We start from the raw sequence: 69312 nt of genomic DNA on the forward strand, positions 1-69312 counted from the left end.
AACATTTTTTTTTTTAGTTTATTTTTGAAGGATAGAGAGACCGAGGGTGAGGTGGGGAGGGACAGAGAGAGAGGGAGACTCAGAATCTGAAGCAGGCTCCAGGCTCCCAGCTGTCAGCACAGAGCCCGATGTGGGGTTCAAACTCACAAGCCATGAGATCATGACCTGAGCAGAAGTCAGGTCATGCTTAACCAACTGAGCCACCTAGATGCCCCTTTAATTTCTTTTCTCATCATGTTATGTTTTTCACAAATCCTTAAGCATATTTTTAATAGCTGTTTTAAGTTGTTTATCTGCTAATTTGACCTCTGCCAACTTTGGATCTATGTCTTTTGACTGAGTTTTCTCTGGTTTATGGATCACATTCTTCTGCTTCTTGGAGTGTCTAGTAATTTTGATTGGATACTAGATATTGTATATTATACCAACTGAGGGTCTGGAGTCTGTCTTCTTTTAAAGAGTGTTGAGTTCATTTTGGCTGATAGTTAAACTCTTGAAGATCAACTTGACCCCATTAAGACTTGTGTTTAAGCTTTGGTGGGATGGGTTTAGAGTAGCCCTGCTAATTATGCATGACCCTTCTGGAATATTCCCTCTCGCTGGTTGGAATTCACATGCCTCCCAGCACTGTGTCAGCTCTGAAAACAGTTTGGCTTACAGACACCTGGCATTTCCTTGACTTTTGGAGATTCACCTTATATACTGATGAGGGAACACAGGGCAAGGGGCAACATATAAGCTAACACATCCACCTCCCCCAGGTGGGATGTGTGTGACATTCCTCAGGCTCTCCTGGCTGCCCAAGAACAAAGGAAAGGAAAGAAAACAAATGGTTAACTGATAGAGATCACAGTCATACAGGACATGAGTCTCCATCAGTTTACAAATATCTTAGTAAGTTATAAGAAAAAGGCAATCTTATCAATAGATTATCAATCTATTGATAGCAATCTTACCAATCTCCAGAAACCTACAGACTCAGTTTCCTGGAGCCCCTAATATCAACCCCCTTCACAGTAATGTGGGGAACAAAGGCAAGAAGGAAATGTCAGGTAAAATTAAAGTTCTTTATAACCTGCAGGCTATCGACAAATACTTGGGGAAATACAGAGTATACATTTCTCCAGGAACCCCTACTGTCCTAATGTTAGTGCCTTACTAGAGGAAGAACAACCTTAGTTTGTCAATAGCAAGGCCTCAGGTAACTTAGGAGTCCTCTTTAGCACATAAAAGTCCTTCTGGAGGCCTCCCTCTTGCCTTTGCCTCTCCCAATTCCATAGTATATAACCAGTCACTCTTCATGACCCCAGTGCAGCCCTTTCTGCCCACAGGTCTTGCCCTGTGCTTTAATAAATTCACCTTCTTGCACCAAAGATGTCTTGAGAATTCTTTCTTGGCCATCGGCTCCAACCCCCACCCCCATTCCAAAACCCCATCATATGTGACTAAGTTTTCAGCCACAGGTTCAAGGGGACTCCTTTCAGATTTCTGGAGCTTTTTCTCTATGTATCTTTCTCCTCTCCAGTGTTCTGAAACTTAAATTCCAGCCATTCCAGTCTACCCAAACTCTGATCTCCGATTCCCCAACTCTGCAATGACATGTCCTCCTCAGTCCCCCCTCCACGTGCTACGGCCCACATGCAAAGCCTCGGCATTCTTAGGACTCACCTTGTGTGTGCTTCCCTCTTTCCAGGGATGTCAGTCCTGCACTGACTAGCCTAATGTTTAAACACAGGTGTTTCCTATATTTTAGCTAGTTTGCTATTTGTTTATGAAAGAGAGGCAAGTCTGGCACCAGCTTCCCCTTCATGAGTAGAAGCTGAATTTCCTAAACACTGTTTTAAAAATGTGCATCTTAAACCCCATGAGAACATACAGGTTGATCTGTAAACGAAGATCTGGGATATATTTAACCTTAGTGTGTAAAACACTTTAATTTCTTTATGTCTGTTACACTTTTGCAAAACGGAGATAATAAATCATGGAAGCTGTATCACAAAAACTAGAAGCTGATGGTGAACAAAGAGCAAGAGAAAAGGGTGACTTCATTTACAATTTAGGTGAAAATCACGCACACATAATTCACGAATGAACACTATTTACATTTTTTAAATTTAAAATTTGAAAAAAAAATGTTTATTATATCAAGCAATTGATTTTAGCTAAGAGGTTAAATAATACATTGCAGGTATTTAATGATTATTTATGATTTTGCAATACTGCTTAGCAAAAAGGCACACCACAGACAATTTAGCTATGATGGAGCAAAGCCAGGTTTTAGGTTTATTTAGTGTTTCTTGCTAGTTTCAACCTGATTCATTGACAACAAGTTCTTTGTTTATCTCCCTGAGTCATAACTATTTTGTATCCTTAGTTTCTACTGTGAGGAAAGAACAGAAATTTGTAACACAGAGCCTGAACAAGCAGAGGATTATTAGGCCATGTGATTGGCATTACCAGTTTTCTTTCAATGAAAAGATTCATGTATCTGATTTCATACGTTTCTGAATCAAAGAAAGGGCTTACATAATCTTGTTCCCACGTCTCCCTTAATAAAGAGAATTTAGGAACCTTTAACTTTCATAGACACCATGCTTTTTACCCTGTTCACTGGGTATCCCAGAAAAATGGCTGATAAATCGTATTGCCTAATACATGTTTGCATAAATGAAGAAATTAGTGAGGCTGACCCTTTTTTTTTTTTTTCATGAGTTCATTGGCTACATGTTTTTCCTCTGGTGAATTGTCTATTCATATCTTGACCCATTTTTCTTTTGGGGCGTTCATACTTTTCTTACTGATCTGTAAGACTATTCTTATATGTTAATGATATTCATACCTTGCAAGTCATTATGTCATAGTTTTCCTAATTTGTCTTTCCTCTTTTAACTTCCAGAAAATTTTTATGTATTGAAGGTTTTTACCATCAATATTCTTCTTGATGACATTTGTCCTTGCTGTCATATTTAAAAGTTTCACCATATAAAAGTTATATATTATCTATATCTTTTTTTTTTTTTTTTTTAAGTTTTATTTCAATTCCAGTTAGTTAACATACAGTGTAATCGTTTCAGGTGTAGAATTCAGTGATTCATCAACTTACTATATCTTCTCTGGTATTGTTATGTCATTATTTACTTTTACATTGTTATACCTTTGAAATTTACTTCCTTTTGAGGTGGTTACTGGCAATACAAAAATTTTTTTTTAATATTTATTTATTTTTGAGAGAGACAGAGCTTGAGTGGGGGAGGGGCAGAGAGAGAGGGAGACACAGAATCCGAAGCAGCTCCAGGCTCCGAGCTGTCAGCACAGAGCCCGACGCGGGGCTCGAACTCACAAACCGCGAGATCATGACCTGAGCCGAAGTCAGACACTCAACCGACTGAGCCACCCAGGCGCCCCGGCAATACAATTTTTAACACAACTTATAATATTCTCAATTCTTCTGCAACTGTTGAATGACATTTTTAACTTCGTATTCCTTGCTTGTCTCAATACTAAGTTCTTATTTATACACCTGGGTCCAACTGTGGCTTTTATATTTGGTAAATTGTCCTGTCTCTTTTGGCACAGCTACCATACTGTTTTAATTTTTTGGGTTTTTTTTTTTTTTTTTCATACTACCTAATAATCTGGTTCGGTATTACCTTTCATTTTTTCCTTTATTTTTAAAATGTTATTGAATATTCTAAATACAAAGAACAAACTGAGGGTTGATGGGGGATATGGGAAAGGGTCAAGTGTGTGATGGGCATTGAGGGGGGCACTTGTTGGGATGAGCATTGGGTGTTGAATGTAAGCCAATTTGACAATAAATTATATTAAGAAAATTTAAAAAAATAACATACTTATTCTTCCATATGAACTTTAGATCCAAAGAAAATATTACATTAAGATTTATATTAGAATAAAGTTAAATATTAAAAATTTAAAAATTTTTATTTTTATTTATTTTTGAGAGAGAGACAGAGAGCATGAGCCAGGGAGGGGCAGAGAGAGAGAGAGGGAGAGAATCTCAAGCAGGCTCCATGCTATCAGCACAGAGACCAATGCAAGGCTTGAAGCCATGAACCGTGAGATCATGACCTGAGCCGTGACCAAAAGTTGGACATTTAAGCTTGGGTGGTTTAGTCAGTTGAGCGGCTGACTTCAGCTCAGGTCATGACCTCATGGTTTGCGGGTTCAAGCTCTATATCAGGCTCTGTGCTGACAATTCAGAGCCTGGAGCCTGCTTCAGATTCTGTGTCTCCCTCTCTGCCCCTCCCCCTAATTGCACTCTGTCTCTCTCTCTCTCTCTCAAAAAAATAAACATTAAAAAAAAAAAAGTTGGACGCTTAACCAACTGAGCCCCCAGGCATCCCTAAATATTAAAAAATTTCAATTAATTTGATAACTGATATCTTTACAATTGAGCTTTTCTATATGCAATAACATACATTTATCTTGATTTTAAGAAGTATTCCTAGGGTCACTTACTCTCATCACTTGTATTCAACATTGTACTGGGGGACCTAGCCAGAGCAATTAGGTAAGAAATAGAAATAAAAGACAACGTTGGAAAGAAAAAAGTAAAACTAACTCTATTTGCAGATGACATGATCTAGTATATAGAAAATCCTAAGGAATCTACCCCCCCCCACAAAAAAAAACTATTAGTAATTAACCTATTATTTGTAATTAACCTATTAGTGATTAATATCAGCAAGAATCCTGGATACAAAACAATATATAAAAATCAACTGTATTTTGGGGCACCAGGGCGGCTCAGTCAGTTGAGTGTCTGACTTGATTTCAGCTCAGGTCATGATCCCAGGGTCGTGGGATCGACCCCCATGTCGGGCTCCTTGCTGAGCCTGCTCTCTCTCTCTAAAATAAAAAATAAATTAAGTTAAAGTCATAGGACTCATACTTTACAATTTCAAGACTTACTACAAAGCTACAGTAACCAAGACAGTATGGTACTGACATAAGAATAGACACATTGATTAATGGAATAGGGAATCCAGGGTCCAGAAACCCATATGTGTATAATCAATTGATTTTTTTTTTACCAGGGTGCCAAGACAATTCAATGGGGAGAAATAGTGTTTTTTTTTGACAAATGGTGTTGGGACAACTGGATATCCACATAGAGAAGAATGAGGTTAGATCTCTACTTCACAACATACAAGAAATTAACTCAAATTGATCAGAGACATAAATCTGATATCTAAAACTATAAAACTCTTTGCAAAAAAAGCCACAGGAGTAAATCCTCACGGCCTTTGGATTAGGCAGTAGGTCCCTGGATATGACAACAAAAGCTCAAGCAACAGAAAAAAAAATGAATAAACTGGACTAATCAAATTTTAAAACTTTCGTGCTTAAATTATGTATCAGGATGGCGAGAAGGCAACCCACAGAATGGGGGAAAATACCTGCAAGTCATATATCTGAAAAGGGGTTTGTAAACAGAATGTACAAAGAACTCTCACAACTTAGTAATAAAAAGACAAAGAATCCAATTAAATACAGGGCAGAAGATCTGAATAGACATTTCTCCAAAGATGACACACAAACATCCAGTAAGCACATGCAAAGATGCTCAATATCATTAGTCCTCAGAGAAATCAAAATCAAAATCACGATGCGATACCACTTCACACCTGCTGGGATGGCTGCAATAAAACGATGGGCCATAACAAGCGGTGATGAGGACGTGGAGAAATGGGGACCCTGGGGCACTACTGGCGGGAATGTAAGATGGTCCAGCTGCTGTGGAAAACAGTCTGGCAGTTCCTTAAAAGATCAAAGAGTCCTATGACCCTCAACTTCTATTCCTACATGGAGAGTTAAGAGGAGTAAAAACACATGTCCACAAAGGGCTTATATGCATATAAGTGTCCAGAGCAGTATTTTTCTTAATTGCCAAAAAAGTGGAAACGGTTCAAATGCCTGTAGCTGAGAATACACACAATATCGTACAGCTATACAACGGAATGTTATGTGGCGATCAAAAGTAACAAGCTATAGGGGCGCCTGGGTGGCTCGGTCGGTTAGGTGTCTGACTCTTGATCTTGGCTCACGTCATGATCTCACGGTTCGTGAGTTTGAGCCCCGCATCGGGCTTTATGCTGATAGCCTCTGCAGAGCCTGCTTGTGATTCTCTCCCTGTCTCCCTACCACTCCTCCCCCACTCTCTCTCTCTCTCATTCCAAATAAATAAACTTAAAAAAATAATGATCTAGTGACCCACGTTGCAATGTGGATGAACCTCAAATACACGATACAAAGTCAAAGAAGTCAGTCACAAAAGGCCACATAATGTATGATTCTATTTATATGAAATGTCCAGAAGAGGCAAAGTATGGAGACAGTAAATTACTGGTTTCTCAGGGCTGAAGGCAGGAAATGACTGACTGCTAATAGGTTCAGGGTTTCTATTTGGGGTGAAAAAATGTTCTAAGTTTAGATGGTGGTGGTGGTTCCACAATTCTGTGAGAACACTAAAAAACAATGAAATTATACACTGTAAATGGGTCAATTTTATGGTTTCTAAATTATATCTCAATAAAGATGTTAATAAAAAGAATACATATCCTTTGGATCTGACATGATCTATATGATTCTCTCCTTTTGTACATGTTGGAATAACATATACAAAATAAAATACAAAATAAAACATTAAAGAATATATACCCTAAGGCATCCATTAAGATGGTTTCCTTTAACTGATTAATGTGATAAATCATGTCAACAGATTCCTTAGTGTTGAACTGCCTTTTCCTATTGTAAACATACACACATACCCCTTCCTGGTCATGATACATTGGCTTCTTTTTTTAAAGTTTATTTATTAATTTTGAGAGAGAGAGAGAGAAGGGGGGTGGGCAGAGAGAGAAAGAGGGAGAGAGAGAATCCCAAGTAGGCTTTACACTGTCAGTGCCCAGCAGGGCTCAAACTCTCAAATCTCAAGATCATGACCTGGGCCAAAATCAAGAGTTGCGTTTAGTTTGTCCTATTGAAACTCTGCTAAGCAAAAAAGAGGTTAGAGTGGGAGAGAGCCAAAGCATAAGAGACTCTTAAAAACTGAGAACTGAGGGTTGATGGGGGGTGGGAGGGAGGGGAGGGTGGGTGATGGGTATTGAGGAGGGCACCTGTTGGGATGAGCACTGGGTGTTGTATGGAAAACAATATGACAATAAATTTCATATATTGGAAAAAAAAAAAAAAGAAACTCTGCTAAGCAAATCAGTCTTTTCAAGTACCAACTCCTGGACTTAGTTATAAACTTTCCAGTGTTTTTGCTTTCATATCAATCAATTCCTGCTTTCATCATCACTTTTTTTTTTTTTTTGAGAGAGAGAGAGGGGCTCAAGTGAGCAAAGAGCAGAGAGAGAGAGGGAGAGAGAGAGAGAGAAAGAGAATTTCCACGAAGGACAGAGAAGGAGAGGGAGGAAGAGGGAGAGAGGGAGAAGCGGGGTTCCCCTGAAGCAGGGTTCAAGATCAAACAGTGCGGGGCTCAAACTCATAAACCGTGAGATCATGACCTGAGCTGAAGTCCGATGCTTAATTGACTGAGCCACCCAGGTGCCCCTTATTGTCATTCTTATTTTGTTCTTGCTTTTCTAGACTTAGGAGTGCCTAACTCATTAGTTTTCATTCTCTCCATTGTAATAATAAAAACACTTAAGGGGAGCCTGGATGGCTCAATCAGTTAAGCATCCGATTCTTGATTTCAGCTCAGGTCTTGATTTCCGAGTTTGTGAGATCAAGCCCCATATTGGGCTCTGCGCTGACATCATGGAGCCTGCTTGGAATTCTCTCTCTCCTTCTCTCTCTGCCCCTCCCCTGCACATGTGAGTGCTCTTTCTCTCAAAATAAACAACCTTAAAAAAAAAAAAAAGACTATGAATTATCCTTTGACTGCAGCACTAGTCACTGTGCAAAGCTCTTTGCCATATAGTATATTCATTTTCATTAAATTAAAAAAAATTTTTAATATTTTTATTTATTTTTGAGAGAGAGAGACACAGAATCCAAAGCAGGCTCCAGGCTCCGAGCTGTCAGCACAGAGCCCGATGCGGGGCTCGAACCCACGAACCGCGAGATCATGACCTGAGATGAAGTCAGATGCTTAACTGAGCCACCCAGGCGCCCCCCAAAAAATTTTTAAATGCTTATCTATTTTTGAGACAGAGAGCACAAACAGGGGAAAGGCAGAGAGGGAAATACAGAATTTGAAGCAGGCTCCAGACTCTGAGCTGTCAGCACAGAGCCCAACTCAGGGCTCAAACCCATGAACCATGAGATTGTGACCTGAGCCAAAGTCAGATGCTTAACCTACTGAGCCACCCAAGCGCCCCTCATTTTCATTAAATTTTAAAAGGTCTGCAAATAAAGTTCTGATTTTCTTTTTGAAGAATGTTATAAAATTTACAAATGGTTATACTGAATTTTTCTTTTGGTATTAATTTCTAATTTTATTGCAATATGGTAGACTGTGTGGCTTGGGCAATTTCTACTTATTAACATTTTATTGAGATTTTCTTTCTTTTTTGGAAGAATGTATACCTGATTTTTGCAAATTTTCCATGCATTAAAAAAATATTTATTTTCTGTAAGATACAAAGAAAGATGGTGGTAAACACTTCAGGGAATCAATACTCATCTCTTGAATTTACCTGTTTTTGTGTTTTGTGTTTTAATACATTTTGATGTTGAAAACTATTTTAAAACTAAAACGAGGGGTGCCTCGATGGCTCAGTTGGTTAAGTGTCCAACTTCAGCTCAGGTCATGATCTCACGGTTCATGAGTTCGAGCCCCATGTCTGGCTCTGTGCTGACAGTTCAGAGCCTGGAGCCCGCTTCGGATTCTGTCTCTCTCTCTCTCTCTCTCTCTCTCTCTCTCTCTCTCTGCCCCTCCCCCATTGACACTCTCTCTCTCTCTCTCAAAAATAAACATTAAAAAAATTAAAACATAAACATTTAAAAAATTAAAATGAATACGTGATTTTAGTTTTCTGCTCTTTTCCACAACCTTTCGTCAACTAAGTCTGTACGTACCCTTTTCTTGGTGCATCAAGCAGCAATATGTCTGGGCTGCTGGCCCAGCCTCCCTCAGGGGGCCTGATCAGTGGCTGCTGGTCTAAAACAGGAAAGCCGGTCCCATCCCATAAGACCCAGAAGTGATGGTTCTGAAGCCCTAGTCCTTTGTCCCCCAGATGGGTGACCCTTGAGAAAGGAAGTGACAACATCCCATCTCACGGAGCACTTGTTTAACAAACCCTACCTCAGGGAACCCCAGCCTCCTGCCACTGCTGGACGTTGCCAAGGGAACCAAACAGAGGCATCGCTGGAGCAAGTGACAGTTGATGCCGACCACAGGCAATCCAATATTTGGGTTTTTCCGCCCCCTTGGTCTTGGTCGAGGGGGTGCTCCCAAAATCTGACAACAGTCTTGCAGACACAGGCGCAAATGATGTCTTGTACTTTTCTAAGTACTTAAAACCTCCAGAGTATGCTTCTTGTATGTTAATGCAAGGTTTCAGAGGGCCTGGCTGGGTTTGGATGTGAAAAACCCCGCAGCACTTGGAATCCTGCCTATCCTGGCGGGGGCCGAGGTGGCCCCATTCTACCAGCGACATTCTCAGGAAAGCAGAATTGTGTGTCACGACTCCTCACTGAGCTATCACTCCGGTTTGCCTTTACTCCCTCCATCACTTCACTGCATTTTGTGTAAGTGTAGATGGGTCAGCTTTGAGTCTGTAAGCTAGGGACCCTTAGGTTTCTTAGTAAAGTCACGTTCTTTGACTATTCCAGCCGCTCTTGACAGTCTCGAGTATAAATAGGTTTTGGTGGTCAGAGTGAAGACACTGACCCAGGAGACTTACTGTCACCTCCACCTCCTGGACCCACATGCACGCACTTTTTTTCTGCCCGAGTGTCTAGTTTTGCCCACCTTGGCGTTCCAGAATTGTTCATGCCCAAAAGTGGCCTTCTCTTCCCGGAGCATTTTCCCAAGCAGTTGCCCTGCCTTGTGACTTTTCAGCTCTACGCTGGTCTCAACATCTGTTAGCTTGGATAAGCCTGACCGTGGACAGAGGTTTCTCCACACAAAACTTTCTTCCGCCTCTTTGACAACCAGTGGCAATTACGAAGAGTGGCTTTGACAGCAGGGGTGCACGAACAGGTGGCCCCCCACGAACAAGATCACGTGCGCCTTTGGCAATGGCTATTCTAATTCTCTCTTGGTGTGGGAAGTCGGGGCCATGGGGGCGGATGATCGGGCCAGGAAACATATAGAGCGATGTGGCTCGGGCAGCTCACAGCTTCTCTGGGCCTCGGCTTGCTTAGCTGCGAAGTGGGGATAACAGAACCCCCTCAACAAGGCCATTGTGAGGTCATTACTACAAGACACTACAGTGGGCTGAATTGGTCGAGAACATTCCCTGACATCTTCACTTTCCAGAAAGGAAATCAGGACGAGAGTACGACTTGTCTTGGACTTGTGGGTCTTCTGTCACTCACCTCACTCCTTAACGGCATCCAGCTGCAAACGATTTCCTGTCTCCTGATTTCATCTCCATCTGATTCACCTCAGCAAAACGGAGGCCACCACTGAGAACAAAGGCAGCAGAGCCCTGAGCTCCCCTCGGCCGACACAGTGACGCAGCCAACGTGGGACGGGGAACAGGAGGAAAAGGGCAGAAAAGCATGGCGCTGACGTGGCACAGTGAGGCCCGCACCGAGCAAGGTGAGGGTGGCCCGGGGTTTGGCACAGGTAAAACTGGACCTCGTTAAACAGAGCGCCCCCGGGGGGCGGGGAGGCGCGGGCGGTGCCTCCGTCAGTTCTGATCCCTCCATCAGCCACGCGGAGAGTAACCGTTCCCTCCTCCGAGGATCACCATTCGGCTAAATGACAGGTGCACAGCGCTGTTGATGGGGCCAGATCCTAAACGACGACAAACGCTCCCGTATCTCCTACTCCCACGAGACCCAGAACCACCGCTGGTCTTTTTTTTTTTTTTAATTTTTTAAGTTTATTTATTTATTTTGAGAGAGAGGGGCAGAGTGAGAGGGAGAGAGAGAATCTCAAGTAGGCTCCTCACCGTCAGCACAGAGCCCGACTCGGGACCCGAACCCACCAACTGTGAGATCCTGACCTGAGCCGAAATTGAGCCAGTCGCTCAACCGACTGAGCCACCCAGGCGCCCCCACGGCTGGTATCTCAACATCCAGTGACTCGGAACCGCCAGGGTGGAGCACCCCCCACCCCCACCCTGAGCAGGCAGCTCGAGGCGCACCCTCTGGAGGGAGAGGAGGAGCCTCACCGGAGGCAGCACCTCCTGACAAGGTTCAAGGACAGGTCGGGGCCGGCTCAAGAGCCTCGAGCCCACCCTCGCGAGCCCACTGCAGCTCTCCCCCCAAAGCGGAGGATACAAGGATGCCGTGCAGCTGTCTTCCCTGAATTCACTCTTGGTGCTAAGCCGGCCCTTCTCTCCGGGGAAACCAGCAACTTAGTCCTTTTAATCGACTGAGCACTAACCGTGAAAACCAGCCCTGGGTCCTTCCACTCGGGTCAGGGAGGTTTTCCTGGGTGGGGCCGGGCGTGGCCACCCAACGGGTGGCGATGGCGGCTCCCAGGGGAACTGGGCTTCCTCCCACCCTGGCACTTGGCCAGCCGACCCCAGCAGGGTTCTGGACCCCTGAGAGCCTCGAAGCCATCTCTCAGCTCGGAGGGTCACGAAGATGTTTGTTGCACACGCATGGGTACCTCCGGCCCTACCAGGCCCGGGCCCTGGTGTGGGGCTCCTGCCCTTCCCGCCACGCGCTCTGGGGTGGGGTTGGGCTGCCAAGCCTCCCGGCAATCTGGAGGTCTGAAGAGGTGTCCCTTCCTTCCTCCCGTGGCCACACAGGGTGGGGAGGTGAGCCGTTCTTACACGTTCGGGGACGGGTGTCCCGCTTCTCCGCCATCCTGGAGGGCGCTGAGCTCCGGCTAGGTTGAGCTGGGCAGCAGGCTGCTCCTGGGCCCACGGCCTCCTCATCACACAACCACACCCAGCAGCAAAGGAGTTGGAAGTCAGTCCCTACTCAGGAGGCCTTGGGTTCATGGAAGCACATTATTTCGGAAAAAAAATTCTGAAAGGGATCGTGGGATCCCAGAGTGTAGCCATCTGCCACAGCCCGCATCTCTGCCTGCACGTGGAGGTAATCTTCTCCCCTAAAGTTTTTTAAATACTTTTTTAAACGTTTATTTTTGAGAGAGAGAGAGAGAGAACATGTGCAGGTGCACACAAGTGGGGGAGGGGCGGGGGGGGACAGAGGATCTGAAGCAGGCCGTCAGCCTGATGTGGGACTCGAACTCATGAACAGGGAAACCACGTTTAGCTTAACTGATGGAGCCACCCAGGTGCCACCCCCCACCCACCCACCCCCGAAGTTTTAAGAGGAGAATTCAGACCCAGACTGGGAATTATGAGATTCCAATGGTGGGGGCAGACAGGGCACCAGGGTGTTCTTCCCCACCAGCTACCAGAGCAGGTAGGCTCAGGACATCAACTGGACGAATTCAGGCACAAACGCTTTGGCTTTTTCACACCTGATTTCTGATCTACCTCTTACCTTTACGCCGGAACTTACAACATGGCGGAGAACTGGAGCCAGGCCCCTCGCCTGCCGATCTCTGACAGCCGAAGTGCGTTCCTGCCTCGAGGGGCGTTTCCAAATTAATACAGGTAGACACTCACGGTTCAGACTCTTTCCTTCCCCTCCCCCTCCTGTGCTCTTGCTCTAATGGGCGAATTTGGCAGCCCCGGGCACCTGACAGCGGATACCCTGGCCCCAGCCAGCCAGGACAGTAGCCGGGCGGTTGCCGCTGTCCGAGATATCTACACATCTGTGTTTCCCTTAAAAAGCCACGGGAGGGTAGCGGCAAAAAAAAAAAAAAAAAAAACAGCCACGGGAGGTGTCTGGCCAGGAAGGGGAAGGACATGGCCAGCCTGAGGCCCTTGCCTGGGCCACTCGGGATCCAATGAGACAAAAATCAAAGCGGCCAGGCTGCTGGCAGGTCTTGAGTTAATAGCCCCTAAGAAGGGCAGTCGTCATATTTATATCCATAAAACCTGTTAACTAAGGAAATTCTATAGCAATATACATCCCAAACCTTTTCTCAAAATTCTTATTTAGCTTTTTTCTTTTTTCACTAAAAATGACTTCTGCCTTTGAAATTTCCCAGAAAGTATGGCCTCTTTGTCTTCTGATACTCTAAACACATCATCAAAGACAATTATTAATGCCACGTGAGCATAAAGGGCGATTCATAAACCGGAAACGCGTTCTCTGGGAGCCAGCTTCGGAATGACTCCGTGGATAAGCGCTGTCAGTTTCGCTGGCGAAGCCCCAGGATAAGGCGGTGCCTGACTCAGGCGTGTCCGTCCTGGGCCTCACCCGTCACAGGACGCCGTCGCAGAAGAGAGCGGCGTGGCCGGGGTGCGGGGGGGTCAGCCGGCGGCCTTGCTCAGGCCTGACCGGGCGGAGGGACCGTCAGGGAGGCCAGGGAACGTGCGAAGCACACGGCTTATCTCTGAGGCCTGTTCGTTGCGGACCAACAGATACAATGGCAGGATCAGACGGAAGAAACGCGTCGCAACAGGCTCACATTCCGCGAGCCACGTGGCTTTACCGAACGCACCTCCGTCACGGGCTTGGGGAGAGGCCAAGTTCATCACGTCCGGGGCATTTTCCCAGCACCACCCACCGCAGAGGGGTCTTCGCCTACTGCCCCGGGCACAGGTCTCCTGCCATTCGGAACCCACCCAGCAACAACAGGTGCAGACAGACGTTTTTTCCTCCCGTGCCAGGAAGGGACGCTTTATTCCAGTTCCCTCAAAACTTGGAAGTTGTTATGAAAAATGTTACAAAAGGACTACAGAACAGAGTCGGGGAAAAAATGCTACACCATTCTAGACGATGCCGCTTTGCGGCCCCGCGCGGGCGGAATCCACCAACGTCGTAAGCCGGCCGCTTGCCCGTGACCATCCGGCGAAGCTGCTTTGCTGCGGGGGAGTCTTCGGTGTGGAGGGTTTCCTCGGCCTCCGGGATCCCACTTTCCGGCCAAGCACAAACGGCTGTTTGTAGTTTTACTGCCTCTAAAAGGGGGCAGTTAAGTCAGGAGTCCCAGGAAGTTTTGCTTTCTGCCAAGCGATCTGGCCAAAAACAACGGAGTCCTGTTGAGTCTTAAAGAAGGGGTCTGACGAGAGGCGAGCACTGGAAGCAGAAGCTTCACGGTGCCTGTGGTCGGGGGTCAGCTCCGTTTCTGACACACATTCATCGAGAAAGGAAGCACAAGCTGCGGGCTTCGGCTCCCATGGGTGGGCCCCCCAGCCGCATTTCCGCCCCGCAGCTCCCGCCGTCCACGCTGCCCGCTCCTGGGCTACATCCTGCACAGCTTCAGCGGAAAGTTCTCGGTGATGAGGTGATCGGGGTGGAGAAGCACAACGATGTTAACCTCAAATTCTGAGAAAAGAAAGAACGGGCGTCACACTCACCTGCCCCCGCAGCAGAGGCCACACGCCCACCGCCCGGCTCTGAAGGTGAGGGGCGCACAGGCAGCCCTGGGGGCTTCTGTGCCCACGACCCGCGACGGTCACCCTCAGCTTCCAGGGGAACCGGGGAGGACTCTCTCTAGGGGAATTGGTCTTCTCTCCTTGGAACAGGAAGAGGTCAGCTTCTCAACCACACTTTCCTCATCCTCTGTCCTTACCAGAGAGAATCTTCTAGAATCCTTTCTGCTCATTCATAGTCTTGCTTTTTTTTTTTTTTTTTTTTTTTACTTCCAACAGTTCTTCATGGAAGAACCGACTGGGAACTCGCCAGCTGTGTGGGTCCCTGTCTCCCGCCCCAAATGAGAGACTGCGGTTTCACTGTTGTTCTTTGTGGGAGGGGTTAATTCACCCCAGACGCCGGTTCAAAGAACGGTCTCTCGTTGACGACGGCAAAAGCGGTGTGTGTGAGCGGGGAGCTCCGTGCCAAGAGGCCAGGGCCAAGCACCAAGGCAGCTCGGCTGGGGAAGGGGCTCTGCAGTCACCTCACCCAAGGCCCTCGTGGCTGGAGTCCTGAGGATAGTGTCCCCGAGGGTGTCTGTCTGCCTTCCTGGGGGGGGGAGGGGGCGGCCCTGGCAGGAGCTGTCGGCCAGCAGCGCCCCCGTCTCTCTCCTCATGGTGACGATCGCCACGGCACTCGAACGGCCTGCTGGGACTCTGGTGGCCATCGTCTTCCCCCATCCCCCCGCCCCCCTGCCGTCCTCCCTGGAGGGGGCACGGCGTGGCTGGATGCCCGGCAGGCCGGGAAGGCCCAGGTCAGGGAGCTGGTGCTGGCTCTCCTTACGGCAGAGAACACGGGGCAGAACAGCCATTCCGCCCAGGCTCTGGGGCCCTGAGCCGGTCCCCGCGGGAGGACCCGGGCCCGACGGAGCACTGGGTCACGCGTGGTCAGCACCAGCAAAGCTGAAGGGGGTACACGCAGGTACCGCTGGACACTTGGGACGTACGGCTCGCTCCCACCTCCCAGCCAGATGCTCGGAGCCTCACCGCAGCCGGGCCCATGGACGGCAACTCCAGGGCCCACGGGAGCTACGGGGCCCAGCCATCGGGCCCTCCCTCTGCTGCGTGCGCTCCCGACCAGCCGTGTCCGGCGGCCTGTGAGCCCCACCAAGTCCCTACTGGTGTCCGGGAGCCTGTCAGCCCCAAACCACACGAAATTCACGATCAGGTCTGAAGAGCATTACTGCTGTCCTGGCTGAAGGACTGAGGGCATGATTTATATGGAAGAATCGCAGGCTCGCGTGACATGTTATATGGACACTTTCTAAATCTGATAGAAACAGCATGCAAAAAGTTACGTGCTTAAAATACAGCACAAAAGAACAAAAATGTTTAGAGCTCTTGAAGCTTATGTAGAAAAACCAAGTGAGAAAGCAACAGATAAGCTCCTCCTTCTGGCTTAAAATCAAAGTACGCTGAAGTAAAACACGGCTTTTAGGACGCCGTGGGCAGCGTGCTGGGGGCCTGACGCTGGTCGCCAGGGGGGCACCTGCGGGGGGAAGCGGGCAGCGGAGGGCGCTCGCTCTGCACTCCAGCCCCTGGCGCCCTGCCCTCTCTGCTGTGGGCACACACCAGCTATTCGATAGTCATACACATGTTTTGTGAGAAAAGTCACAGCGGCGGGGCGCCTGGGTGGTTCAGTCTGTTGGGCGTCCAACTTGGGCTCAGGTCATGATCTCACGGTTGGGGAGTTTGAGCCCTGCATCGGGCTCCGTGCTGACAGCTCAGAGCCTGGAGCCTGCTTTGGACTCTGTGTCTCCCTCTCTCTCTGCCCCTGCCCTGCTCATGCTCAGTCTCTTTCTCTCTCTCAATAATGAATAAACGTTAAAAAAAACTTTTTTTTTTTTTTTTTAAATTAAAAAAAAAAAAAAGTCACAGCAGCTTAGCTCGGGTCAGATCTGACCCCACGCTGTCTTTCAGCAGACGTCACCGTCCTTGTACGTGTTTGGCAAACAGCGGAGTCTGGTGCCCTCTGCTCTTGCCACGGATGTCCTGACCCCACGACGTGCTTGTTATGATGTCACATGGCAGGTAAAAGCACTCAAGGGGCTTCACACATATTCGTCATGGAAAATGACCAAGACGCCGCCAGCTGGTGGAAGACAGCAGCCTTCACGGTGATCACACTGATGGTCACGTCCGAGTCTCCCCCAAATGCCAGCCTATCAGAGGAGCCTGCCTGACCTCCTCACGCACACGGCGGGCTTGCTCCCCGCTGTGCTAGTTTCCTTCTCGGACCCACGGTCCCTGCCCCACGGCGACAGGGCCACGCTGTCTCCCCGTGGAGGGCCGGCGCCGCTCACGTGTACGGTCAGGGCTGGCACGGCAGCCTCTCGGGGAGCTCCTGCCGAGTGGCCGGAGGACTGGGTGCTCTGGGCCGAGCCCGCCCCAAGCAGACCCGTGTGGGTCTGGGCCTGGGGCACTCGGTGGCCCTTCTGCGGGCCCCGCCTTCGCGGGAGAACCCCGGCAGGCCCGGGGCAGGGAGCCAGCGCGCTTACCCACTTTGAAGTTGGTGGTCTCCAGCGTAGGGCAGGTGAACAGCCGGGGGAAGACCATGTATATGGGGACAGACAGGCTCCGGCAAACATCTCCGTCGGCGATCTGAATATTCTGAATCTCCGTGGCGTCTCGGGCATATCCTTCGGCGCACCCTGGGGGAGGCGGGCCGCCGAGCGGTCAGGACACAGCGGGTGTCCCAACGGGCCGAGCGAGAGACCCCGGGGACCCCGTGAGCACCTGTGTCACCCCGCTCACCCGGCGCTGCCGTCTGCCCCACGCGACTCGAGCCGCCTCCCTCCGCGTGGCGCCTTCTCCCACGGACACGTCCTGGAAGCGGGAGGCGCGCCCTCCGGCCCGCTCCCCCCTCGGCACGCCGGCCGCCGGGTCCTTACCGCAGGTCTCCACGCGGACCAGCTGCAGCTCTATGCTCTTGATGGCGGCCTCCGAGCTCTCGACCAGCAGCTCGCCCGTCAGCGGCTGCGTGATGACGCAGCTGGTTGAGCTGAGATGGCCCCTGATGAGAAACTTGGGGAGCAGGGCTCTCTACGACAAACAGAAGCGAGACGTCAGGGACGAAGGTGCCAAGGGAGATCGCTCCACAGTCAGTCACTCGGTGCAAGTAAAAACCGAACGCAAAGCTGGGTAATTTTCGTAAAACCCACGGTCGTGTCAGCTAACAGACTGAATTACTCAACGGCTGCCCGCAGACACCAGGCGTCCACACGGCCCGCACAGAATGGCCGGCTCCCTCGGAGCTGTCCCGATCGCCTAGATCAGATCTGGAAAGCTCCTTCTTGCCAAGCAACACGACCGAAAAACGACCGAAAAACGCCCGAGCAAGTTGCCAAGAGCGTGTAAGGGTCACACATACACCCAAAAGGTTTTAAAAAAATAATCAACTTAAAAATGCCCCCAATTATGTGCGCCTGGGTGGCTCAGTCGGTTAAGCGTTCGACTTCGGCGTAGGCCACGATCTCAGGGTTCGTGGGTTTGAGCCCCGTGTCGGGCTCTGTGCTGACAGCTCGGAGCCTGGAGCCTGCCTCAGATTGTCTCCCTCTCTCTCTGCCCCTCCCCTGCTCATGCTGTCTCTCCCTAAGAATGCTATGCTCCCAATCATGCAATTTTGAAAAGCCAAGGCATTTATTTTATTTCAAGGACATTTAAAAAATTTTTTTACATTTGGTTTTATTTTTTACTATTTTTTTAAGTAGGCTTCACTCCCAGTGCAGAGCCCAATGCAGGGCCTGAACTCATGACCAGGAGATCAGACCTGAGCTGAGATCAAGAGCCAGACGCTCAACCAACTAAGCCACCCAGGCACCCCTCAAGGACATTTAAAGAAAACAATTGTCATCAATGCTTGACTAAACCTTCTGGATGCTTCCTCTGTAGACCTAAGAACCTGGTCACAGGTGGATGATGATTTCTTGTGGGAAGTGGATATAAACAGAGGTAACTGTTCTAGAAGCCTTCACCTCGCTGGTCCCAGTTACTAAAGTGGAGTTTGGAGCACTGCTGTCTCACAGAAACAAAATGCAGCCAAAATGGGAACCACCTATGTAATTTAAAATTTCCTAGTAGCTATATTTTAAGGAGTAAAAGGAAACAGCTAAAATCAACCAACAGGTCCAAACTCTCCCTTCCACATATAATCAATATTAAAAATTACATTTATATTCTCTTTCTTTTTGAAATCCAGTCAGGACCTGACACCCAGAGCTCATCTCAGTTCAGACCAGCCACACCTCAGGGGCCAGCGGTGGCCGTGACTGGTCTCCCCTGTCGGGCAGCGCCGGAACTGGGGTGCAGGGACCCGCACCTGCTGGCCCCAAGGGCAGAGAGCTCTAAAAAAAGACTTGATTCAAGACAAAGTTCTAAAAATAACTACAGAGAGGCTATTTGTTCCGAAAACTAAAAAGCAGTAGCAGTCTGCATTAAAATTCTTTTAGGCAACTGGCAAAAAAGAAAAGCTCTCAACGCCCAGCTAAAGATTCTGACTAATAATTCACTTTACCCCTCCTCCCGGGGACATGACGTTGGCATAAATAAACAAACAAAAAAACAAGCTACACAGAGAAAGACTAGCCCAGTGAAGTGTTTCTGTGAATAAAAGTGCACGGACAGTGAAGCTCCCAGCTCAGGGAACCACGTCCTGCGGTTAGAAGGCAGAGCTCTGCACACGCGTGCTCCGAGCGGGCCCTGGGCAGCCCTGAGGTCAGAGGTGGGGCCCACCCGAGGAAGGGGCAGTCAGGGCGGGGCAGTCACAGGGATGGCGGAACTGGCCATGGGCGGCCTCTGGGGTCAGCGTGTCCCCCTAGAGGGGGACTTCCCACCCAGGACGCTCCCAGAGCAGGCTGGGCGAGCGTCCCCATTTACGGCCACAATGCAGAACAACAAGGCTCTGACCCCAGAAGACAAGCCGCCTGCACACCTTCAAAGAGAGCCCACAGGGCCGAATGCCCCTCCCCTGCAGCAGAGCTCCTCAGGTAGATCGTGCGTGTGTAACCACAAGGACAGATTATCATTTGGGCCGAGGACAGAGAGTCTGGTTATCAAGGCCACACACGTTTGACCCTCGTTTACATAAACATAAGCTGACACCCAAAACCCGATAGACACTTGAGGAAAATAAAAGCAAGAAAAAGAGGCCGACGCCAGCAAACAGGATCACCAGGAAGAGAGATGAAGGGCCGTGTGTCTGCAGGAAGAGGCACTATCTTGCGAGAGGAACTGCTTGGAGATGAATCACACTGCTGTTGAAGCAAACGTTTCTTTTATTATTATCATTATTATTATTATTTTTATTTTTAACGTTTATTTATTTTTGAGACAGAGAGCGACAGAGCATGAACAGGGGAGGGGCAGAGAGACGGGGAGACACAGAATCCCAAGCAGGCTCCAGGCTCCGAGCTGTCAGCACAGAGCCCGACACGGGGCTCGAACTCACGGACCGTGAGATCATGACCTGAGCCGAAGTCGGACGCTCAACCGACTGAGCCACCCAGGCGCCCGAAGCAAACGTTTCAATAGCTGGGCTCCATACCAACCAAAGAGCAAATCAGTGAGCTGGAAGACCGAGCCGAGGACTCTGCTGGGACGCGTCTAAGAGACACTGAGAGATGGTCCCAGAGCTGAAGGAAAGACAGCTGAAGGAAACATCAAAATCTGGGCAAGGGCTTAGACGTTCCACAATGCTAAGGATGGGGAGATACTGGAAGTTTTCAGGGCTGGGTAAGGAAGAGGGAGGAGACACAGATGAGCTCGCACAAATTTGGGGATCAGGTCATCATCAGAATCACGAGGCACCAGAACACCAGGCAGCTACTTCCCAAGTTCTAAGTGCAAATGAAATCAGAGCCAGAGTCTTCGACCTGAACAAACTAGGGTTCCAGTGTCTGGTGTCTGTTAGACACTCAAGGATGTAAGTTCACTCCTTGCCCTTTCTGAAAGAATGACTCTAGGATGTACTCCAGCAACACAGAAAATAAACTGAAGACACACGAGAATGGGAGAGGAAGCAACAGGCAGCAATGACCACGGTGACACCTCCAGTAAAGCAGTGACAGTTAAATCCTGACTGTGATAGTTCAGGCAACTATAAGAAATGGCTTCTAAGCCAACAGAGGCTTAATTAACACTGAGAAAAATGAAACAGACAAAGCAGACCTTAGATTTCAGACCATTTCAACAAACAAGGGTGTGGTAGGAGGAAAATGCGAAAATGTTATAAACCTTCCGGCAGAAGGTTCTTGTTCTCCGTGTTGTTACTGAAACGCATGATTGTCTCTGCATGTTTGAACATTTGGGGATCACTGTTAGGAAAACAGAAACAGGATGTTAGAGAAAAAAGGAGCAGGTAACAGTACGCTAACAGAAAAAAAGACCCTCGCGACCTTAACCAATTAGACCAAGGCCGGGCAAAAAGAGAAACATTAAGGTACACCAGAGGGTGCAGGACATGATGGAAGGAACAAAACAAACTCGTTCACAGGATCTGGCTGGGTGCTCTTTACAAGTCGCTCTTGGATCTACTCAGCCCCCCTCCCCTCTCCCGTTCTGTCACCTGGTTCTGTATTGTTTAGAGTCCTAAGAAACACAAACCAGTTAAGAGCATGAGCGCCAACTGGGACACCACTGGGTAGTTCTCGGGCTGAACAGCCGAGGCCGGGGAGGGACCAGGGCAGTGAGATCCGGGCCGCGGCCGCAGCCTCAGCCCGTCACTACCACCTGCGCTCCCTGCACATGTCCAGTCATGTTCAAATCCTTGTGAGAGTACAAGCCAACCGGGCCATGGGGGTCCTGTCCCCTCCAGATGGTAAAGGGACTTTCTGAGAGGCACCTGAGGACGCACCCCTGCCTCCCCAGGGAGGCCAATAACCGCGCCTGTGCCCCAGGCCTCCCAGACTTGCCTTTAACCCAGATGACAGGGTCCGGACAGCAGAATGCGGGATAACAGCAGGGAAGAAGAGCCAGGCCCTCGGACAAGAGAGCAGGTGGCCAGCTAAGAAGTGAGGGGTGCGGGGGTGGTCGGGACTCAGGGAAAAGGGGCTCTGACTGCAGCACAATAAAACCGGAGGAGAGGGGGGGACCATGGTGGGCATACAGGCTCCCGGAGCAGCCTCTGAAAAGCATTCTTCTTCTAAGCAGTTACCGAGTTTAAAAAGAAATCAAACCAGGGGCGCCTGAGTGGCTCAGTCAGTTAAGTGGCCGACTTCAGCTCAGGTCATGATCTCACAGTCTGTGAGTTCGAGCCCCTAGTCGGGCTCTGTGCTGACAGCTTGGAACCTGGAGCCTGCTTTGGATTCTGTCTTTCTCTGCCCCTCCCCCCACTCACATTCACGCGCACATGCACACACACACACACACACACACACACACACACTCTAATACCAATAAACATTAAAAAAAAAAAGAAATCAAACCAAAAATCCAGGCTATTTTGGGTACAGAGATAATCAGAACGTTACTCTTTGCTGATGACCTCATACCCAAAGAAGGAACCCTTGGTCAACGGTCTGTCCACGGGGTCCAGTCACCAAGAAAACATCTCTGGCTTTCAAGTGGGAAGTGCACGTACCTCTCGGACGTTCTGCAAGGTTTCGGGAGTGATAGTGAAGTCCACAGGGCTCGGGGTCAGCTTCCCCTTCTGAGGCTAAAACAGGAGGTAAAACCAACATCAGCGGCTTGAAGGCCCAGGGTTCCACGGGTCCAACTTCCCTTTCCGTTTTTAAACAGACGAAAGGCAGCAGAATGGATTGGGGGGCGGGGGGTGGGGGGCGGGGAGCTGGCAGTGCGAGGCAGCTCACCTGGGTTCTACAAACACAGCTCTGCCGAAAGACAGTGTTGTGCTCTTTGTCACATTTCTTCATCCCCTGTGACTCAGTTTCCTCATCTGTAAAATGAGGGACCACTTTCTTAACCTATCAGGTCCCTTTCAGGTCCGGGAATTAAAAATCAGACCTAAGAACCAAGGGTAGTAGTATCGGAAGGTATTCACGTTAAAGCTTTAGAATAAGAGCTGGTGCCAAGTACCTCTGATGCGCTCCTGACCGAGCGCGACGAGCCTACGGGGTGCTGCTGCAGTCACCGGCCCCACTTCACAGACGAGGATAGTGAGGCACAGAGAACTCGGACGGTCTCAAGTGGCAGAACCGAGAGTCAAACCCGGGTGGTCTGGCTCCAAGGCCGGCACTGTGAGCCACCCAGCCGTCCAAATGTCCACCGGGAGGATCACTCCCATTAAATAATCATAAATGTTGCCATCGTCAGCCAAGCACGGTCACCTCCACGTTGCACAGCTGCGGAACCCATCGGCCGAGCTTCATGAGGGCCTGCCTGGCGGATTCCGCTCCGGCGCTGGGATCCCGAGGCCACTGACAGCCAGATGCCAGGAGCCAAACTGCCAAGTTTACTCATTTACCAAAGGCGTATTCTACGCAATATTCTTATTAATAGGTTCATGAACATAGTCTTTAGTGGACATATTCTTCCTCATGGCATTTAAAGGAGTATTTAACTTGTCGACTAGAGATCACAGCATGGTTTTAGCCTTCTCATGAAATCGTTCGTAAAAAAGAACAGGATTATTTTTGTAGTTTTTTTTAAGATTTTATTTTTAAGATTTTAAGCCCCAACATGGGGCTCGAACTCACAACCCTGAGATCAAGAGCTGCATGTTCCAGCAACTGTGCAAGCCAGGCACCCCAAGAACAGGGTTCTTTTTTTATTAGTTTTTTAATGTTTATTTATTTTTGAGAGAGACAGAGAGGTAGAGTGTGAGCAGGGGAGGGGCAGAGAGAGAGGCAGACACAGAATCCGAAGCAGGCTCCAGGCTCCGAGCTGTCAGCACAGAGCCCGACGTGGGGCTCGAACCCACGAGCGGTGAGATCATGACCTGAGCCAAAGTTGGACGCTTAACCGACTGAGCCACAAGGCGCCCCCAAAAACACGGTCCTTGAAAGGCTGGGTGTTGGTAAGCTGCCAGGAGCATGGAGGAAGCCCCACACGGCCCTGACCCTGGTGCCTGCCCTGAGCTGACCTCGGACAGGGCCCTGCAGTCACGAGCAGGCTGGGGGTCAGGGGTCAGGGAAGACCTGGCCTGGAGTGTGGCTCTGGGCAGGGGGCTGAATTTGGGTTTATTCTCCTTCACAAAGCTGGAGGTTCTTTTTGTTAAAGACATAAAAGGGTGTATGTCTCTTTTACGGAATAATCCACATTAAAGAAAAAACATTTTTTTTTGCTTCCATGTGAAGACCTTTGATACAAAAAAGGAAAATACCTAAATCACATGACTTCCAAAAAAAGATAAATATTTTTAATATTTTATATAATACATTATCACTAAAAGACACTTAAACAGTGATTATTAAACATTTAATAAGGGGTTAATGATAAATGTTAGACGTCCTAAAAAAAAAAAAAATCACAAAAATGATGGAAATAAAGGACATCGGTGATTTTGCCAATCTTCTGCACAAGAGATTTAAGTCTTACATTTTTATGTAACCACGACTAAAAGACATCCATGGACATTTCATAAAAGTACAAAAGAAATACAATTGCAAATTTTCCACAAAAGCAACGTGCCTCCCCGCGGAGCTCTGTAGAAGCCCCCATTTACTAAGGCACGTGGCAGGGACGGTGGGAAACGTGTGGGGTCACCAGGACGCGGCACCTTGCGCAATTACCTACAAAGGGAAGCGAGTCAGGGAAAGCTAGTGGCTTCTGTGTCTGTCCAGTTTGGTGCCATCTTGACACGGCCCACAGCCCCACAGAACCCGTTCGCTCACGGAGCACACGCACAGGTCTTACCCGGCCCGGTGAGGCCCTCAGAAGCGGTGCTCCCGGGTCAGCCCAGGGACGGCCCAGGCAGACGTGCGCCGACACGTCCAGACCCCGTTCACCTGGGCGCCTCCAGGAACCCCAGTTTGGCCACCTCCGTCTCCAAACTGCTCAGGATCAAACGAAAGGCAGATGCGCTGCAATCTGAGTCTAGGCGGCCATTCAAGGGGGAACTAGGCTAGCGCTGGCCTAGAGAAAGCAGGAGCCGGCCCTGACCTGGAGGTGTGAGCACACAGCCCAGGAAGGGAAGGACGACACGGCCTGCAGAGAGGCCCGGGAGACAAGGGAATCCAATGCTGTGGACATCCGTCACACGTGTCACACCTAGGGCGGACATGGCCAGTCACCGTGAGGCTCTGCACGACGACCAAGGAACAGCACAGATGGGCTGCGGACTCTACCTTGAATTCACCCGGAATCGCCAACAGTCACAGGGGAGAGGGATCCAGTTCCCTCAGTCGGCACGTGAAAGGAAATTTTAAAGAACATGTTGTAAAAAATTTTAAAAAATGAATGAATGAATGAATAAATAAATAAATAAATAAATAAATAAAATAAAGAATATGTTGTCACTGCAAAATAATAACAGAAGGTGCTGGGAGAGGGGCTCCTGGGTGGCTCAGTCAGTTAAATGTCTGCCATTGGCTCAAGTTGTGATCTCACGGTTTGTGGGTTCGAGCCCCGCGTTGGGCTCTGAGCTGACAGCTCGGAGCCTGGAGCCTGCTTCTTGTTCTGTGTCTCCCTCTCTCTCTGTGCCCCTCCCCCACTCATGGTCTATGTCTCTCAAAAATGAATAAAACATTTAAAAAAAATGTATTAAAAAAAAAAAAAAAAAGGAAGTGTTGGGAGACACGACCCACCCTGACCCCGAAGGTCCCTGTGTGCTCTCGCTGGGCGTGCCAACAAGGTAAGGTCCTGACCATCCCTTGTCTGAGGCGGGCCACTGCTCTGGGTTGTGTGGCCGTCATGACCTTGAGAAAGGAAGAGATGCGTCCCTCGGAAACAGGCCTGCTGCTTCCTATGACAGAGGTGGCGCCCCTGCCCGCTGTTTCTCAGCTGAGGCACGGCCCCCGGCAGGGTTCTGATCCTGCCAGAAGACACTAGCGTCCCTGTCTCCAACCCAGGAGTCTCTTCCCCAGCAGCCATGACACAGCACCAGGCTAACTTCTTGGCCTACAAACGGGGGAAAAGACCAGACCCTGCGCAAGAGTCCCATCATGATGCGCAGAGCCCCAAACACAGCTTACAGCGGAGTGAACGATGAATTCGCAGGTCTTCGTCACGTCCTTGGCCAACAGAGACCGCCTCATGTCACAGCGCAGGGTATACTGGAGGGCGAAATCGGACAAGAAAATGCCGTTTTAGTGTGGTCTGCTTCCACCTTGGAACTTTATCCAAAGACCCAAGAAAGCCAACTTTCAGGGAAACGTGGTCCAACTACTGTGTTCAATGAACTTAATATACATAACTGGGGGAGCCAGTGCTCAAAGTAAAGGCATTTCTATAAAAAGACCAAAAGCAAAAACACACTTTCGGGTGATGCCGCGGACGTCCCGTAGTTGACCCGCTGGTGCAAAGGCACAGAGTCTCACCTATAAGAGGCAGAGAGCGGAAAGAATGTGCACCTGGAGGCAAAAGCCGCTTTAAATCCAGCTGTCTTAGCGTGTGAACCCTGACAAATAAGACAACCCGTCTGAGCTTCAAAGAGGAGGGATCTCTTTAAAATGGGGATATTAGTACCTGCCTGCAGCAAGGGCCGAATGAGATAATGTGTGACACGCACTTAGTACAGGGTCTGGCACGTAGCAGCTCTTAGTAAAATGGCAGCTATTTTGTCCCGAGGATTAGAAAACACAGGAAGGACAAGAAGCCCCAGGACAGTGTCTGGCATTTCACGAACCGCCCCTGAGAAGCGAGCTGCCCGTGGCACCGTGTGCACAGCACGGCGCCGGGTGACGGAGCAAGATCGGAGTCGGACCCTGCACCCAGGAGTTCCGGCTTTAGCGAAGAGAGGACTCTGCGGTGACAGTGCTCAAGGTCTAAGACTCCAGGGCACCTCAAAACTAGCTCTCCACATTTCAATTAACTGTTTTAAGGCCTATTTATTTTTATTATTTATTTATTTATTTTAATGTTTATTTTTGACACAGAGAGAGACAGAGCATGAACAGGGGAGGGTCAGAGAGAGAGGGAGACACAGAATCCGAAGCAGGTTCCAGGCTCTGAGCTGTTCGCAGAGCCCGATGCGGGGCTCAAACCCACAGACCGCGAGATCATGACCTGGGCTGAAGTCGGACACTCAACCGACTGAGCCACCCAGGCGCCCCAGGTCTATTTATTTTTGAGAGAGACAGAGAGACAGAGTGTGAATGGGGAAGGAGCAGAGAGAGAGAGAGGGGGAGACACAGAATCCGAAGCGGGCCTCAGGCTCCGAGCCGCCAGCAGAGCCCGACACGGGGCTCGAACCCACAAACCGTGAGATCATGACCTGAGCCGAAGCCAGACGCTTAACCGACCGAGCCACCCTGGCACCCCTAGCTCTCCATATTTTAACCTTAAGAAGTAATAAAGAAGGGGAAATCTTTTAAAATGTTTATTTTGGAAAAGTCGACCATATGCAAAAGTAAAGATAAGAGTATAAAGACGCCCCACGTGTCCAGGAGCCAGCTTCCACAGGGGTCGATGCATGGCCGATCTTAACTATTCTCCCTCTCAGCCGTTCCCCATGTGCCAATACACAGACATACCCTGAGTGCAAGGTGACGGGGACGGGTAAGGCAGGTGGCATCACGCTAGCTTTTAACCCGTGTTCAGTTTCTCTGCTGTGCCTGTGCTGTTTTTCTGAACCAGCCACTGCTCGTGTACCTCCTGCAAGACAGGCCCGGTTCTACCCAAGGGGGAGCGGGCCCCTCTGCGGGGCCGGTCCCTGAGCTAAGAGCTCTGACCTGGGACTGTTTCTTCACATGGTTCTTGTCTGTGGGTTGACACACCGGTAACAAAAATCTATAGCATGATCACTGTCTTCATGCTAATCTAAAAAAAAAAAATCACATAACCCACATTGAAGAAAGTCAGCTACTGTTTTAATCATCCAGGAAAAACTTTAGAATTATGTTCAAAATATTTTATATAACTGGGACTACATGCATGGTTGAATCAAGAAGCTACATTATTATGAACGACCTGTCCACATGATACAAGAAGTTGCTATATATTTAAGGTGTTACTGGGATATTAAAACATTTTCAAAAATTTGTTTGTTTATTTCGGGAGAGAGAGAACATGAGCAGGGGAAGGGCAGAGAGAGGGAGAGAATCCCAAGCAGGCTCCACACTGTCAGTGCAGAGCCTGACACAGGGCTCAAACTCAAGAACTGTAAGATCATGACCCGAGCAGAGACCACGAGTTGGACGCTTAACCGACTGAGCCACCCAGGCGCCCCTAAAACATTTTTCTAAAGAAACATCCCTTGTCTACAAAGATCTTTATATATATAAAGATCTACAAAGATCTGTATCTATATCTATATATAAAGATCTTTGTAGACAAGGGATGTATATATACGTGTGTACACACACACACACACACACACACACACACACACACACACACATATTCTCTTTTGAGATTTCTTCAACGTTTTTTGTTTTGTTTTTTTTTTTTTTTGGGACGGAGAGAGACAGAGCATGAACAGGGGAGGGTCAGAGAGAGGGAGACACAGAATCGGAAACAGGCTCCAGGCTCCGAGCCATCAGCCCAGAGCCCGACGCGGGGCTCGAACTCACGGACCGCGAGATTGTGACCTGGCTGAAGTCGGACGCTCAACCGACGGCGCCACCCAGGCGCCCCTCTTTCGAGATTTCAATCTGGTCTCCCCAGCCAGACAAGCTCAGTGAGGCCTGGTACTGCTAGATCTGTATACGTGTGTGTGCACACAACGTGCGTGTATGTGTGCAGTCCGTGTGTATGCACACGCGTGTTTTGATCGCACCTGCCTGGTCTCTTGCATCCTCTTCCCAGTGGGAACCTCCCCCTCCTCATTTTTAGCCTCAGGGCTTTGGCAGAGCCGACCCCCCGTCAGCCTCCTGGAAGTGACCGGTAAGCCAGGCCTGCTACGGGGACCGTCGGAAACAACTCCTTCTGCTGGGGTGCCAATCCAGTACATCATACGCCAGCCACACGCTAGCAGCCAGCTCTGCCGTGGCCAGCGAAGGACCCAGCTGAGAATGAGGCCCGCACAGAAGACAAGGGAGCCGGGGACACAACTGGCCTCCCGCACTTCTGGCTCTGTGATCGGATACCTTTTTTAGGCGAAGTCAGCTTGAACTGGATTTCCATCACTCGCAAAGGAGAACAAGTGGCACCAACTTCTGGCCGCGGAACGTTTTTAAGTATGAAGGCAATAATTCGTAACATGGGGCAGATGCTAACAAGCGAGGGTGGGGAGAAAGGCGGAGAAGAGGAACATGCTGATTTTTGTTCCAGGAATTATGTCAATTCTTTTACATGCACCATCTCAGTTAATTCTAACAACTCCAATAGAACTGTTAGGATAATGCAAGGACAGCTACCAATACCTCATTTATATTCAATCATTCAACAAATACGGATTTGGACCACTCCATGTGCCAGGCACCGAGCTAACTAAGCACTTCATGCCAAGACCTCATTAATCCCCTAGGAGGAGGTCATGAAGGCTGTTCGGGGTCACAGAGGTGGGATATGAATTTACACCTGCTGGCTGCCAAAACCCATGCTCGGAATCTTTACACAACACGTAACTCAAGCCCAGATCTGTCTGCCGCAAAGCCCTCCATCTTTTTGCTTTATCGCGCTCTTGCCCAATCGTGAAGAAATGGTCCAGGTGGTAGGAGTTTCCGCAGGTCAGAGGGTTTCAGGACAGTCAGACTGAGGAGGGCTCCAGAAGGAGGTGCAAGATTGGATCTTCTATGACCGTCAGTAAACACAGAGCCAACAGGAAGAAGAAAGAAGACTGCCAATAGATTTGAAGGAGACTCCCAGAAAGGATATTCTGAACTATGACAAAGAATGACTAGCATCTAGATAAACTAATTTTGAATTGCGATTTCAGACATGTTAGTACTGCTCTATGCTGTGTTATTATAGGACAAAACGTTGTTAGTATGGCCACATGCGTGGAACAAACATAATAAAACTTGCCTACGATTTACATAACTTTTAAAAGAAAAGGCGCACCAAGGACTACTAGGGAAAGCGGGCGGATTCTCGTATGCATGATCTAATCACGAAGGTGAGAACAGGCCTGAGAAGAAGACGGGCAAACACCGCTGAGCCTCCGTCTAAGGAGTCACAAGGAAACCCAGACCCTGCAAGCTGGGAATTTAATACTGGCTGCATCTTAAACCCTTTATTCTGTCTTATGGTTTTTACTGTTATTACAATATGTTACTACAACACAATTCAAATTATAAGTGTAAAATGTCTTTGTGCCCACGTCATTTGAGAAAGAGGATGTTACTAGGTTTAATAACACTTTCTATCTAGTTTAACACCACCTTCTATCCAAAGTAAACCGCCCACGAATCTGCAGAGTAAGCGTGGTAAGCGGTGGTGCAAAGGCCAGCCCTGTGACCACAAGTGGTCGCCGTGGACTCTGGGAGGCACTTGCTCTGCTAATAAAACAAGAAGGCTGGCAAAAGACCCATCTAGAAACCAAATGACTGAATCAACCAATCAATGAAAAGCAGATTTAAAAAACCCATAATCCTAGTTTTGCTCAAGAAGTATATTTTCAAGGGGCACCTGGCTGGCTCAGACGGTGGAGCGTGTGATTCTTGGTCTCAGGGTTTTGAGTTTGAGCCCCACTGTGGGCTCTGCACTGCTTGGCATTCTTTCTTTCTCTCTGCCCCTTCCCCACGCACTCTCTCATGTTCTCTCTCAAAAATAAATAAACATTTTTAAAAAATAAATTAAATTGGGGCGCCTAGGTGGCTCAGTAGGTTGAGCGTCCGTCCGACTTTGGCCCAGGTCATGATCTCGCAGTTCACGAGTTCAAGCCCTGCATCAGGCTCTGTGCTGACAGCTCAGAGCCAGGAGCCTGCTTCGGATTCTGGGTCTCCCTCTCTCTCTGCCCCTCCCACGCTTATGTTCTCTCTCTCTCTTTCTCTCTCTCTCTCTCTCTCTCTCTCTCTCTCAAAAAAAAACATTACAAAAATGTTTTTTAATGAATTAAATAAAATCTTTTTTTTTAAGTGTATTTTCTCAAAAGAAGCAATGACAAATTTGAATATGAATTGGGAATGAGATGGTATTTGAGAATCCCTGTTAATTTTGATAGGTATGAAAATGTCAACTGTGATTCTGTAGGAGAATGTCCCTATTTTCCAGAGATGGACATTGAAGTGCCTCTAGATGAAGTGTCGAGATTCTGTAACTAACTTTGAAATGATTCAGGAAGGATAAATACAGATGAAACAAAGGTGGCAAAATTCTAATGAATGTTGAATCTAGGTGATAAGCTCTTATGAATCTAAGGTTAGGATAAGAAGAAATCCCCTCATCTTTAGAAATCTGTGAGATATATGGGGAGGTAGAGAATTGCAGGTTGTAGCATTCTGAAGTTAACCCTCAAGGGGTAAGATCTTAGGGCCAAAATAAAGGTTGGGTCGGAAGAATATACACCTCACTAAAAGAATTCACCACATGTTAGCCCTCTAACGGCATTTTAAAGAATTTCCAACTTACATACAGCTATGCAGGACATAAGTACACAAGTTTTTATGTACAGTTGACTCTTACGAACAATGGGGAGTTAGGGGCACCAGTCCCAAAAACCCAGGTGTAACTTGTGACTTCCCAAAATCATCACTACTGAGAGCCTACTGTTGACCAAAAGCCTGAGTGATAACATTAACAGTGGTTTAACACATATTTTGTTAGGTTATATGCATCATATACTATATTCTTACAATAAAGTAAGCTAGAGAAAAGAAAATGTTACTAGGAAAATCAAGGAAGAGAAAACACATTTATAGCACTGGACTGTATGTACTGACAAAAATGTCCACAAGTAAGCGGACCCGCACGGTTCAAACCCATGCCGTTCAAGGGTCAACTGAAGATCCACATGCCCTTCCTGGCAACATCTGGAAAAGAATGAAATTTCCAACATGATTTTTTAAGGTTTTATTATTATTATTATTATTTTAATATTCTAGTTATTTCTGAGAGACAGAGCGCAAGCAGGGGAGGGGCAGAGAGAGAAGGAGACACAGGATCTGAAGCAGCCTCCGGGCTCTGAGCTGTTAGCACAGAGCTCGACACTGGGGCTCAAACCCACGAACCGTGAGATCATGACCTGAGCCGAAGATGGATGCTTAACCCACTGAGCCACCCAGGCACCCTGAAAGATTTTATTTTTTTAAGTAATCTCTTCACCCAACGTAGGGCTTGAATCCACAACCCCGAGATCAAGAGTCACTGTTCCACCAACTAAGCCAGCCGGGCGGCCCTCCAATTTGATTTCAAACAATTAATCTTTTAACAAAAACAAAGAATATAGGAGGAAGTAACAAGAAGTATGCCACTGAAACTTGAACACTATTCTATTCGGTTTGTAATGAACGTATGCTCATGTTATTAAATAAACAGGATTAAAGAGCTACCGTGTCAGGAAAGTGCGGTGATGCTGATTCTGGAAAGAGAATAAATATGATTTCCAAATAAACGTTTGAGATAGTCTCAGTCTTGCTAAAAAGGCATTTTGCATTTATGCTCTTATATGGTGAAAGTGCTCCCAGCCTAGAAAGCTGGCCAGAGGACTCACGTCTATGCAGGCAGGTTCCTTCCAATCTAGACGCTTCCCCACTGTTACAAGTACTTCCTACGGGCCTGTCCAAAGCCTTCACTATACAGACTGCCTGAAACAGGTGCACCAATAACAAAGGACTAGATACAGTTTTTCTTTGTAGAAAGATACTCAGTGCAGCACAGTACGCCAGGCGGCACGTGGTTCTTGTCTGCCCATCTTTTAAGCACTTCATGGAACTCACAGTAGACAGACCTTTAGTTAAAACTCTCAGGAGTGTTTTGAGGAACTGCATTTTTAAAGTGTTGCATTTTTAAAGTGTTACACTTGAGGCAGGGGAATGGGGACTTACCAAGACCAAATTATCGGCTAAAACTCAATAAATCAAAAAACTTCCCAACTTGCTGCCCTCTTGCACGTACGTAAGACAAGATGGTTTTGTCTCATCCAGCAAGGGGAACCCTGCAGAGCTGGCATCACAAAAGTACCTTTCTTTCCACTGAATAAAGGAAAGGCTCTCTCGCTCGCTCGCTCGCTCTGAGTCATGACTCCAAACTGTGCCTGACACAATAGTGGCTGTGAAAGGCATCCTGAGCTAGCGGAGGTAGACAGGAAGTCATAATTCACTTCCCCTCATTTACAAGGTTTGTTCAATAAAGAATACAAGCCTATGTTAGAGTAGTAGCCTTTGGATATCTAACAAAGAGATATTTATACGTAGAAAATAGACAATTAGCGCGGGTGCCAGAGAGACGTGAGGGCATATCTATCACCAAACAATAAAAGCACCCCTCACGCGGCGTCCATGCGGCCTGAGTGGGGGCCAAAAGAAACGACGGAGTTTTTTCAAAGAAGCCGTGTAGCACGGGTCCTCTGGGACTTCTATCAAAACTAACAGCCGCACACAAACTGTGTTCTGCAAAGCAAAATGAGAAATCAAAATAGAATACACACAGGAGGTCTCGGCAACAACTACAACATCAACTTCTTGGGTCTGTTAACTTTCAGTGAAAGAGACACGGAGCCGTTTTGCACAGGAACAGCTGTGAAGGTGGCCCCACAGCGTTAGGAAGCGCTCACCTGAATGTTGACAAACACGCCGTGGTAAGTCTCATACAGAACTTTGTTGCCCTTCACGTGCAGGGGAAATTCAAAAGGAATTTCTGTTTTGCCGCTGGGAAATTTTCCTGGCTTCACCATTTCGATGGTGCTATTGATAATCTGGATAGGCTGTAAAGACAAAAAAGCAACTCCGTCTATCAGCACGCACTTCTAGATGTACTTCCAAATCACTGTGTCCGTTGACGATCCCCTGAGAGCCGCGAGCCACGAGCCCTCGGGTGCCCCCCCTCCCGGTGTCCTGGGCCGCACAGCTCTGTATCTGCAGGTGAGCACACAGTCGGCTCAAGTCTCTGGCACAATAATGGTTCATTCACGGTACCGGATGCTTCGATGTATGGGGCACATCTGAAGCGGTATTTCCTCTCCTCTCCCCAAAAAGCTCAGTCAACTATCCTAACAACCCTCCTGCCTCGCACTCTGACCTTCAGAATGAAGAAGCAGGTGCAGCACAGTCAGGATGAGCGGCCAGGAGGGCCGCCACCTGAACCGGGGCTTCTCACCAGCCGGCACCCGCCTCGGACACCAGCCTCCCGGGAGCCTGCCCACCGCCCGCCCGCCCGCCCGCCCGCCGTGTGCGGAGGGAGCGGGCCCGCCCGGCCTCAGCCCTGCGTGCCTCTGCATCACACTGGGAACCTGCCTGAAGGCAGCCATCACGCCGTAGTTAATGTGTTCCAAGCCCTGGGTCAGCATCACTCAGAAGATCTCCGACTTCTGAAGTGAGTCTCCAAGGGCTGCTGGAGGAAAGCAGGGAGACTGCGGAAGAGGGTGGGAAGGCCGGAATCGGAACGCGGGCAACAAGAGCCCTTCTCTCCTCTCACCTCCTTCCCTCTCAACACTGAGAGTTAACATGTCCTTCAGGAAACGGACACTATAAGTACGGAAAAAGAGTTGATATTCCGGAACACAGACCTCTACCCAAAATGACAAAAAGGAAAGAATGGCCACTGCCCTACCTGCGTCTTATCTGAATATCAAGTAACGGTTTTGTTTTGGGAAGGTGAGTGCCAGAAGCCAAAGGCACAACGTCTCGGAAGGGCTCTGGTCTCTTTAAAGGCTGAATTCAGACCACTTATAGTTTTCCTCATCCTATCTTCTAGGAATAAAAACAGACTTTCAATCGCAGGAGAGATTCAGAATCAAAATATCGGAGTATTTTTTTCAGTTTGATTAGTAAGTATTAAAAGTATGACTATCACTACACCTTACAAAACAACGACAGGTAACAACAATAAAGCCAAAAAGCAAGCAAAAAAACCCACAATTATGGGGATAATGAACTAAAAAGAGATGTGCAACCTGAGCATTCTTACCTTAACAGAATTATAGAAAGCTTCGAACACACCCACGCTCTTGGCGCTGAGCTGGAGGTTCACACTTCCTTCCACTGTCAGAGACACTCCCTGGTGCTGGATTGAATCCTTGCCAGATATGACCACCACGCCCGAGAGGACTTCCTAGGAAAGCAGAGACAGCCACCAAATTAACGTTCCTTTGCATTCACCTTATTAGCCAAAATAGGTCTCCTTAAGGATTTGTTCAAAGATGCAGACATTCACTGAGCACTTATTACAGACCAGAGGCCTGGATGCTGGGATGGAGAAGGCACAGCCTCGGGTGGGGGCGCCGGACGGCCACGGACAACTACATGGACAATCAGCTGGGTGACACTGCTGGGGAGCATGAGGCGGGGAGCGGGCGAGGGATCTCATGCGATCGCCCCCTTCCAGACACATCCGCACTCCCGGCTGGGGGAATCCCAACAAATGTCTGATTTCAAAAGGGCAAAGACAAGGGCCTGAGGCAAATGGCAGATTCACAATCATGTTACACATGAGCACGTATAATGACTTCTTCAGAAAGAATACGATCAAGTAAGACCCTTTTCTTTGGGTTCTTTCCCGATTATGCTAAAACGACTACACATTTTCAAATGCATAATTTAACACAACTCCTTGTTAAATGGTGCTCTCTCTGCCCAGGAAGCCTCACTGGGGGGGGGGGGGGGGGGGGGTCTCGAGCCTGTCCACACAACACGTGAGTGCAACCCAGCCTTTCACTAAAGGTCTTCCCCAGTCTCTCCACGTGCAGGTTCACTCTGCAGACATTCGAGCCCAGAATTCCCTGGATCATAAGTCATTTGAGAACGATTTCACAACAGATCGTGTATTCATTTGCCTGAAGATAATTACTGAGCAACAGAATATGGACATTATACTCTCGGCTGGATGGCAGTTTCTTCCTGTCGCCATTGAACTTGACAGTCTCAATTTGCTATGGGGGTTTTGGGTGGAAAAGGAAGTTGAGATTAAATAGCATCCACCCCAGCGGAAAGAGAATCCACAATAAATTCAAACAATGTGTTTCTGAAATGACCTTCAGAAACAACATGCGTCTGTCAAGCGGTAATATGATGGCAGAAAACTGGGGGCAACAACACAAAAAAAGGAAAACAGCAAAATTAAAACGGGCCCACAGATCAAAGCATTAAAAACCATCTGTCCTATTGATGTTGAAACCTCTCCATCTCCTCTAGTCATCCAGTGAAAACCCTCTGACCAAGTTATCATGGTATATGGAATTTGGGGAGCAGGGAATATTCTATGTCCCTTAAATATGCTAAGTATTTTGTTTTTGTTTCCTACTCCCCCATAAAAAGTACGTAGGCAAATTTAAATGAAAACCCCTCTGAAATAATTTAACTTTTAAATGTAATTAAAATTAATTCTACTAGTTCTTATACAACACATATTAAACAGAAATCTAATTTTTAGAAGTTTAAATTCACTAGTATATTTTTAAAAATCTACTTGACTAGTGTATGCAAGAAATAAAATGAGCCAAAACAATTGCATGAACTTTATCACCTAATGCAACACAGTCATGCCTGGGACAGTTCTGCTCCTATCTAATCACAACATTTTCAGTTAATGTCACAGGAGCAGGGTCTGGGCTGACCGCTGGTTGGCATATTATAATCAGTAGCACCTTTCCTTCCCTCATCCCTATGGCATGAGAAGGAAAAAGAAGCAAAGCACCTTGGAAGTAAGCAGAGTAAATAATTTATGACCCAAGGGACTCTTTTGTCACTCGCTGATTTAATTCAGAAAGAACGCAGTAGAGAGAATACAAAATTAATCAAAGAGTAGATAAGTTAGTTGTTCCTATGATATACAGGTCTGTTCAATCTCTGCCAATAAAAGAAGGATATAGAATTTGTCCAAGTGTAGGGGCGCCTGGGTGGCTCAGTTGGTTAAGCATCGGGCTCCTGACGTCGGCTCAGGTCATGATCTCACCGTTAGTGGGTTTGAGCCCCCCGTCAAGCTCCGTGCTGACGGCGAGGAGCCTGCTTGAGATTCTCTCCTCTCTCTCTCCCCCCCTCCCTGACCTCATCTCTCAGCCCTCCCCCTCAATCACTTCACTCCAATCCTCCCTCACTGGCCCCCCTGCTAGTCCTTCAGGTGCCTGCAAATTCCAACTTCAGGGCATTTGCACATGTCCTTCCCCCCACCCCCCAACCTGGATGTTCCTCCTGCACATACCCACACGGCTTGTGACAAAAATCCTCTCCTTGACCAAACTCTACTCAGCTTCTCTTGAGCTCTTTTTCAACGAGGACTCAACTTCTGGACTCCCGTGTTCACCTCTGCAATGTCTGACTGTAGCAAGAATTCTGCTAATTGCTTTAGCCACCCCCCATATCTGATCACCCTTGCTCAGGTTCCTCACCCAACACATGAGACCCCGTCAACCTGGCCTGCCTTCAGCAAGAGTCCCATTAGATTGGTTTAGCCAGAATCCCCACTTGGACTCAGTCCCCGTGTCTCTTCCTCCCCACCCCCACTCTTTACCTACACCGTGATCAGAATTGAGCCTGTTCTCTCCCCTGAGCCCACCACAGAAGTCATCCTTGAAAAAGCCTGCCCGACCATCTTTAACAAGTGTCACGGATCGTTTTTCTTCAACACTCACTCGCTCATCTCTATGAAGTCATCATGCAAATGACCCCATTTAGTGAGGCCCTCGCAGACCGTGCTGTCCAAAACCGCCCTCTCCCCAACAGTCAGCCCCACCTCAACTCCACTCTGGGGCACATGTCACCTCCTAAAATACACACAAGTACATCAAAAGATGCTCAGTGTCACTCGTCATCAGGGAGGTACAAATCAGAACCACAATGAGATATCACCTCGTGCCCGTCAGAACGGCTAACATTGACAACTCAGGAAACAACAGATGTTGGAGAGGATGTGGAGAAAGGGGAGCCCTCTTGCACTGCTGGTGGGACTGCAAACTGGTGCAGCCACTTTGGAAAACAGTGTGGAGGTTCCTCAAAAAATTAAAAATAGAATGACCCTATGACCCAGCAATTGCACTACTAGGAATTTATCCAAAGGATACAAAAATGCTGTTTCAAAGGGGGCACCTGCACTCCCATGTTTATAGCAGGGCTATCAACAACAGCCAAATTATGGAAAAAGCCCAAATGTCCATCAACTGATGAATGGATAAAGAAGATTTGGTATATATATGTATATGCACACACTTACAATGGAATACTGCTCCGAGGTCAAAAAGAATGAAATCTTGCCATTTGCAACAACGTAGATGGAACTAGAGGGTATGAGCTAAGAGAAGTCAATCAGGCAGAGAAACACAAATATCGTAGGATTTCACTCATGTGGAATTTCAGAAACACAACAGATGAACATAGGGGAAGGGAAGGAAAAATAAGATCAAAACAGAGAGGGAGGCAAATCATAAGAGACTCTTAAACACAGAGAACAAACAGGGGTTGCTAGACGGGAGGTGGGTGGGGGGTGGGCTAAAGGGAGCATGAGTTAAACGGGCGACAGGCATTAAGGAAGGCACCTGTTGGGACGAGCACAGGGGGGCGTATGTAAGCGATGAATCACTGGGTTCTACTCCTGAACCAGTACTACACTGTATGTTAACTAACTCGAATTTAAATAAAAAATCAATCAATTAATCAATCAATAAAATACACATAAGTAATTCTCTCTTATTTATTATCTGTACTCCTGGAACATAAACTCCACAAGGGCAGAGTGATTGCAACCACAGGCCCTCGATCCATATTCGTTATTCAATCTTCATAAATGACCGTTCACCAGGAAAAACAGTATCATCAAGCAGATGAACACCGTGAAGATGCATTTCACCATGAACTCTTTAAACTGCTTCTATAGGGGCGCCTGGGTGGCGCAGTCGGTTAAGCGTCCGACTTCAGCCAGGTCACGATCTCGCGGTCCGTGAGTTCGAGCCCCGCGTCAGGCTCTGGGCTGATGGCTCGGAGCCTGGAGCCTGTTTCCGATTCTGTGTCTCCCTCTCTCTGCCCCTCCCCCATTCATGCTCTGTCTCTCTCTGTCCCAAAAATAAATAAAAAACGTTGATAAACTGCTTCTATAAAGGATGGACACAAAACAGAGCAGTAAGAGCTCAGGGATAATGACATGATGAGGCCACAGAGAGATAAAGGTAGAAGAAAAACTCAGAGAAGAAGTGGAAGGAAAAAAACGAAAACACCACAGAAAAGGGGGTGAAGCCGAAAAGGGCAAAAAGTGCATGCAGGGCAGAAATAAGAAAATTCAAATTAAATAAAAATTTAAGAATTAAAAAGAATCACAAGAACAATGACAAATAGGACAGACCGTGAGGAACATCCAACAGGGGTGCATAACAAAGTTCCCAAACATGAAAACTGAAAGAATGGAACAGAACACATCGTCACTGATCAATTTTAAAATACTGAGAGGGAAAATGAATCAGGAATGGTCAGAAAAAGGACAAACTACAGTAAAATTATTCTAAACCAGAAAAGAAAATCCTTTAGGAGTCAGGCAGAAAGATTAAGTCACTCACAAGAGGGGAGAAAAGACTCTCCACAGCAAGACACAAAACGAAGGGACAGCAAAATGCCTGACACAGTGCTCAAAGAACAAAGTGATCCTAGAATTTTATACCCACTTCAACAGTCACTCCAGTGGAAAAGAGTTTTAAACGTGCAGAAACAAATAAACCCCAGGGAACACTGTATGAAAATCCTCCTTGAGGAATTTACTACATTGCAAATCACATGCACCTGTGGGATGGCTAGAAAAACCGTGTCAAAAAAACCCACTTGTGGGGCACTTGGTTGGCTCAGTGGAGCGTGTGACTCTTGGTCTTGGGGTTGCAGGTTTGAGCCCCACACTGGGTGTAGAGATTCCTTAAAAATAAAATCGTTAAAAAAACAAAACAAACACGTGAAGATTCAATCCATTCAACTCTAACGACGAGATACGCGATGACGACGGTAGAAGGATGCAAAATACCTGACAGTGTAGAAGTGACTTAAGTGACACTAGTTGGGGAAGGAAGGGAGAGACAACGCAGCAAGTGGCATAATGTCCATGGTTTTCCTGACTCTCACAGCTGGGACTTACAAACACGCCAATAAAGCCATGCTCTCCAGTATGGTATCCACCAGCCACAGGTAGCTATTTAAATTCAAATTTATATAGGTTAATAATAAATAAAATTTAAAGTTCAGCCCCTCAGTCGTCCTAGCCACACGTTCAAGTGCTTAAAAGCCACTTTACGGCCAGTTGCTGTCATAACGTACAGGACATGCACATCACTGGGGAGAGTTCTATTAGACAGTGAGGATCTAAAGGTAACAGGTCAAACCGTACAGTACAAACTTAACAAAGGTAGACGCCAGTAGAGTTAATATTTGTAAATAACCAGGACCAGTTGGTAGAAGAGAAAGGAAGAAGGAAAGAGCGGATACAGTCATCTCATCATCGTTCACAAGAGGGAATTATAAATAATGTCTAAAACACAGCAGATGTGGGGCACGATAAAAAGTTGTAAGGGTAACAACTATAACAAATAAAACTCCAAAGTATTAGAAAATCAACACAAAGCAAAGAAAATAAGAGAGGAAGAAGTTTTAAAAGGTACTTAACCATCCCCTCGAGTGACAACAAAGCAGCAGTGACAGAACTAATGCCAAACATATGTCGCGTTAATAAATGGGCTAAATTAACGTCTATTAAAAACAGACATACAGATTATATCTTAAAGCAAAACCCAATTTTATGGTGTATGACAGAGAAGCACCTAAAAGAAGAAGAAAGGATAAGCAAAGGACTGTGAGGCAAAAGCGAAGAAATAAATCACGGGCTGTAATCTTCACATCAGACAAGGGTGAGTTCAGAGAAGGAAGGGCTGAAGCAGAAGGGCGCTGTACCACCCGAGGCAGTGCCACTCACAGCGACGACCCGTGGCAGTACTCGCTGCAGATCAAATAACACAGCATCGAAACGCAATGCAAGAACCACAGGGGAAACAAGGACAAACTGAGGGAAACACGTTAGTTGTGGGAGGTGTTCATTTACCCCCTTGGCTCATGACAGATAAAAGGACAAAGAGAAGAAAGGCTATAAGGACCTACGTTCCGTGTCAATGAGGTACGACTGATCGGTACATGTGGAACTCTACCCCCTGGAAACTGACATACACACTTAATATCCGTGGTTCCTTCACAAAAATTGACCAAGCTGGCCCATAAGTAAGATCAACAGTTATTTTTTTCAGGGGGGGGAAAAAAGCAAATGACTATCAAGAAAAAAAAAAGCACAAATTTCCACAATAAGAGGGAAGTATCAGAGATACAGAGGTTATTAAAATAATAGGAGAACACATTATTCAACTGCATGTAAGTAAATCTGAAAAGTTGATAAAGTCAATTATCATTCTAGAAAATACAATTAACCTAAACAAAGGAGCCATGAAACCGAATCAATCACCTTAGAAAAAGTACAGAAAGGTATAAATAAACCCCTGCTCAAAGCGCCAGGCCCAGAGAAATTCATAGACCACTCCCAAAATATATGAAAAGCAGAAATTTCCAATATTAAACTACTCCCAAACAGATAAAAGGTATATAAAATATTAGCAAATATAATCCAGGAGCAACTTAAAGGAATATCACATCATAATCAAGTGGGATTTAGTCCAGGAATGGATAGCTCGATTATTGAGAAAAATTATTAACACAGCGCATTAATAGCTCTCCAGAGAAAAATACAGTCGTCTCCAGTGATGCACAGAAGTCACTTGCTAAAATCTAATACCCATCCTCGATAAAATTCTTAGTAACATTAGAAGGATACTTCCTTAACATGACAAAATATATCTACTTTTCCCAAAAGCCAGCCTCAGCCTTGATAGGAAATGAGATACACTGCCTTTAAATCAAGAATAAAACAAAGATCAGGGCACCTGGGCGGCTCAGTCGGTTAAGCGACCAACTTCGGCTCAGGTCATGATCTCATGGGTTCGTGAGTTTGAGCCCCACGTCGGGCTCTGTGCAGACAGCTCGGAGCCTGGAGCCTGCTTCAGATTCTGTGTCTCCCTCGCTCTCTGACCCTCCCCCGCTCATACTCTGTCTCTCTCTCTAAAATATTTTAAGAATTTTAAAAAAGAATAAAACAAAGATGAACACTGTCACCACTATTATTGTACTACAAGTACTAGTTAACATAATGAAACTAGACAAATAGTATGAAAATTGAAAAGTAGAAAGCAAAATGGTCATTATCTGCAGATAATATGATTGCATGCCTAAAAGAACCCAAGAGAATTCACTGAAAATTATCAACATGAAGAAAATTTCAGGAAGACAGTTGGGTAGAAAATTAATGCAGAGAAATGAATAAGGCATCCTGTATAAAACCACCACCAATGAGAAGACATGGCTGGAAGTAAAGACTTTATTTCCAAAAGCAACAAAAAGTTAAAATATTATATGGGAAGCTTTTTTTTTTTTAATGTTTATTTATTTTTGAGAGAGTCAGAGACAGAGCGTGAGTGGGGGAAGGGCAAAGAGGGCGAGACACAGAACTCGAACTCATGAACTGTGAGATAATGACCTGGGCCGAAGTCAGATGCTTAATTGAGCCATCCAGCTGGGCCACCCAGGTGCCCCCAAAAGTTAAAATGGTATAAATTAACTTAACAGGAAATGTCCAAAACACAGATAAGACAAAAACTTAAAACAGCTGAGGGCACAAAATAAATGAAAAGCCATACCATACTTATGAACACGAAGTTTTAACACCCTAAGTGTGCCTACTTTCCCAAAGTTAAGTCTATAAAGGCAACAGAATCCTAAAGAAAATAATTCTCTTTTGGGGGGGTTTGGTGGGGTGAGACAGACCAGACAAGCTGATTCAAAAATCCTTTTTTTTAAATTTATTTTGAGAGAGAGAGAGGGAGAGAGAGAATGTGCACGCAAGTGGGAGTGAGGCAGAGAGAGGGAGAGAGAATCCCAAGCAGGTTACATGCCAACAGCACAGAGCCTGACACAGGACTCCATCCCATGAACCATGATCATGACCTGAGCCAAAACCAAGAGTCAGAAGCCCAACCAACTGAGCCACCCAGGTGCTGCTGATTTGAAGATTCTTATGGAATAGTCAATAAATGTTGAAAAGAAGGAGACTAGCCCCATGAGATGTCACATCGGCACAATTATTCACAACGTGAGGTGCAGGGCATGTACAGGCTGAAAGGTCAACAGAAGGAAATAGACGAGTCCAGAAATAGACCCAGATAGTAGGGGAATTTAACAGATAATAAAGGTAAGCGTTTTAAATCCAGAGGAAAAGATGGAAAAGTCACTAAATGATACTGGAAAACTGGCCTCAGAACTGGAAAAAAAATTAAGCTGGAGCCATACTGTAAACCTTTGTTCACAGAAAAGTTCACAACGCATCAAAGACTTAAATGTAAAAACAGAAACAACCAAAATGTTGGAAGAAACCATACAGGATGATTTTTATCATATCAAAGTGGGGAAGGTCTTTCTAAGAATGACTCAAAATTCTGAATAAATAGGACTACAGATACAACCTAAAGTTTGTTTCATAAAAGTGATTATGAGCAAATCATTTACATAAATGATAAACCTGGGAAATAATGCAACTCCATGTAAAAGGCAAAGGGCTGATGATTTCTCTAATACTTTAAGAACTCCTAAAAAATAAATGGAAAAGATAAACAACTTAACAGAAAAATTAAAATATGGGCAAACGAAGGGACATCCGGGTAACCCAGTCGCTTAAGTGTCTGACTTTGGGTCAGATCAGGATCTCCCAGTTCGTGGGTTCAAACCCTGCATCGGGCTCTGGAGCCTGCTTCAGATTCTATGTCTCCCTCTCTCTCTGCCCCTCCCCCACTCGCACTCTGTCTCTCATTCTCTCTCTCAAAAATAAACAAACATCAAAAAATATTTTAAATATGGGCAAATGATAGGAACAAAGAGTTCACAGAAAAAGAAGGCAATCTATTCCACACCCATGAAAATACGCTCAATCTCAACAGTAATAGGAGAAATAATAAAACTATCCTAAGTGCCATTTTCCACCATTTTCCATCAGATTACTAAAGATCAAAATATTTTATCGTGTTGTGTTAAGGGAGGCAGCAATGGGTACTCTCAGATGTTGGGGTGGGTGGAGTCTGGAGTACCATGACCTCATAAGGAACATCTGGCAATACCAAAGGCATTTCACTAACACGCGGGCTGGCAATTCCTAGCTAGGAATTTTCCTGAGATATACCAGCACAGGTGAAATGACTTAGGAACACGGTTACTCACTACAACACTGTTTGTAATAACAAGAGGCTGTAAACAACCTAAATTCCAACAACAGGAAAATGGTGGTTTTCCCCTTAACAATACCTTGGAAATCATTCACATTAGTATATACGTGGTTATTATTTTTTTAAGGATGCATACTGCACCATTGTGAAAAAAAAAGGGGGGGAGAGAAAGGCCATATGTATGATTTACTTATATATGCATAAAATCTCTTTGGCAGGAATCACAAGAAATAGATAGCTTTTGGTTGCCCCATGGAGAGGACCTTGATGGATGGTGAGGGGTAGATGCGTCCATCCTGGAACTCATGAATTTTAAACCATGTGAATTGATTAACTATTAACACAATAAATCAATTTTATTTTATTTACTTATTTATTTATTTTTAAACGTTTTTTATTTATTTTTGGGACAGAGAGAGACAGAGCATGAACGGGGGAGGGGCAGAGAGAGAGGGAGACACAGAATCGGAAACAGGCTCCAGGCTCCGAGCCATCAGCCCAGAGCCTGACGCGGGGCTCGAACTCACAGACCGCGAGATCGTGACCTGGCTGAAGTCGGACGCTTAACCGACTGCGCCACCCAGGCGCCCCAATAAATCAATTTTAAAGTAAGATCAATCCCAGAATGGGTGGCCTCTGGACCTAAAAGTACAAAGACTCTAAGTTCTTTAAATTCTGATAACCTGCTCGCCTTGGGAAAAGATCTGAAGACTGTATGCTAGAAAGTCACAGCTGGATTATCTCTTGCTTTGGACTTGAACACAACTGCCAGAGAGGCAAAGGCCTCTTACTTGATCCCTCAGCCATTCTCTCTCCAGTATCTTTCCGTTCTGATGGTCCCAGAGGAGCCGGCACTGTTCCCAAGAGTCCTCTGTGTATCCAAACAAGTCCCTCCTTCCTAATGCTGCAGCACTACTCAGAACCACCCTGGGATTCTCACACCACATTTGGTCTAGAGATCTTGTACATCGATAATGGGCTGTCCTTTCATTTACCAACGAGAGAATCAAATGCACAGCAAAATCGTAAGGTAAATCGGCAAGCCAGGTGGGAAAACGCAAGTTAGACAATTAATCGCGAAGACAATTGCTGAAACACTCGTCTTTCTTAGTAGCACTCAGAGACCCATTCTGTTTGGAAAACAGAAATCAGAAACATTAGGGAGATTTCAATTTGTGAGGTACCCCCATTTCCACTATTCTGTATCACAACTGTTTCCCATCTTGTCTGAAAAGCAGAAGCATCACCAGATAGGTCACCACATAGTCAGTAACGGCCAGTATCATGTGGTGTTTACTGAAGTTCTAGAAAGGAGAATTTAAGAGACTGTATCGCCTCCGATCTGTCATTAAAACCTATAATGCTACTTAACCCCATTTATAGGTGAAATGAAAGATTACGTCCACACAAAAATCTGTACGCAAATGTTTCTAGTAGCTTTATTCCAATCACCCAAATGTCCTTCAACAGGTGGATGGCTGGACAAACAGTGGTACATCTATACCTGGGAAGACACCTCAGCAATAAAAAGGAACAAACCATTGATACGCACAACAATTTGAATGAATCTCAAAGGCATTATGCTACACGGTAAGGCCAGATTCGAAAGGCTACATGTCGTGTAATCAAAATTAGGCCACTTACAAGATATTCTGGAACAGGGCAACCATAGGGGACTGAAAACGGACCAGAGTTTGCCAGTGGCTGGGGTGGGGGTGGGGGGTAGAGGGGGAAGAAGAGGTTGACTACAGAGGACACAGGGGGTTTCAGGGAATGACAGAACTGTTCCAGGTCTTTTTTTTTTTTTTGAGAGAGAAAGAGAGCACATGCATGCAACCCGGGAGAGAGGCAGAGAGAGAGAGGGAGAGCATGGAGCACATGGTCAGCATGGAGCCTGATGTGGGCTTGATCCCACGAACCATGAGATCATGACCTGAGCTGAAATCAAGAGTTGGACACTCGACCAACTGAGCCACCCAGGTGTCCTTGCTCCAGATCTTGACTGTGGTGGCGGTTACCGTCTCAAAAGAACTCTTCGCTGAAGAGTGATCTATTGTATGTGATAACCTCAATTAAGAAACCCACAGAGATCATTAAGTAGAGACGGAAATACAGCCATACTACTCTCTGTCTTTTTTTTAATATATGAAATTTATCGTCAAATTGGTTTCCATACAACACCCAGTGGTCATCCCAAAAGATGCCCTCTTCAATACGTACTACTTTCTCGACAACAGAGTCGCAGTCTGCAAGTAATTAGTATTTAAAGATTTTTAAAAGATTTATTTACTGAGAGAGAACATGAGCAGGGGAGGGGCAGAGAGAGAAGGAGAGAGAGAATCCCAAGCAGACCCTGCAGTGTCAGCACAGAGCCCAATGCAGGGCTCGAACTCACAAACCACGAGACCATGACCTGAGCCAGAATCAAGAGCCAGACGCTTAACCGGCTGAGCCACCAAGGCACCCCTGAAAGTGATTAATATTTAAGTAAAAATCGATGAAAATCAATCGGTTCACTGACAACAGAACGGTGACAAAATACTGAGATACTAACTTGTTTGGCTTACATTCACATACGTATTGCCAAAATAGCAGAAATAACATCATCATGTATTGAACAAACATTTTGGGTATGCCTTCTAGGAGTCAGACACTGTTCCAGGTACCAGGGACAGGGCAGGGGACAAAAGAGACAAAGTCCCTCTCTCAAGGCTTGTATTTTAGTAGCGCATTCTGATGCTGTACTACTACGCTGAAAGACAGCAGGTTTCTTCTGTACTTCTAGGTATAGAAGTACAGGTGTAGATACTAAGTAAAATGGGCTGACAAACTCATGGCAGTTGTCCGAGGAAGACACCTCTGCAATTTCCAGTTCCCAAACTTTCTGGAGTCTGGAAAAGAAATCTGAGCCACTGAGTAAAAGTTCCGGAAGGGGCAAAATAAGATTGCCGACGCCAGTCACAAAAAGTGAAACCTTTTCGAGTCTTCAGGACGGGAGGGTCACATTAGAATCCTGGTGAGCTGTGTGGTTTCAGGGGTTGGATACTGCGTATCGGCAAAGTGATGACTTAATAGAGATGACTGGGTTCAGACTTCGAGAACAGTAAAACTCACGGAAACTTGGGAACACTGACATTTGTCTGCCACTGCTGGCATAAGGGAACATAAAGACTCCAGACTACAAACCAAGAGCTTCAGGGAGCTCCCGTCACAGAAGGCTGGGAGCTGGCCTGATTATATGCCAGAGTAATGACCGAGGAATACAGCGAGCTGGCCAAAGAAAACGCTTTGAACGGCCAGCCCGCTTACATAATGAACTCCAACAAGCCACCAAACTGAATCCCAGGCAGAGGGAACTCTCATATGAATGAGAACAGTACATCGACAATGTACACATCAACAGTGTATCATCAACAGTGTAGCATCAGTCCAAGGCAGAGCCCGGGCCCGGGAGCAGAGGGCGGGAGCAGAGGGCGAGAGGTGAGGGGAGCAGGGCCCACAGGCAGGAGCGGGGCCAGAGAGCCCAGGGCCGACCGATCGCGCTTCCCAACGCAGCAGCGGCCTCTGCTCCAGGCGGCCCGGTGGCTCCCGGGCACCCTGCCCAAAGAGACTGTAGGACCCTGCCACAGCGGGAGGCTGCGAGTGTCACGTGCTAATTCTTGGGCGCTTACGGGGCAGTGAAGGAGGGGGACAGGGAATGTTACTTCTCATCTGATACTCCTTCCTCTTCCTTAAATTTTCTTAGCAAGGGAAAACATAGATTTTTTTAAATTTACAAAATAGAACTTTTTTTGAAAGATCTGAAACGCATGGCCAAATTAACACCACTAGATCTTTTTTCAAAAAAAAAAAAAAAAGTGGCTTTTTTTTTTTTCCTGATTATTATTGAAGGGAGGAATTTCTGTCCTTCTATCCCTTACTTTTCCATTGATGGGACTTCTGTTCCTTTCCTAAAGATGATGACTCGGGTTTTAGAGTAATGGTCTTAAATGATCTTTTCTGAGAAGCAGAGGAAGGGCCGATTTTTGGCTGACATCATGCCAGGTGTGTGACAGAAAACCATAAGCATAGAGAAGCACGTCAGCATAGAGGGCGGGGTGCTGGGGATGAACGGAGCCCAGCCATCATTAGAAAGCCCGTGTGCCAATGTCACACACCGTGAGAACCTGCCCGACAGCCAGGAGGACAGCTGGTGGGAGCCCACAGTTTCTCAGGGGCAAGCCCTTTCTGAGCATCAGCATCCGGGGTCAGGAGAGCATGACCAGGTTCAGGTTCCCAGCAAGAATCAAAGGCTCTGCTGACAATCTGACACCGCTCTTCCCACGGCAAGCTTAATCACCCACCGGTAAGGAGAACAACAGTGAAGGCGGCCAGACCCCACCGGCTTCTGCTGGGACTACTGGCCCAAGAACCCCAGGTGAGCGGGTTGTCAAGGAGGAAACTAGCAGAAGACTCACCAGCAAGGGTGAGTCTGGAATCTCGTGTAGAGTAGGAGGCTACCTCTTTTAATTATTATTATTCTTTAAATACTCCAGTGAATGAAAGCAAAATGCTTTAAGCCTGGTTGCACCCACTGCATTATATGTGAAAGTTAATAGAACTTTCAAGTTCTGGCATAAGACAAAATAAAATGGGATGATACAAAACTTCAACTTTGTTGGCTGTGGCCAGTCATTACATCATATAACCAGTACTTTTCAAGCTGCGAAACGCTGAGCCCCAGGCCTATGCAGACGCCTCAGCAGCCACTTTGGGATCTGAGGATGAGTCAGGGAAGCCAGGGGAAACCTCCTCAAAGGGAAAAGCTCTGATTTTATATGCTTATAAAACATACACTTACAAAAATTGGTTATGTTAGAGTTCTATATAAGATTTCATTTAACATAAGAGGTTCAAGGCTTAAATTTGGGTGTGGGGGGGGAATCTTCATTCTAAACGATGTTGTTCATTTTCTTGAGCTGTTTATAAGGAAACACTCCCTTTAGTTTTGGGGATGAAAGGGGATATATATCTTCCATCACCTCAAGAAAGGCACTGTTGCTCTGAGCCTGAATTTTCTTCTACCTACGAGTAAGAAAGTAGACTTTGTTCTCTTCAATAAGGACAATAGAAGACCAACGCAGTCTTTTTAAGAGCTGCTCACCATAAAACTGTGTCCGGAAAGTGTTGTGTGCAGGTAGGGGACACTAATTGAAACTGAAAGGAATTCTTCACTTCACAAAAGTCTTTTACAAAAATTGGATCTTTACCTGCCTGTGGAAAGCATCTGGAAGGACCCAGAACCCCACAGCCGGAGAGGAACAATGCCCAACACACCAGAGCCCAGCACCCTGCATCTCCAGCCACACGTGGCAATCACAGTGGCTCACAAACACGCACCGCGTGACCTACGTCTCCTTCAACCATCCATCTAGACAAGGTCAAGTTCATTTCTGAGCTTCAGAACACTGTCCTTTTCTTGCTGGCACGAGACCCTCAGTTGCTAATTTGTTAATAATGCTCTTCGGAAACTTCCAAGGCTTTGTGCGCTCATGGGGAGGGGAAACAGGTCAGCCCACCCACCCAGTGGCTCACAAGGGACTGTTTTCTGAATGAAACAGCTGAAGCCCAGAAAACTAACAGGGGGTGGGGGTGAGGCCATTGATTTGTCTACTAAAAGAATTGCATTTTTGTGTAACAACTACTTGATTTAGGGGGGGGAAAAAACCCAAATGAGATGAAGAGATATTCAGAGCTGGGGGGATAAAAACTCCCGCGGTGTAGCTGAAATGAAAGTGGGAAGCAAACGGAAAACAGACTTCAACTTACAGCTTTTCTAGAACATGCCTGTGCTCAGAGGGCAGAGGACAAGCAGGGTGGGCAGAGGTGCAGGAAGAGTGATGGAAGAAGGAGGAGAGCCAGGGCCAGGGAGTCGGTCCAGCTCAAAGCTGAGGGGGTGAGCAGCCCATGGTTCACAGGTGCAAGAGGACCAAGAGCGGGGAGGTAAGGGAGACATAGCAGGGACCGTCCATCCGTAGCGTTAGCTGAACCTGAAGTCTGGAGAACAGCCCAGCAGGGCTCTGCTGACTCGGGTTGGGGCAGTAGTGGGGACGGAGTCAAGAGGGGGGATGAGACGGGGAGAGAGGTGGCATCTCCCCCAACCTGCCCATGCTACTGGCTCTCCAGCTGGGGGACCATCACCGCAGGAAGCAGGCAAGGCAAACATGCGGGTCTGAGCCCACGGGGAGGGTGCGGCTGGTTCCACCAGCAAATCCAAGATGATGCAAGGCCAGGAGGTCCGAACTGGGGACCGGCATCCACAGGAAGGCAGAGGAAACCCAACCACCCTGCTGGAGTCAGGGCGGCCTGGCCCCGCGTGCTGACACTCGTCCAGCTGCTGCCGAGTCTAGAAACCGGCACACCCAGAGCGGTCAAGCAGGCTTTCCTAATGCTCAGGTCAGTACAAAACCCGCTGTCACAAACACCAACTAGAGAACTACATGAATCATTTTACTGCACCCAGTTTTCAAACAGGCTTGGATAATTCTGAAAATGCCTCTCATGCATTACATAAGGGTTAGGTTACGATTCAGGAGACAGGCCTTTGGAGGAGCATTCGATTATTCTAGAGGCCTATTCTAGATTCTATTCTAGAGACCCACTAGAATCTCTAGATTCCATTCTAGAGACCCACTCAACGTTTCAACGACAGAGATTCCTAAAAGGTTCAGACCTCCCCCACATGTCTTAGGATTACTCACTCCTCCTGGCTCAAAGATCTACATCTTTGTACCCTAAGTACCTGCATCATCATTCACCAGAACTGATCATTCGTGCATCAAGAATCCTGCAGTACAAAGTACAGTAAGGGGCTCTTTTTCCATTCCAGTCCAGTCCTGCAATTTTTCCTCAGAATAACAGTTACATATAGGATTTTCCCTCTTTAATTTTGTAACAAGAAAGTACATGCAAGCCAAGTAAGACAAGATGGAAATCTAGCGGTTCTCACGCTACAGTAATCAGCGCACTGGGCACAAATCCCTTATCACTGTGACCTGGCTATGCTGGAGAGCAAAGCTCTTATTTATGTTTGGCACAAGCACATTATTTAACAGCATCACTTTCATGAGTACATGTGCCGGGATTTTAGAACATAAAACATTCTGAATTTATAAAAATAAATGAACCGTATTTACATTACCAAAAGATTTCCTGCAAGTTTCTTTCAACCAATAAACTTCCCCGGTGCACTGAAAACAATAATTTACGGTGCAATGGAGTCAAACTTTTTTATCAAAAACACATCTACTGCACCGTGTGAGGAGTATACAGGGAGACCAACACTCCACTCAGCTTTCAGTGCCCAAAACTGCCGGGCTCCCTATCGGGGCTGCTAGGTCACTGGCCCTCCTTCCTCCAAGTCCACGGTGGAGAGACATCTGACGACGTGAGAAGCATCTGATACAACACTTACTTGTACGCCCCTTGGAAAGTGCACTAACACAGCAATTCTGTGTGAACAGACACTATCGAAAAACCTCGCGATACCAACACTTACCATTTGAGCCCCTACTAAGGGTCAGAGCCTACAGTAAATGTCTTAAAACATTATGTCATTTAATTTTACAATAACACTTCTGAGTAGGTATCAGCTTCCTCCTCCAGCTGAGAAAAATTAAGGCCTTAAAAATTAAGACAAGGCATACAGAAGCCAGATTTCAAATATTTCCTCTCATCAGTGTATGTCACTGAACTCTCTGAGCCTCAATCTTCTCAGCCATAAAATGGGGGCATTCTTCAGTGTTGGTGGGGATTAAAGTTGGAATGGGCCATATTAGTATATGTTATTATAAAGCAATTTTAGTTAAGTGCTCTCATGGGATATCAGAATGTTCACTGGAAATATGGAATTAGGGAACTCTTTTTAAATCATATTACTGATTATCTTGTATCAGACATACATGGGGCTTGGGAAACACTAGTCAAATTTCTGAACTCAATGAGGATTTCTCAGAGTGGAATGGCAATGCTGCTTCAAGCTCTGAGGAAGGTCTACTCACTCTGCACTATGTAAATTGTGATGAAGGCACAGATCAAATTTTGGACCACTTTCTATTATTTTCTGTTTCTGAATTGCAGAGAAGAGAATCACGTTGATAGGAATTTGGAAGTCTCCATTCCCATATTTATTTGAATCATTCTTTTAAGAATGATCGTCATAGGGGTGCCTGGGTGGCTCAGTTGGTTGATCGTCTGACTCGTAAACTCGGCTCAGGTCATGATCTCAGGGTTCGTGAGATTGAGCCCTGCATGGAGCTCTGTACTGACAGTGTGGCGCCTACTTGGGATTCTCTCTCTCCTTCTCTCTCTGCCCTCTCCCCCGGCCCACGCTCACATGCATGCTCTCTCTCAAAATAAATAAATAAACATTAAAAAAACCCATAAGAACAATAGTCCTAAAGCAGATACAAATAATGGAGAGGGTTCGCACACAGCCCTGGGGCTATGCCAAAATAAGAATCTTACCAATATCTGTCTAGAATTTATGCCTAGAGTATTATTTGTAATTACAAAGGAAAATCTATAGTATACCTATGAAACCATAGCTTTCCCTTTCTGATCGATGCATTTAGAAAACTATTAGCTTTATGAATTTAGTTTAAAGGCTTCAACTATTGTTTAATAAAGTCTTAGAGTGCCTACTGAGTAGGCAGGTACTGACGGCCCTAGGTATATAAATGTAAACAAAACAGTATTGTAGTTAGGAAGATTCAAAGAACAAGTTAATTGCAACAAGTTTAACTGGTGCAATGATACAGGTACCTATAAACGGTGTTGCTAATGCATTACAGGTTACTACTGAGTTACAGAAAACATGGCATGATACTAAGTCTTTTCCTGACCACCGGACCAACACCTCTGCTGCACCATGATCGCACATTCCAGTTCAAGGTACTCTTCTCCTAAGGAATTTTCTAAACTTTAAATTTGCAATTTAAGGACTATTCTAAGTCGGGGCGCCTGGGTGGCTCGGTCGGTTGAGCGTCCGACTTCGGCTCAGGTCATGATCTCGCAGTTTGTGAGTTCAAGCCCCGTGTCAGGCTCTGTGCTGACAGCCTTGAGCCTGGAGCCTGTTTCCAATTCTGTGTCTCCCTCTCTCTCTGCCCTTCCCCTGCTTGTGCTCTGTCCCTCTCTGTCTCTTAAAAAATAAAAAATACAATGTTAAAAAAAAAAAAAAAGAATTACTCTAAGTCTATGAGTGAGAATTGTTTTTACAACAGAAATGAAAACACACACTTCTAAACAATTCATGTGTCAAAGGAAAAACCATAGTGGAAATTGGAAGATATTGTAGTAATATCTCATTATAAAGTATGAAATGCCACAAATCACACCTCACGCGACACGGCGGTAGAGTGATTTGGGGGTCTTCCCATGTCTGCAGAGTGTGAGGTTGCTGTGCCATGCAGTCTCGGTGGGGTCCTCTGGAGCCGTGTCTTCGGGCAGCGCGTAGGCAGAGCAGATTTGCGGTTGTAACTAAAGCAGTCCTTAGAGGGAAATGTCTGCATTTTTAAAAGGAGGCTCTAATTTGATATGCTAAACAGTCAAGTTAGAAACATAAAAGACAACAACAGGAAAAAGGCAGAATAAATTCAAGAAAAAGAGAGGAAATATTTGGAAAGATGATAAAGTGAAATCCCTTTTAAAAACTGCTGTGGGGGCACCTGGGTGGCTCAGTCGGTGGACCGTCCAACTCTTAGTTTTGGTTCAGGTCATGGTACCAGGGTGGTGGGATTGAGCCCTGTGTGGGGCTCTGTGCTGAGTGTGGAGCTTGCTTAAGATTCTCTCCCTCTCTCTCTCTTTTCTCACTCTCTCCCTCTCCCCTGCTCATGCACTCTCTCAAAAAAAAAAAAAAAAAAAAAAAAAATTACTGCCAAATGGGATTATAGAAGTCACTGGAAAAGCCTACAAAAAAAGGTCCGAAACCTTTTTACTGGACTCGGACTGCTTTGCAAATGTCTGCGGGTTCTTGTTCACTTTGCCGCCCTGTCTATTCCTCCTGGTGGGAATGAACAGGCCCGGTGGGGAGGGAGACCCCAGACCAGTGCTTAAATTTCAAAGCTAGGTGCAAACATCACCGCCAGTGAGCTCCAGAGGGCCCTACTACTGCCCGCCCGAAATGCGGATGCCCAACTTTGTGCTCATCTGCCACAGACGCTCCTATCTGAGCTCCTTCTCACCTTTCGTTTATATAGTTACCCATCTCTCTCTCTGACCGCCAAGCCTCATGAGACCAAAGACACGGGGTGAATAAATTTGTTTAGATTAAGTAACAACTAAAAAAGGAGGAGACTGATGGGGATGTGGTGATATGAACAGGTGTCCAAGACAAAGAGACACTGTTAAGCAGAAAGAACAAGGTGTGTGTGTGTGTGTGTGTGTGTGTGTGTGTGTGTGTGAGTGCATCCACATGTACACCTATTACTCATAGGCAATGGCTGGACCAGTACATGAACTGCTAGGGGATACCTCCAGGGTACAGAAAAGCGGGGGGGGGGGGGGGGGAGAGGAGGAAGAAGTTGCTTTTCACTTAGCAGCCTTCTATAAAATGTTAAGTGGTCAACAAGGCATGAATTACATTTTTATTTTTTAAATGATTCAACTGTGACTTTTTAAAGTCTATCATTTTGTCAATAATAGGAAAAAACTTTTTTTTTTTCTAGGAAAAAACCCAACTGCCAATTTTAAACCCAAGGTAACTCAGGTTCTCTGGCATCCGCAGAATCAAAGCCATTTTCAAATGCTTTTATGATAAGTAAAATACTGAAAAGCACAGTAACAGAATCAGTACATTCTTCTGAGTAGAAGTCATAGTTTTTGTTTCGTTTTTAATTTTAAGAAACCAGTGGTTTCCATGGTTTAAGGGTAGGGGAGAGGTTCTGATTTATTTTTTTATGTTTTATTTTAAGTTTATTTATTTATTTTGAGAAAGAGAGAGAGTGCACGTGCACATGGGGGAGGGGCAGAGAGGGAGAGAGATCCCAAGTAGGCTCCACACGATCAGCACAGAGGCCGAAGCAGGGCTCAAACCCACCAACTGTGAGATCACGACCTGAGCCAAAATCAAGAGTCTGGTGCTTAACAGACTGAGCCACCAAGGCACCCCTATTTTTTTATTTTAAAGTTTATTTACTTATTTTAAAAGAGTGAGAAGGAGGAAAAGAGCTAGAAGGGGGGCGGGCAGAGAGGGAGAGAGAATCCCAAACTCGATCTAACAAAGAGCTGAAATCAAGAGTCAGATGCTTAACCGACTGAGCTACCCAGGCGCCCCAGAAGTCATAGTTTTTTAAATGGAAATATTATAATACTATTTATAGCACTCTTAGGAAATTAATAACAACTATTTCTACATTATAAATTCTACCATGTTGCACAAATATAGTCACTCTTAGGGAGGCAGGATGGCAAGACGGTTGGATGGACGAAGCTAGCTGGCCTGAGCTGGAATCCAGGCTGTCACGAGTTGGGTAACCTTGGGCAAGTTTCTCAACCTGCTTAGGCCTCGGTTTCCTCATCAGTAAAACGGACTGATACGGCCTGACTAACAAACCCATACCAGTGCTTACCAAGTACGTCTGAGTGGAACAGAAGACCGCTTTATGTGGTTACACAGGCAAACATGTTTTGCATGAATGGCAATCACTTATGACCTAAGGATCGGGCTAACATAGGTGGTAGCCACGTCAAACAATGACAGTTACAGGTACTGTGCTCTGGTGACCCACTGAGGAGTCAAATCTTGAGTAACGGAATCTTTACCAGCGCTGTTGAGATGTGCAGGGAAAATCGAAAACTTGTATGTGATTAGTTCCCCTTGCGGCCAGTAAGAGTGGGAAAAAGAGGCCACCCCTCACACGACCATGGCCCAGACTATGCTTGAAACACACACTGTCCACAGGCCCTGAGAGCATCAAGCAACTGGCCAGCAAGGGTTCTGCTGGCTGGAGCCTAGGAAGCCACCATAGCAGTGCTGGCCTACTCCACCTATCCTGAATCACAGATCACAGAGTCTGACATCTGAGTCACAGGCACATACGTCCAGATACATACTTTTGTTGGTTGATTAGACTCCCCAGTGTAGTAACATTTCTTCTTCCTTTTGCTTCTAAAAACATAGACAGCAACCATCTGTTTAGGAGACGTTACCTCGATTTTTCTCTTCTACTCACCATGTACGGTCTCCCAATGCAAGATTAAGAAACACTGCCGTAGGGGGGCACCCGAGTGGCTCAGTCGGTTAAGTGTCCGACTTCGGCTCGGGGCGTCATCCCACGGTTCGTGGGTTTGCGCCCTGTGTCATCTGTGCTAATCGTGTGGAGCCTGCTTGGGATTCTCTCTCTCTGACCCTCCCCCATTCATGCTCTGTCTCTCTCTGTCTCAAAAATAAATAAATGTTAAAAAAAAAAAAATTAAAAATAAATAAATAAATAAATAAATAAATAAATAAATAAATAAAATGTTAATTAAATTAAAACTGCCATAAGCCAGCAACTACAGGTTCTATTCCCCGTTAATGGCACTAAGGGACGTGCACTAGTAGCTGTGCAAAGCTGACACCACCTTCGACTCCGCCACCCACGAGGCCTGGTCCTACATGTGGAAGACTTCCAGCGGGGGCAACTTCACCGCTTCATTTCTTGCAGCTTTTCTAGATGCACCTTCGATTACTTGTGCCATTATTTAAAAGCCACAGAAAACATCTCAGCTGGCCCAACATCTCTGAATAGAATGTACTGACTTTTTCAAGAAATGAAAATGATTAAGGCAAAATGTATACAGTCTCCTACCACTGCCTGCCCCCAATTCTTATTCTGAATTTCCAAGCCACAGAAAAGTTCCTAGAACACAAAATAGTAGGGAAACTGGAACACTCACACACAGTAGAGCAGTCCCAGTGCTTTGGAAAACAGTTTGGTGGGTCTTCAAAACGTTAAACATAAAATTACTATATCACCCAGCAATTCCACACCTCTGTGTATATGCAAGAGAAATGAAAACCTATGTTCACACAAAAACTGGTACAAGAATGTTCATAGTAGCATTCTTCATAAAAGCCAAAGTGAAAACAACCTAAATGTCCATCAACAGATGAATGGGTAAATAAAACACGGTAATAAATAAATGGGTAAATAAAACATATCCATGCAATGGAATATTAGTCCGCCATAAAAAGGACAAGGAACTGATTGACATACGCTACATGTATGAACGCTGAAAACATGCTAAGTGAATTAAGCCAGTCATGAAAGGCTACATGTTGCATGATTCATTTATATGAAGTTTCCAGAATAGGCAAATCCATGGAGACAGAAAGCAGATCTGTGATTGCCAGGGGCTGAGATGTAGAGGGGGTGAGGAGTATCGGCTAACGGGTGGAGGGTTTCTTTTTGGGTGGATCAAAATGTTGTAAAATTACATGGCGGTGATTATTCACCCAACCCCGTGAATATGTTACAACCACTGAATTCTACACCTTAAATGGATAAGTTTTACGGTATTTGAATTACATCTCAATAAAATTGTTATTAAGAAAAGAATACAAGGTGCGCCTGGGTGGCTCGGTCGGTTAAGCGTCTGACTTCAGCTCAGGTCATGATCTCGCGGTCCGTGAGTTCGAGCCCCGCGTCGGGCTCTGGGCTGACTGCTCAGAGCCTGGAGCCTGCTTCAGATTCTGTGTCTCCCTCTCTCTCTCTGCCCCTCCCCTGTTCATGCTCTGTCTCTCTCTGTCTCAAAAATAAATAAACGTTAAAAAAAAAAAAAAGAATACAAGGTAGACTCGAGCAGAGTCCTCAATTATTAACACTTTGCCCCACTTGCTCTCTCTCCTCCTCACATCCACGCACACACAATACGTGGGTGGACTATTTACAATCTAGTTATTTCCACACTTTACTCCTAAAGACTTCAGTATGTGGAGCATTCTCCTACATAGCCAAAATACAAATATCCCACTCGGGAAATTTAACACCCATACAAAATTATTTTTCGTACAGTCTATATCCAAATTTATTTATCAGGAATTACACACTGTATTTAGTTGTCGTATCTTTGTAGGCTCTTTTAATCTAGAAAAATTGCTTTTCATGACATTCACATTTTTGAAGAATCCAGGCCAATTATTTCAGAGTGTTCCTCAATTTGGAAATGCCTGATTGTTTCCTTACGAACTGATCTAAGTCGAACCCTTTTGGTAGGAATATCACATCGAAGGGCTTTTGCTTTTCAGTGCCATCAGGCCAGACCCTTTATTATCATGCCAGAACTAAACCTCAGCGTCACTAGTGGTGGCAGTGAGGTGATGCTCACTGTTGGTTGTCGTTGGAGTCCTGATTACCTGATTCCTCCATTATAAAGGTAGCTTTTCCCCTTTGACATTAACAATCTGGGAGGTGACCATTTGAGTCCGTGTAAATATCAGGTTTCCCCAGCTGTGTTGAACTCAAAAGGTTTAGCATCTGTTCATGATCTTTGCTTGGTCTTCGATCCTTTTTGAGACTGCTCTGCATTAATGTGACCAACTGCTACTCGCAAGTTTGTTCCACAGTGCAAGCCAGCTGGGATTTTAACACCGGCTGCACATTACAATCAATGGTATCTCTGGGAGTGGGGCCCTGGCTACCATACTTTAAAATTCCCAAGGTGATTGATTCTGCTGCAGAGTAGGGTTGAGCTACAAGAACCTTGCATCACCCTCGTTTTGCAAATAAGGCAACTGAGGACTGAGGAGATTAAGTGATTGGCGAATGGCAGGCACAAAACTTGTTAGTGCCATAATTAAGATTTTTATTTTTTTGTACTTGCATTTTAATATGCTATTCCTTCTGTAGGTCATTCAAACAATAAACCCGGAGAAATGAGTCACTTCTGTACGGTGTTAGAGCTGACCGGGGCCCGAAGTGCGTATTTCTGCTTTCAAAGCGAATTCTGCCTTTCGTTCAGTAAGACCCCTGCAGTCACAGCGGGAGCGAAGGAACGGGGCAGGTGGTCACCGAGCTCCTCGGCCCTCACTGGACAGCTCAAGCTCCGGAACCAAGGCCGAGCCGGATGTTCACGAGGCCAGACGGTAAACGCTGCAGCCCAGGCGCCGGCCCCTCCGGCCCCCAAGCCCCGCCGACGCGGTGGCGACTCCGCCCGGGGTGCCCTCCTTAGGGCTGCGGGCCGCGCGCGGAACACACCTGGCGGGGACGCACCTGGAGGGGCGCTCTGCCCCGCCCAGGCACACCCAGAAGTGCGCGGGGCCCCGCAGACGACGGGACCTGCAGGCCCGCCCACCCTACTTACCCCGGCGTGATAAACCTTGTTCGCTCTCTTAATCTTAATATCCAGGCAGGTCCCCATTTCGAGTACTCCGCGGCCGGCAGCACTTCCTGCCGCGCGTGACCCGAGCGGAAGGCGAGTCGCCCCGCCCCTCCGACCCGGGCCCGCCCCTTTTCCCTTGCCGCTAGCTGTCTTTCCTGGAGACCTCGCGCCTTTCTCGGGATCGACTCCCCCGCCTTCCTTTTTCCGGTGCAGGGGCGGGCCTTAGCGCGGGCCGAGGGGCTGTCACTCTTCACCCCGCCCCTGCTGGGCGTGAGGGGCGGGACCGGGCCGGCCCCACCCTTTCCGTAAGGACTGTCCTAACACCGGAAATACCCTCCAAAACGGCTCTCTCCCGGCGTGCCCCGCGGTGGGGGGTGGTGCCGAGGTCGCGTAGCGCGGGCCCTGCCTTTGCGGGGTAAGTGAAGCTCCCGTCAGGCTGTGCGGCCCAGGGGCGCTGCGCTATGTTGGCCTTAAGGTGGTGATAACTGAGGACTGAGTTCCCTCCCTAGTCTCCTGCCTCTCGCCGTCTCTAGTCCTCCCCCACTCTCTCCCGAGGGTTCTGAAGACTGGTGCCTTTGCGGCACTGCCTCCCCTGCCCGCGGCCCCGCGCTCCCGGCCCGCAAGGCGCCGATTGGCGGGCGGCCCGCCTGGCCCGCCTGGCCCGCCCCTGCCGCTGGGCCGCGGGCCAAGGTCTCGGGGAGCACCAGGTGACCTCGCCCCGCTCTGAGTCCCCGGAGGCCGGCTGGGCGGGGCCGCGGGGGCTTGTGGGTACTCCCCCGGCGCGCGCCCTGGAACCGGGGGCTGAATATTCATGTAGGTGCGCAGGATGCGGGGAGGCGCGGCCCGCAGGCCGTGGGTGCCGGCAGCGCGCGCGGATGGGAACCTCGGCGCCGAAGCGGACCTGCCCAGTCTGTTTTTCATTCCCGGACGGAGCCGACTGAAGCAGGCACAAGACATATTGGTTTTGGGGGGAGTGGCCTCCAGGCAGGGCAGCAATAAAGTGGTAGGAAACGTTTTGCCGTGACGAATAAAATTCCTCGTAGCTGTTTTAAACGAGGGCTTTGCCAATAAGCAGGCAGGTAGCATTTCGTTATTTTGGCGATGCGGTGAAGAAGTGCTTGTTGTTCTTACATTCTTTAGTTCTGATGTTTGTTTTTCAATGTGCATTGGTTACAGGATGACGTTAGAAATCTTCCGTAAAACGATTTCGTGAATGAGTGTGACCGGTGCCTCCCTCTTGAGAATTTAAGGCATTTTATAGGACGACACTGATGGTGCTATAGCTACAATTGCTTTTGAAGGGTGACACAAGGTGGTATTTCCCAATATTCAGGTCTCCGGTTTCAGCTCCTCTCTGCCCTCAGGGCTTCAGTCTCTCTGTCTTGGATGTCTTCCTGCAACTCAGACTCAGCAATTCTAAAACAATTCATTAGGGACTTGATAATCACAGACTAGTCTATTTGCAATTCAAGAAATGAATCCCTCTCCACTAGACTCACCCAGCATTTCCAACTGGTAAATCTCAATCTCAGTAGACAATGCAGGGAAACAGGAAAAGAAACCTCTTACAGGGATCCACATCCTAGACTTGTCTGCTTCTGCGAACCTGCTTTCTATTTAACTTTACAACCAAACATTTCTTATTCCCTGAGGTCAGCTAGGCCATGTTTTTATTCCTCTTTGTAAGTTGTACACAATTTGTGTGGAATGCTGGTGCGGAGCAAAGAGCTCTGGTTCCAGCAGTTGTCAGTGTAATCAGTTTTGGGGCCCTCTCTGCGTGATGGCTTTCAAACATGAAACGGTCCATTTTTCTCCAGTCACTGTTGTTTTGAATCTTTTCTCCATCCCTCAGCTACACCTTAGGGCATACTCCTGTCTGGTCAGTTTCAGTTACTGAAAATCAGACCACATCAAAGTGCCAATCTCAGGACATGAGTGGGATCCCAGATCCTTAGTTGGGAGTGGGAAGGTACGAGTCATGCTTCTGGCTCAGACACTTCTTCAGCGTCCTCTTAAGGCCTGGATGCTTCTGTGTTGAGGCAAGCATCTTTTAACTGGCCACTGCCAAAGTTCTCTCTTAATTGATTCCTGCTTGTCTTGATAACTGGTCCTTGTTCAAAACTCCTTTCGTGGGGCACGTATGAGAAGGTCTGGTGGGCCTTCTCCCTCCCATGCATTTCCATGGAAGATCTATCTCCAGCTCAATATTTTCTTATCATCCCCCTACCAGCACCCAGTAGTACACCCAGCCTCTTTGTGACGGTTCAGCAAGGCGGCTCAAGACCATTTATCTCCCACGGAGTCCGCGTGACCCATGAGAAATACACATCCTTGCCACACAAAAGGGCTGGACTGGAACCTGCCCCAAGGCCTCTCCTCTCCACCCTGCTGTCTTTCTTCAATCTTCTTGCTCCCTCCTAAAATGCAGGCAGGAATAAATCAAGAATGTAGGCCAGACAGGTTTGCAAGGAGTCAATGAAAGACCAGCCTCTCCTTGCAGTAGTCCCCACCAATACCAAGGAGAGATTACCTTGCAGCCTCCCCCTCTACGTCACCTCCCACCAGAAACGCTGAACTCTCTGCAAGGCCAACTGCCTCCTTTTATTCCTTCCTCTCCCTCCCCATGTCGACTGAGACGGAGAGGATTGGGGAAGTATTTGGTGGAAGCAGGACTTGACTGCAGCTCTTTATTAAGCTCTGGGGAAAATACCTGCCTCCAAGTGTAGGCATCTTTTGTTGGAAGATGGGGCACTATGCTTGTTTCAGCTGTGCTGAATGAGCGTATTGCCCATTCTGGGACTGTAGGAGACGGACCACTAAACATCTTTTAGTGGAGGCTGTGCTGCTCTGTTCAGACCTTTTAGGACTGAGGAACGTGTTTCTGAGCTGCTGGGAGTATTGCTCTCAAAAGTTGTCGGCTAAACTCACTCTTTAAAGCTTGCCCTTAGCTGAGGAAAACTGCATTGCCCAAAGTCATGGTCATTTGGGTGGGGGAGGGAATTTGGGGGAGACAGCCCACCTGTAATGACTAGTCAATTTAGAACATAAAGACTTCTTCCCTTCACCCCAGTTTGGAACGACTCTGAAGGACAATTCAGCTCCCAAGATCCCTATATTAGTTATCTATTGCTGTGTGATAAATTACCTCCAACAATTAGCAGTTTAACACAACAAACATTTTTGAACTCGTAGTGTCTGTGAGTCAGGAACTCAGGAGCTGGGTAGGAACTTCACTGGGTAGTTTTGGCTCAAGGTGTCAGGGGGTTGCAGCCAAGTCAACAGTTCTCTGAAGGCTGGACTGGACTGGAGGATACACTTCCAAGATGGCGCCCTTACATGGCTATGGGCTGAAGGCCTCAGTTCCTCACCACGTGGCACTCTCCACAGGCTGCTTGAGAGCCCTCACAGCATGGCAGCCAGCTTCTCCCATACCAGGCGGTCCCACAGGGAGAGCAGACCGAGCTCTGCAGTGCCTTCTATGGCCGAGGCTCTGAACTCTCACGTTTACATTTCCTTTATTGGTTAGAAGAGAGTCTGATTCCAGCCCACACCCAAGGGAAGGGGAATTTGGCTCCTTTGGAAGGGAATATCAAAGAATCTGTGGACATATTTTAAAGCACTCTGCGCCCATTGGCTGGGGAGCCTTCCTATGATTGCATCACAATTAAACTTTTCCCTCTGCCCAACCCAACCCTGCTTGCTTCACCCCCACCCCACCCCCAACACCTGTTGATCTGGGGAACACTCCTTAATTTATTTCCTGCACATTCATTTCCATCTCAGGGCCTGCCCCTTGGCAACCAGCCTGCAACAATCCTGTCACGCCAGCTTCCTGACTTAACTTCTATGAGCCTCTGTAAAATGATCTCAGTGCTTCTTTCCTCATAAAGTGATTCATAACAACTCACATATACGTAAAGTACTTGCTGTGGATCAGGCACTGTTCTAAGCACTTGAAATATTTTAATTTGTTCCATCCTTATAAGTACAGTTATGACTCCCTCACCTTACAAAAGGGAAAAACAGGCACAGAAGGGTTAGTGGACTCGCCCGAAGCCATGTAGCAGCTAAGTGGCAGCCACCCATTTTGATCCAGAGCTCACAGGTGCAATCACCAATCACCACGCTACGTATGTGCACGCGGCAAACGTTGGGCTTAGTGCAAGGGGACAGAGGGTCTTAATGAAAAGGCCGGGCAAAGAACCGCCAATGAAATGTGAAAGTCAAGCAAGAGTTCAACTTACAGTCAAAGGTGATTTGAGAGAACTTGATGGTGAAGGCACACGCCGTAAAAGCCATAGGAGAATTGTATGGCACCTGAGCTTACTGGGGCCGCCACCAGAAAGTACTGCCAATGGGCAGCTGGGAACCACAAACATTACTCTCTCTTGTTTGGTTCTGGAGACTGAGGTCTGAAAACAAGATGTCAGCGGGGTGAGTTCCTTCCAGCAGGAAGGTTAGTTCCTTCCAAGGGCTGTGAGGGAAGGTTCTGCTCCAGGTGCATCTCCCCGGCTTGCGGATGGTGGTCTCCCTCTGCGACCCCTCACACTGCGTTACTTTGCGTGTCTTTGTCCTCACCTGGCATTCTCCCCACAGGTGCGTCTGTCTCCAAATGCCCCCCCCCCTTTTTTTTTTTTTAAATATTTGTATTTATTTTTGAGAGACAGAGACAGTGCATGAGCTAGAGAGGGACAGAGAGATGGAGACACAGAATCCAAAGCAGGCTCCAGAGACTCTGAGCCATCGGCACTGAGCCCGACGTGGGGCTCGAACTCACGGACCGTGAGATCATGACCTGAGCTGAAGTCAGCCGCGTAACCGACTGAGCCACCCAGGCACCCTTAAGTGTTCCCTTCTTGTGGGGCGCCTGGGTGGCTCAGTCGGTTGAGCGTCCGACTTCGGCTCGGGTCACGATCTTGTGGTCCGTGAGTTCGAGCCCCGCATCAGGCTCTGGGCTGATGGCTCGGAGCCTGGAGCCTGCTTCCCATTCTGTGTCTCCCTCTCTCTCTGCCCCTCCCCCGTTCATGCTCTGTCTCTCTCTGTCTCAAAAATAAATAAATGTTAAAAAAAAATTTTTTTTAAAAGTGTTCCCTTTTTGTAAGAACACAGTCATGTTGGAGTGGAGCCCACACTAATGACCTCGTTTTGATTTGATTACCTCTGTAAAGACCCTATTTCCAAATACAATCATGTTCTGAGGTTCTGGGGGTTAGGATTCACCATATGAATTTGGTGGGGGCACAATTCAACTTGTAACATATGGCAACAATATATAGACAAAAATATTAAAAAAAAAAATTTTTAATGTTTATTTCTAAGAGGGAGAGAGACAGAGCATGAGCGGGGGAGGGTCAGAGAGAGAGGGAGACACAGAATCCAAAACAGGTTCCAGGCTCTAAGCCGTCCACAGAGCCCGACACGGGGCTCGAACTCACGAACCATGAGATCGTGACCTGAGCCGAAGTCGGACACTTAACCGACTGAGCTACTCAGGTGTCCCAAAAACATTTAGACATATAAAGATAAATGTACAGTTAGTAGATACAGTTAGTAGAAGATTTTAACAAAACACAACCTGTTAGAGACTGAGTGCATAAACAATAAAGGTATAGAGGATTTTAAATAATTAAGTACAATGAAATGTAATGGAATCACAGGGGATTCACCTTTTCAAGTTATCTGGAAGCACTGATTGCATACTATACCACAAAGAAAATCTCATATTCAAGTAACTAAGTATGGTCCAGATACTTAAACCAGCCAAATTTTAACTATTTAGAAATCCAAGTAAACTCTCCCAAATACATTAGGTCAAGGAGCAAATAAAAATACAGTAATCGACTAAAAATAAGGAAGTGTGAATGCTTGATACCAAAGCCTTTGGATACACTGAAGAAAGATTCCTCTGAAAAATTATTAGAAAAGGCTTTAAATATGTGGCCACGTGAAATGATATGATATGTGGAATTTGCTTTAAATTAACTCCACAAGGGGCGCCTGGGTGGCTCAGTCGGTTGAGCACCGGCTTTGGCTCAGGTCTAGATCTCACGGTCTGTGAGTTCGAGCCTCGAGTCAGGCTCTGTGCTGACAGCTCAGAGCCTGGAGCCTGTTTTGGATTCTGTGTCTCCCTCTCTCTCTGACCCTCCCCCATTCATTCTCTGTCTCTCTCTGTCTCAAAAATAAATAAACGTTAAAAAAAAAAATTAAAAATAACTCCACGAAGGAGGGAAGAAAAAAGAGAGCAGGTATGGTTGGGACAGGGCCATGGGTGAGAGATGTTGATAATTATTGAAGCTGAATAATGAGGGCATGGAGCTTTATTATACTATTCTCTGTGCTTTTCTGTATGTTCGAATCCCATAGTAGAAGGAGACACTATTTTTGAAATACTAGCCAACGTATTTTTTTTTTATCCCTTGTAATTCCTAGTAGGTACGCCACCACCAACCCTCTCTCCACCAGATTTATGCCCCGGATCACGAATTTGTGATAAAGAGCATTTTGCCAAAGACATGAAATAAATGTGTCTGATCTACAGGAAAAGGCACAGAAAGAGCAAAACCGATCTGGGGGCGAGGGCTGGCTGCCTGTCCTCTGGAGTCACCATCCTGGTTGAGGATGGGGCTGGGCTGGGCTATGAAAAGAAAGGAAAAAGCAGAGAGCCTGAGTGAAAGAGGAGAGGATTAGAAGACCCTGCAAGAGTGAGCTTCGAATTGAGTTGGCAGTGGGGAGAGCTCAGGCTTATTCTAGCAAAACGCTCTAGCATAGTGTTGGCTGGACCGAGAGGAGACTACAAACTGCACCAGCAGGGATACTGGCTGAGATATATGACATTTTTGAAGCATCCACCTCTCCCCATCCCAGATAGAATTATTTCAGAGAGAAGGCAAGAAAGAGAATGGGGATGTGAAAATGGAATGTAATATAGTATCAACTGAGTTCCAACTACATAGTAAGATTGATTTTTTTCCCCCACCCTCAGCAGAAACGGTTGCTGGAGAGCTAAATCAGGTTAATTTACAGAGAAATGAAGACTGTTACTTTTTTGACCGTTTATGTGTTGTGCCTGTAGATTTTAAAACAGCTACATATACAAAAATCAATAGGCATTTCTATTTAACAGCAGTAACCAGTCAGAAAATAAAATGAAAATAAGGATTGTATGTTCAATAGCAATAAAAATATAAAATACTCAGAGTAATTTGAATGTAATAAACGTTTGAGTTACATGAAGAAAGCTACAAAGCTGAATTAAGAAATATAAGATAGGGGCGCCTGGGTGGCTCATTTGGTTGAGTGCCCAACTTCAGCTCAGGTCATGATATCTTGGTTCATGAGTTCGAGCCCCGCATTGGGCTCTGTGCTAACGGCTCGGAGCCTGGAGCCTGCTTCAGATTCTGTGTCTCCCTCTCTCTCTGCCTGTCCCCTGCTTGTACTCTGTCTCTCTCTTTCTCTCTCTCTCAAAAATAAATAAGCATAAAAAATATATGTGTGTAAAATATGAAAAATGGAGATATGCACAGTACTTCTGACCAGGAAATCTAAATTTTTAAAAAACGTACAGTCTTATAAAATTAATTTTTAGGCTTAATTAATTCCTCTCAATATAATTTTTAATGAGGATATTTAATGGCAATTTTTCTTAAAAGTAATGGAATTTATATATCTTTAAGAAAAGTTAATTGTAGGGAAAAGAGCTCTAGTAGGCATAAAACATAGTAAAGCAATAAGAGTTAAAACAGCATCATTTTGGCATAAGATCAATTGGACAGAGTAGCTCAGAACAAATTCCAATTTGTTAATATATATGAAATTTTATGGTAAAAGATGGTAAAAGATTGCATAAATCTGCACAGAAGAAAGGATTATTCAGCAAATGATATTAGGCTGAATGGCTTTATACTTAGGTGAAAAGATAATTTAGATTTTGCTATCCTGCCATAACCCTCTTCCCCCCACCCCCGAAAACCTACTGAAATTAAAAAGTTTAGGACATAATAGAACAAGTTAGACATAGGTTTAACGGGAAATGTGGAAAAATTATTTGAGAAACACTAGTGAAGTCTTGTAGAAGACATGACAGCAGCTTTGAAGGGAAGGAAAGGCATACCATGTTCTTGGATAAGAAGGTTCAATAGCATCAAAATGTTCATTGTCCTCTGCTTAATTGATCAATTTAAAGCAATCCCAATAAAAATATCGTCTACTCTTTATTCTTGCAACCAGTCATGTTGATTATAAAGTTTATTTGGAATGATAAATAAGCAAGAATAACCAGCAAAAGAATTCCAACAAGAAATGAGCAACTGGGGAGGTGAGGGTCCTGGGCCATGTCATACAGATATTAGCACATATGACCTCCACAAATAGCATGTGGAGAGAGTTCTGGGCCTGAGCCTTCAAAAGGCCTAGCAACTTATGCTTTTGTGCTTTGGGAGCTCTGAGAACCACGTAAGGAGCCCCAAGACACTGGTGGAGAGACCATGTTGATGAGCTACAGGGAGAAACAGAGGCCTTGGACAATATGGAGGGAAAAAGAGCACCAGTCCCCCACCACTAAGACCAGCCTTCCTCTTGTCCCCTCCAAGTACCTAACACATATGAATGCAGCCATCTTGAACATTCCACCCTTCTTACTATCTGACCACAGCCACATGAATGACACAAAGCAAGACCAGCAAAAGTACCACTTAGCTGAGCCTCAATCAACCATCAGAACTGTGAGAGATAACAAAAGGGCCATTGCTTCAAGCCACTGAGTTTTGACATGGTTTGTGATGTAGCAATAGATGACCAAAGTAAATGCTTACCTAAGGAGAAAAGACAGAATGGGGTGGGTGTGGGGATGGAAGCTACTAGACTTCTTTGAATGTTCCATACCACACAATTTGACTTTAGAATTATATACATGTTCCATTTAATAAAAAGGCATTTTAATTTAAAAATTTAAACCACATAAAGAGCTAGAAAATATAATTGAACTTTAAAAACTGTGGGGGAAAAAAACTGTGGAGCTGGAGTAGATTTGGGAAGACTTTGTGACTGGAGATTGACTGATAGAATAGTATCATAAAGGAAAACAAAAGAATCAATTCAATGTATATACATTTTTACTATACACAAAGGGAGAAAACCCATAATAAAAAGAATGGGAAAGATGTGCAACAAATATGACAAGCAAAGATCGTGTCTTGTTTAAAGAGGATGCATTAGTTTTCTATGGCTGTGTGACAAATTACCACAAGCTTAGGGATTTGAAATAACACTTGTTTACCAGTTCACAGTTCTATCAGATATAAGTCTGGGTGGGCTCAACTGGGTTTTCTGCTTAGGATCACACACGCTTGAAATCAAGGTGTCTGTTAGCTGAGCTATTTGTCTGGAGGCTCTGGAAGCCTCACTTCCAAGTTCATTCAGGTTATTTGCAGAAGTCATTTCTTGTGGTTGCTGGACTGAGATCCTGCTCACTTGCTGGTTGTCAGCAGGGACCACTCTCAGCTCATAGAGATCTGTCTTTCATCCTTCCACTGGACCCCTCCATCTTCAAAGCTAGCAATGGCATGTTGAATCCTTCCTGTGGTTTGAATCTCTTTGAATTTCCTTTCGATCTTACCTTCCTTCCTTCCCAGGGACAACTTTCTGCTTTTAAAAGGCTTATGAGGGGCGCCTGGGTGGCTCAGTCGGTTGAGCTTCCGACTTCGGCTCAGGTCCTGATCTCACGGTCTGTGAGTTCGAGCCCCGCATCGGGCTCTGTGCTGACAGCTCAGAGCCGGGAGCCTGCTTCCGATTCTGTGTCTCCCTCTCTCTCTGACCCTCCCCCGTTCATGCTCTGTCCCTCTCTGTCTCAAAAATAAATAAACATTAAAAAATTTTTAAAAAATAATAAATAAATAAATAAATAAATAAATAAATAAATAAATAAATGGCTTATGATAACAAGTTTAGGCTGATCTGGAAAATCTCCCA

The 69312-nt window shown here is 46.5% G+C and overlaps 1 protein-coding gene across 2 annotated transcripts; it reads right to left on the minus strand.

Moving 5' to 3' along the window:
- Positions 1–13821: 13821 nt before the first annotated feature.
- VPS26C (VPS26 endosomal protein sorting factor C) lies at positions 13822–59531 on the minus strand. 2 transcript variants are annotated; one of them, XM_058731984.1, is made up of 8 exons: positions 59329–59531; positions 34647–34790; positions 33295–33444; positions 25673–25753; positions 22162–22236; positions 17477–17627; positions 17084–17236; positions 13822–14499 (listed from the first exon to the last, which is right to left on the minus strand). In XM_058731984.1, exons 1-8 carry the CDS (start codon positions 59383–59385, stop codon positions 14417–14419), a joined length of 894 nt encoding a protein of 297 aa, XP_058587967.1. In that variant the 5' UTR covers positions 59386–59531; the 3' UTR covers positions 13822–14416. The 2 variants fall into 2 exon arrangements, with proteins under 2 accessions (XP_058587967.1, XP_058587968.1); XM_058731985.1 differs by lacking the exon at positions 22162–22236.
- Positions 59532–69312: the final 9781 nt, after the last annotated feature.

Source organism: Neofelis nebulosa, chromosome 5 (assembly GCF_028018385.1).
Source record: "Neofelis nebulosa isolate mNeoNeb1 chromosome 5, mNeoNeb1.pri, whole genome shotgun sequence".
NCBI lineage: Eukaryota > Metazoa > Chordata > Mammalia > Carnivora > Felidae > Neofelis > Neofelis nebulosa.

Bases quoted from the DNA above. Each gene is read 5' to 3' on its own strand.
- VPS26C (XM_058731984.1), bottom strand. From the start codon at position 59,385: ATGGGGACCTGCCTGGATATTAAGATTAAGAGAGCGAACAAGGTTTAT. The intron at 34,791-59,328 runs GTAAGTAGGGTG...CTGCTTTCCTAG, and splicing joins ACAAGGTTTATCACGCCGGG to GAAGTCCTCTCGGGCGTGGT. The intron at 14,500-17,083 runs GTAAGCGCGCTG...TTCTTTTCTCAG, and splicing joins GACCACCAACTTCAAAGTGG to AATTTGAGGTTAACATCGTT.